This window comes from Anopheles moucheti, chromosome 3 (genome assembly GCF_943734755.1).
Source record: "Anopheles moucheti chromosome 3, idAnoMoucSN_F20_07, whole genome shotgun sequence".
Taxonomy (NCBI): domain Eukaryota; kingdom Metazoa; phylum Arthropoda; class Insecta; order Diptera; family Culicidae; genus Anopheles; species Anopheles moucheti.
The window spans coordinates 39,313,814-39,379,769 of record NC_069141.1 but is presented as its reverse complement, the minus strand read 5'-3'; the positions used below and the strand labels follow the sequence as shown (position 1 = coordinate 39,379,769).

The window sequence follows — 65,956 nt, the reverse complement described above, 5'->3', positions numbered from 1 at the left end:
CTATCCAAGCAGCTTACTGTCGTGACTTTTGCCCGGTTTCCTGCGTACACCCGCCATTCCGATTAGAAGCAGATTTCTTTTCTTTTTTTTTTCTTTATATATTTGATTACAAATCCAAATGTTCAGACCGCTGTCTTACACGTCTGTCCAAAAACTGACTGTCCTTTCGCTTTCTCTTGCTGATCGTCGCTCAATCCTCTTGTTGTGATCCAACCTGGCCGAGCTGATTAGACCAGTTGCTCGCCGTTGACAGTCAAGCTGTCAACGTGTCGATGTATAGGTGAAGGATCAGCTCGGCAGGTCAATGGGCCCTACACCGAAAAAGGGAATGGCGCAAATCCGCTTGGTGCGATCGGTCGGTGTGCGCGCGCGAGTCTAATTTTATAAGTTATATTAAATATATGTAGTAACGTGTACTTTGTGTTATTCAAATGTTACTATTAACATAATATCACGACCGAAACATAAAACCTCTCACCAAACGAACCCTCTTTTTTGTAACTCAGGATCTTAGGATTCTCTCTTGTGCCTCTCTTGTGTTGATAGCTAATCCCCTCCCGACAATTTGAGAGAGAATCCCATACAAAATTTTCGCTGTATTCTCGCCTTATTCTGGCTTTATTGGGAGAAACAGAATAAGGCCAAATGAACAAGGCGTGAGAGACGTCATTCATCCCGTGGTTCATTTTTCTGCTTCATTTTTCGGATGGTTTAATGATGCGCACAATGATTACAACACATTCGCAGATTTTTTTTTTATATTTTCACAAATGTTATATTTATCACTTTTTATTTTAATTCACTGATATTACACGCACACATAAATTTCACCTTAATTAATTAAACACTTTTTTCGCCATACCGCGAAGTCTACTCGAGGCCTACTTTGTTGGCCTTTGTTGTTTTGGTGATGATTTTTTCCTCCAGGTTTTCGTGAAAATATCGAGACAAAACTGTAATTTAAAACAAAATTAATGAAAAACGAGTACTCCTTTAGCTAAGTTTCTTATCTATCCTATTCTCTACACTTACATGATGATGTTCAGTGAAGTACCTGAAGGATTCCTGACGATTCCACGGATTCCCGCTGGATTCGTTTGCAAGGGCGTACTTCATCTGAAGGACGCGTATATAAATGATTTCGATTGCGCTGCCGGAGATGGTTCACCGGTGGAAGAGAAACTTTTCGTTCACGACGCCGACAATGAAGTGGTGGGAACGATAACGTTGATGCGGCAAGTCGTGCATGATGTTGCGATTGAAGATTCCACGACTACTTCCGACTGTTTATTTTCGCAATATTTCAAATGTTGTGTGTCGTGATCGTTCAACATTTTTATTTTCTTCTGTAGCTTCCCTTGGTACTTTACTCCTTAAGTTTAACCATAAGACTGCCGGTCTGTCTTCGCTGTTCGAATCATTGGCTCCTGATTTCCATTTCGCCCGCGTATAGCTATCCTATCTCACTCTTCCGCTCTCTCCTTCTCTCCATATTTCGCCCTATTTTAAATTTAGTAATAATGAACGTTATTTTCGCTGTGAGTCTTATTTGTTTTTTTGTTTTTTTGTACACATTTCTGTTTCTTACGTGTTTCGTGCGTTCATTCCCTGTTCTTCAATCCTTACAACTTTTCTTCCATTTTTATTCTCCAGAACTCCTCTCCACCACTACATTGTGAACGTTGCAAGGCCTGTTTGAATTGGCTGTCAATCAAGTGCTGCTGTCCAAAGTGTGGCAACGAAACACAAAAGGAGGAGCCTTTGGCAAAATCTATTCTGCCAACCCGCTTTAAAGACCCGTCCGAATTGGGACCGGCACCCAATGGAAAAACGCCATCTTTCTACGGTTTGGACACAATGGAAGTTCCCAATCGTGTCGATGGAAGTTCCCAATCGTGTTGTTCCCAATCGTGTCGATTGTGCCACATTTGCGAAATTCGTTGTATCGATTGCGCATACCGCATGAGCCTGAAGGATGAGTCCAAATCGTCCAGCTCTTTCAGCTCTTTCAGCTGTGTTCCTCGTCAGATTACATCTGCAATCACTCCAACGACGGCCGCAAAGGCCAGACCTATTACCCGTCGTCCATGGCGTACCGGTCGTCCATCCCACGGTCCCAAACCCGCCTCCGTTATACTGGGTTCGACTAAAGAGAAAAGTACGAAAGAGATGCAACAGATTTGACGAAAGAGATGAAATAACAATTGATACCTAAATAGACAAAACATGAAAAAGAATGTACACGAAAATGTTAACTTTTTCCATTTAGATTGGTATCATTTATATATGTATTTTCTAGGATGTGACGTAATAAAACTAAATGGCCGAATTAGTAAAGTAGTTGTTCTGCTGTCTCTGAAAACCCCTAGGTTCGAATCTCAGAAAACGATACTTAATAAATAAGAAAAAAGCAACATAAAGCCATAGATATGAACAGCTCCACCGTGTAGTCAGGCATTCACATTTTTTGACGTTTTGGCCGAGGGCTGCTTAAAGGTTGCTTAAAAGTTCGCGGAACTTCGAGGCTGGTTATCTACTGCAAACAACCTATTTAAAGATCGATCTTTAGCGTTGCCAAATTGGCTGCTTAAGCAAATCTGGCTACTTGGGTAGGAAGCTGCATTATTTTTAAAGAGAGAGTGGTCATCCCCGAAAAGCTGCGACTTCGATGCCTAGAACAACTCCACGCAGGGCATCCGGGAATCCAGCGTATGAAGGCGGTAGCACGCAGCTACATTTATTGGCCTTCATTAGATGGGGATATAGCCGACCGCGTAGCCAGCTGTACACCCTGCATGGCAGCTGCTAAATCACCTCCCATCGCCGAGCCACAGTCTTGGCCGAAACCGTCGAAGCCATGGGAGCGTGTACATATAGACTACGCCGGGCCAATAGAGGGTCACTACTTTCTTATCGTCGTTGACGCACTATCCAAGTGGCCCGAAATCGTTAAGACGTCAACCACAACCGCCATGGCTACCATTTCAATTCTGCGAAATATTTTTGCACGTTTCGGTATGCCACGGAAGCTAGTCAGCGATAACGGGGCAGCTTACTGTCGTGACTTTTGCCCGGTTTCCTGCGTACACCCGCCATTCCGATTAGAAGCAGATTTCTTTTCTTTTTTTTTTCTTTATATATTTGATTACAAATCCAAATGTTCAGACCGCTGTCTTACACGTCTGTCCAAAAACTGACTGTCCTTTCGCTTTCTCTTGCTGATCGTCGCTCAATCCTCTTGTTGTGATCCAACCTGGCCGAGCTGATTAGACCAGTTGCTCGCCGTTGACAGTCAAGCTGTCAACGTGTCGATGTATAGGTGAAGGATCAGCTCGGCAGGTCAATGGGCCCTACACCGAAAAAGGGAATGGCGCAAATCCGCTTGGTGCGATCGGTCGGTGTGCGCGCGCGAGTCTAATTTTATAAGTTATATTAAATATATGTAGTAACGTGTACTTTGTGTTATTCAAATGTTACTATTAACATAATATCACGACCGAAACATAAAACCTCTCACCAAACGAACCCTCTTTTTTGTAACTCAGGATCTTAGGATTCTCTCTTGTGCCTCTCTTGTGTTGATAGCTAATCCCCTCCCGACAATTTGAGAGAGAATCCCATACAAAATTTTCGCTGTATTCTCGCCTTATTCTGGCTTTATTGGGAGAAACAGAATAAGGCCAAATGAACAAGGCGTGAGAGACGTCATTCATCCCGTGGTTCATTTTTCTGCTTCATTTTTCGGATGGTTTAATGATGCGCACAATGATTACAACACATTCGCAGATTTTTTTTTTATATTTTCACAAATGTTATATTTATCACTTTTTATTTTAATTCACTGATATTACACGCACACATAAATTTCACCTTAATTAATTAAACACTTTTTTCGCCATACCGCGAAGTCTACTCGAGGCCTACTTTGTTGGCCTTTGTTGTTTTGGTGATGATTTTTTCCTCCAGGTTTTCGTGAAAATATCGAGACAAAACTGTAATTTAAAACAAAATTAATGAAAAACGAGTACTCCTTTAGCTAAGTTTCTTATCTATCCTATTCTCTACACTTACATGATGATGTTCAGTGAAGTACCTGAAGGATTCCTGACGATTCCACGGATTCCCGCTGGATTCGTTTGCAAGGGCGTACTTCATCTGAAGGACGCGTATATAAATGATTTCGATTGCGCTGCCGGAGATGGTTCACCGGTGGAAGAGAAACTTTTCGTTCACGACGCCGACAATGAAGTGGTGGGAACGATAACGTTGATGCGGCAAGTCGTGCATGATGTTGCGATTGAAGATTCCACGACTACTTCCGACTGTTTATTTTCGCAATATTTCAAATGTTGTGTGTCGTGATCGTTCAACATTTTTATTTTCTTCTGTAGCTTCCCTTGGTACTTTACTCCTTAAGTTTAACCATAAGACTGCCGGTCTGTCTTCGCTGTTCGAATCATTGGCTCCTGATTTCCATTTCGCCCGCGTATAGCTATCCTATCTCACTCTTCCGCTCTCTCCTTCTCTCCATATTTCGCCCTATTTTAAATTTAGTAATAATGAACGTTATTTTCGCTGTGAGTCTTATTTGTTTTTTTGTTTTTTTGTACACATTTCTGTTTCTTACGTGTTTCGTGCGTTCATTCCCTGTTCTTCAATCCTTACAACTTTTCTTCCATTTTTATTCTCCAGAACTCCTCTCCACCACTACATTGTGCACGTTGCAAGGCCTGTTTGAATTGGCTGTCAATCAAGTGCTGCTGTCCAAAGTGTGGCAACGAAACACAAAAGGAGGAGCCTTTGGCAAAATCTATTCTGCCAACCCGCTTTAAAGACCCGTCCGAATTGGGACCGGCACCCAATGGAAAAACGCCATCTTTCTACGGTTTGGACACAATGGAAGTTCCCAATCGTGTCGATGGAAGTTCCCAATCGTGTTGTTCCCAATCGTGTCGATTGTGCCACATTTGCGAAATTCGTTGTATCGATTGCGCATACCGCATGAGCCTGAAGGATGAGTCCAAATCGTCCAGCTCTTTCAGCTCTTTCAGCTGTGTTCCTCGTCAGATTACATCTGCAATCGCTCCAACGACGGCCGCAAAGGCCAGACCTATTACCCGTCGTCCATGGCGTACCGGTCGTCCATCCCACGGTCCCAAACCCGCCTCCGTTATACTGGGTTCGACTAAAGAGAAAAGTACGAAAGAGATGCAACAGATTTGACGAAAGAGATGAAATAACAATTGATACCTAAATAGACAAAACATGAAAAAGAATGTACACGAAAATGTTAACTTTTTCCATTTAGATTGGTATCATTTATATATGTATTTTCTAGGATGTGACGTAATAAAACTAAATGGCCGAATTAGTAAAGTAGTTGTTCTGCTGTCTCTGAAAACCCCTAGGTTCGAATCTCAGAAAACGATACTTAATAAATAAGAAAAAAGCAACATAAAGCCATAGATATGAACAGCTCCACCGTGTAGTCAGGCATTCACATTTTTTGACGTTTTGGCCGAGGGCTGCTTAAAGGTTGCTTAAAAGTTCGCGGAACTTCGAGGCTGGTTATCTACTGCAAACAACCTATTTAAAGATCGATCTTTAGCGTTGCCAAATTGGCTGCTTAAGCAAATCTGGCTACTTGGGTAGGAAGCTGCATTATTTTTAAAGAGAGAGTGGTCATCCCCGAAAAGCTGCGACTTCGATGCCTAGAACAACTCCACGCAGGGCATCCGGGAATCCAGCGTATGAAGGCGGTAGCACGCAGCTACATTTATTGGCCTTCATTAGATGGGGATATAGCCGACCGCGTAGCCAGCTGTACACCCTGCATGGCAGCTGCTAAATCACCTCCCATCGCCGAGCCACAGTCTTGGCCGAAACCGTCGAAGCCATGGGAGCGTGTACATATAGACTACGCCGGGCCAATAGAGGGTCACTACTTTCTTATCGTCGTTGACGCACTATCCAAGTGGCCCGAAATCGTTAAGACGTCAACCACAACCGCCATGGCTACCATTTCAATTCTGCGAAATATTTTTGCACGTTTCGGTATGCCACGGAAGCTAGTCAGCGATAACGGGGCAGCTTACTGTCGTGACTTTTGCCCGGTTTCCTGCGTACACCCGCCATTCCGATTAGAAGCAGATTTCTTTTCTTTTTTTTTTCTTTATATATTTGATTACAAATCCAAATGTTCAGACCGCTGTCTTACACGTCTGTCCAAAAACTGACTGTCCTTTCGCTTTCTCTTGCTGATCGTCGCTCAATCCTCTTGTTGTGATCCAACCTGGCCGAGCTGATTAGACCAGTTGCTCGCCGTTGACAGTCAAGCTGTCAACGTGTCGATGTATAGGTGAAGGATCAGCTCGGCAGGTCAATGGGCCCTACACCGAAAAAGGGAATGGCGCAAATCCGCTTGGTGCGATCGGTCGGTGTGCGCGCGCGAGTCTAATTTTATAAGTTATATTAAATATATGTAGTAACGTGTACTTTGTGTTATTCAAATGTTACTATTAACATAATATCACGACCGAAACATAAAACCTCTCACCAAACGAACCCTCTTTTTTGTAACTCAGGATCTTAGGATTCTCTCTTGTGCCTCTCTTGTGTTGATAGCTAATCCCCTCCCGACAATTTGAGAGAGAATCCCATACAAAATTTTCGCTGTATTCTCGCCTTATTCTGGCTTTATTGGGAGAAACAGAATAAGGCCAAATGAACAAGGCGTGAGAGACGTCATTCATCCCGTGGTTCATTTTTCTGCTTCATTTTTCGGATGGTTTAATGATGCGCACAATGATTACAACACATTCGCAGATTTTTTTTTTATATTTTCACAAATGTTATATTTATCACTTTTTATTTTAATTCACTGATATTACACGCACACATAAATTTCACCTTAATTAATTAAACACTTTTTTCGCCATACCGCGAAGTCTACTCGAGGCCTACTTTGTTGGCCTTTGTTGTTTTGGTGATGATTTTTTCCTCCAGGTTTTCGTGAAAATATCGAGACAAAACTGTAATTTAAAACAAAATTAATGAAAAACGAGTACTCCTTTAGCTAAGTTTCTTATCTATCCTATTCTCTACACTTACATGATGATGTTCAGTGAAGTACCTGAAGGATTCCTGACGATTCCACGGATTCCCGCTGGATTCGTTTGCAAGGGCGTACTTCATCTGAAGGACGCGTATATAAATGATTTCGATTGCGCTGCCGGAGATGGTTCACCGGTGGAAGAGAAACTTTTCGTTCACGACGCCGACAATGAAGTGGTGGGAACGATAACGTTGATGCGGCAAGTCGTGCATGATGTTGCGATTGAAGATTCCACGACTACTTCCGACTGTTTATTTTCGCAATATTTCAAATGTTGTGTGTCGTGATCGTTCAACATTTTTATTTTCTTCTGTAGCTTCCCTTGGTACTTTACTCCTTAAGTTTAACCATAAGACTGCCGGTCTGTCTTCGCTGTTCGAATCATTGGCTCCTGATTTCCATTTCGCCCGCGTATAGCTATCCTATCTCACTCTTCCGCTCTCTCCTTCTCTCCATATTTCGCCCTATTTTAAATTTAGTAATAATGAACGTTATTTTCGCTGTGAGTCTTATTTGTTTTTTTGTTTTTTTGTACACATTTCTGTTTCTTACGTGTTTCGTGCGTTCATTCCCTGTTCTTCAATCCTTACAACTTTTCTTCCATTTTTATTCTCCAGAACTCCTCTCCACCACTACATTGTGAACGTTGCAAGGCCTGTTTGAATTGGCTGTCAATCAAGTGCTGCTGTCCAAAGTGTGGCAACGAAACACAAAAGGAGGAGCCTTTGGCAAAATCTATTCTGCCAACCCGCTTTAAAGACCCGTCCGAATTGGGACCGGCACCCAATGGAAAAACGCCATCTTTCTACGGTTTGGACACAATGGAAGTTCCCAATCGTGTCGATGGAAGTTCCCAATCGTGTTGTTCCCAATCGTGTCGATTGTGCCACATTTGCGAAATTCGTTGTATCGATTGCGCATACCGCATGAGCCTGAAGGATGAGTCCAAATCGTCCAGCTCTTTCAGCTCTTTCAGCTGTGTTCCTCGTCAGATTACATCTGCAATCGCTCCAACGACGGCCGCAAAGGCCAGACCTATTACCCGTCGTCCATGGCGTACCGGTCGTCCATCCCACGGTCCCAAACCCGCCTCCGTTATACTGGGTTCGACTAAAGAGAAAAGTACGAAAGAGATGCAACAGACGAATTCAAATGGAAATGACAACGACGAATCCACTAACCAGCCGACTGCCGATGGCAAAGATCGTGTCAGGGACAGTGTACCCATTTCGCGGAAAAAAACGGTCGGCTTCCGAACGGATGATCCTGCACAAGGTGATCACAAGCAGAAACCAACGCTTCACCAACGGAAAGAAGTACAATCCAAAGCTCCCGGAATACGTGGTGGAGTATCGAACCATGGGAAAGATGACGCCACCTCCAGGGCAGCTACTGGACCGGATTCGAAAAAAGTGAACCAAAAAGGAGGACCCGGGAAGAAGGCGAGTGTCGGTGGGCCGGAGGCTACGAACACTAAAGTTCGCATATCGGTCGGCTTCCGTACGGATGATCACAAGCAGAAACCAACGCTTCACCAACGGAAAGATGTACAATCCAAAGCTCCCGGAGTACGTGGTGGAGTATCGAACCATGGGAAAGATGACGCCACCTCCAGGGCAGCTACTGGACCGGGCTCGAAAAATGCGAACCCTAAAGTTCGCATATCGGTCACGAACGCTAAAGGGTCTGAAGCTGCAGCGAAGGGAAGCAAACCTACTGGAAAGGGCAGCAAAAAGTAAATCACACTACAACAGTTATCGTTTTGAAGCCTCGATGCCGTCAGATGGCGATACTGTTCGGTTTGTTGCGTATTTCTCCAACATGTCCGGCTAATCGCAGCCGTTCTTATACACCTCTATATTTCGTTATCTTGTATCGTACCTTTGGAACTAAAAATAGAAATTCGCGTATTCTCGGATAAAAAAAAATATTTTACATCGAATTAGTGAAATGGCAAATATCACACATGTACTTTGTTACACCAGTCAAGTAAATCTGGAATGTATTAATAAAGGATGAAATTAAAGATACTAAAAACAAACATGAACATGTTTTTTTCATTAAATAATGTAATAGTTATTTTTCTGCATGATTCTATTTTTAAGAAGCGTTTGTGCTACATTTTACAGCTACAGTTAAACAAACACGACTTTAGATTCGGCACATTCAGTTGCCAGCAGATTCAGCAGTAGTAAATGTGGAGGGGAAAGATAATTTCACGGATAGTGCATAATTTCGTAGTGGAAGTTAACGTGAACCTCGTGACAATTCAACAAGGTACGGTGACACACATGTTGCCATTAAGTCACCGCTTTGCACTCGTCAACAATTAAATGATGCAATAATGAGTTGGAGTGCACCCTTCAGTAATATGTTTTCATTTTCTTAAGAGAAGGTGAACTAATATAGAAGTTGTCGAATAGTTGAAATTAATAAAAGTGTGTTTTAAAGCACATCTGTTTCAACGAGAACATAAATCTTCACTGTACTATACCTATGATACTTAGTTAATTTGAACTGAAAATATTTGGTAATTATGCAAGTCAAGCGAAAACAGCTAAGGCTTTAATGAAGTTATAACAAGTTATCTTACATGGTTTTTTACATAAATTCCAATTTTAATGGTAATTTATTTACCTTCGTAATATTTCTTTTTAAGGTTTCAAGTTTTAAGTTTTAAGTTCTGTTTTAAATTCTGTGGTAACCTATCCTTAAAGTAACCTTTCTTATATATATATTTATATTTATAATGCAAGTTGTTTTCTCTTCTTTTAGCTTCTTTTTATACTTTATGAGCTATTGTTTTGTTATTTGTGTAATGCTAAACTTTACAGTGTTTTTATTCTTTTGTAACATCGCTCCTCATCCGAAATGCTGTAGATTTTCTTTCTTGGTGAACTGAATTTACAAGTCCTATAATAAATTGTCCTTTTCTACATCTTAAAACACTAATCTAACCTTATTAATAGTCTAAACAACAATTTTGGTCAAAAATTAATGGCATACATTTTCCGATGAAAAACTGAACAATTTACACTCTCGCTCACCAAGTTTCTTCGAAAGGAAGAGGAAAATTTTGCATATGGAAAATGGAAAGTGGAAAAATACTACTACACATTTTTTTTGCGACCGCCTACACCGCCTACCGTTTGATCCGCCGCTGTATGATGAACTAACTATCGTGCAGCGAATCAGACTCGACAGGCGACGATTAGCTGATCATGTCATGGCCCCAGACGACCCTCCCCGTATAGTTCTTTTTCGTAATCCACCTGAAAGGAAAGATATGATAAGTTGATGCATGATGCATCCCAAGACTGGGTTCTAATTTGCGTTCTCTGTTGTTATCCTGGAAAACTTTGGTTGCCATGAGTGTTGTGTTTTGCAATGATTCTTGAAATTCGTGAAATTGTTCATCTTTCCACTGCCTCCAAAACGGTTTGGGTCGTTCCAATTCTTTGATCGGGCGTGCAGCAAGGTCAGGTTGAAATAGTTTCAGTAAATTCAGAGGGTGCAATATTTCCAGTAAGGATATGAAAGCTTAATTGTAGTAGGAATATCTATCGACGAAATCGGAACTCGGAAAGACTCCTACAACGGCAATACGGAAGTGGGTTTTATGTCTTGAAAGGGATTGACTACGTAAGGTACATTAAATACAGGTAAATAGTCAGCCTACAATAATTATATTTCAATTGATATCAAATATGCACAAGACGGTACAAATGAATCGTATTCAGTTCAAGATCAAACAAATTACCAATTCCGCATTTGATCACAGGGTTGGCAAAGCGACTACAAAGGAACGATTGAAACAGGTTCAAAATTGTACCGAAACTTGAAAAAACGTTCTGGTGAAAAGGAAATACACGTCTTTTCACGAATATTTTAATATAATATAGGCTTAAAACGTATATGATGTTGATATTTTTAATATTTGCATTATTTTCAACCGACTTTTTATATTTTCCAAAACACTCAACGTACTATAGGTACCTTGTTTGCTAGAGCGCACCTTGCATGTAACCACTTTGAACCAAGATGACGCTGTCAGAGAAGTTTTCATTTTGTGTTTTTGCGAGCATAAAAAAACGAGAAGAAAGAAACAGAACAGAAATAAATAGTGTCGTAAAATGAAAACGCACTTGGCTTAGCACAGAAGAAGCATCTGCGATAGTTTGTTGTTGTTGGTGGATAGTGCGGAATCGTTAATTGGTAGTGCGACGTGCAATATCACGGGTGCTTTTGTGCAATCCCACGCAAGGGCACGCAAGCGAACACTTGCATCGCGTGCGAGGTGGCACTTCCTCGGGTGGTCCTCGGGTCACTTCGTCTGTGCGTCAGGTGCAGGAAGCGTAGAGGACAGGACCTCCTCCCAGGACTGAACGGCACCATTTCCGCTGAAACTCATTAGTATCGCTTGTACGTTGTGCGACGTTCGTTTGTTAGTGTCGTTTGTTCGCCTTGAGTCGACATCATTACATGTGTGAGGTGGAACGGATGGGAAGAATTGCACAATTGATTTTTCTTAACCACGAACCACGAAGGGCTGTCACCCACACGCCTGGGTGTGAAGCTTGAAAACAAACATTAGCGACCGCATTGGAAGGATAATTGGCAGAAGTTGAGGAAAGTTTTCGTATTCTGCTAAGTACAAGCAAGCTCAAAGCAGTAAAATCAAATCGTGTTCTGTGAAGGCTGTAGAGCGAGTTCATCATGGAGGACAAACTGTTTACAAGCGTTGAAGAGGAGTGCCTGTATTGGAAGGAGCGATGCCTGAAGGTGTCGCAGGAACGGGACGATGCGCAACGGGAGTTCGATGACTTCACCACCGAGTCACAACAGCTGGAAGCTGAGCTAGAAATGACGGTCGAGCAGCAGGAAAAGAAGATTCGCGATCTGAACCAGTTGGTGAATCAGCTGCACAGCGAGAACGAATCCTACAAGAGGAAGATGCAATACACGGAAAATGAAACGAACAAAATCGATGCCGACTATCGACAACTGGCGAAGGAGAATGAAAAACTAAAGGTAAGTAAGACGGTTCATTTGGCAACCAAGGTTAAGGTCTTCAAAGATTCTCACTCGCATCCTGGTTTTAGGTGTACATCCGAGAACTTGAGCAGAAAAATGACGATCTCGAACGGGCAAACCGGGTAGCCAGTGAAAGTGTAGCGGAATTCGAATCGATGTTAAACCAAGCGTACGAGAAAAATGCGCTGCTTGAGCTGGAAGTAGACGAGAAAGAACGTATGCAAATCAAACTGCAGCGATTAATGGACGAGGCTCGTGATTTGAAACAGGAACTAAAAGTTCGCACTCTGAAGCCGGATGACGGTGAAAAGCTGGAAGAGGGCGAGATGAGCGTAAGCCGAGATGAACGAAACAAGCAGCTTGATCCATCGAATGAAAGCACATCCACAACAACGATCGCCACAGCCGTAACGTCTGGGATCGATGCGCAGCAAATGAATAATGTTTGTCTTGACGGTGGAACAGATCCGACCGAAACGGCATTAGCTGGCACAAAGTTAGAGACGCTTAATAACAACCTTAACAGCAGTAAGCAGCGCAGTTCGTTCGGTTCCCCCATGGTAAAACTATCGGCGAGTAAACTGAATGACTTTGGTCGTGAAACGTCCATGGAACAGCAGGAGCCTGCTAAAACAATGGATGGGATCGTAGGAGACAGTGTAAAGGCAGCACTCCTATCTCCCGGCAGTCAGTTGATAATTGAACGAAATGGAAACAACGCATCGTCCACGGCACTTGTCCCTGGTGGTCTTGGCGGAATAAATGCTCCGATGGCTCCAAGTGATCGCGTTTCAACGCTCAATATCGTTGCCGATCTGTTGCGACGGCTAGATAACATGGAGGCTAAGTTAAAGGCATGGAAAATACGTAAACCCTCATCACGCGCAGGGCCGGGCAGCGCCGGTACGATGACCAGCAATCGGACATCACTACACACCAGTAATACCATCTCGAATCTGCATCACAGCAGCGGCACGGGTGGGTTGATGAACAGTAATCACCAAAACCACCAGCATCATAACCATAGTAACCATCAGTACCAAAGCCACCACCACACAGACAGCAATCTCTCGCTCAATTCGGTTGGATCTGCAGAAGGTATGTTGTTGTTAACTTCACCCGTCAACTGTTGCGGCACTGGAAGCAGCAGTACCATCGGCGGTAACGTGCAGCTACACTCGTACCAACCCAGCACCATCACCATCGGCACGCAGACATCCCAGCATCTGCCCGCATCATCGTTGGCAGCAAAAACGGAACTGTTGCGTACGAACAAGTAATGGTACGGTGGAAACCAGTTGTTTCGAGCCCTCTGAAACCCACCCGTGCACAATACCGCCGGACGGAGATTGTGTTGGCACACAAAATGACGGCATAAATGTTCGTAACATCTGTTATTGCCTATTCGAACATTCTCTTTAGCAACCAGCGCTTAAAATAACGATAGTTCTTTGCAAGGGATCGGGAGCACCGATAGACACTGGTGACAAAAGTGATTTAATTTAAATTTACCAGTTTTTTATGTTACGTCGTCCCCATCCGAGCGTGGTAATGAACTTTTTTTGTTGTAATAGTCAGTCTGCTGGTATGTAAGTTGGTTTTAAAAGTAATTCGTCGGTTCCGTGTTTTTTAAGTAATCTCTTCATCGGTTGTACATATTAACCATAACGTATGATGAAGATGAACACCGGTGTGCAAAACAAACAGGTATAGATGGCCACCAGGGCTCTGGTGTAAGATTTGTCTAATGTAATGATTTGTATTTTCCCTATTCTCATTAGAATTATCTATTTATGATATTTATGGGAGAATGGCACCTGTGTGGAATTGTGCTGATGTGTGTAGCTTTTCGTTTTGTTTTAATTAACTGGAGAGATGTTTGATAAGAAATTCCTCCACTATTGTGAAGATAAACTATTTTTGAATTGTAAAATGAGTTTTGGAATCGTTGATCGTTTTCAAAATGTCAAATGCTTACTGTGCTATCAAAATACCGACAAAAACTACAATAGTTAGAGGAATTAGTTAATGATTTGGTATATCACCAAGCTCGAATGGACCACATCGCTTATTCTGCGGTAAATTGAACAAAAAGCGCTGAATCTATCATACTTGGTGACACTCAATTGTACTGCTTAAAGTGGCGCAACAGTGATTGAAATAATATTCGTTTAGCTGACGCTTGCCCGTTTTTAACAGCAAAATGAAGGCGAACATACCGATTTTAAAATCAATCGAATTGGAAGCTTTCCATCACTTAAACGTACTGATGCCCAAAAAACTAGTTGATTGTAATTAAAGGATCGTCTCATTTACAAAAATTTGTCCTTTTTTCAGTGTACGGTTAAATTCGCCCTGATCGGTATACCACGAATTTGTAAGTAGGTTTGAATATTATAGAAAGTACGAAAAGAACGAAAAGGATACAGAAGTTTATTTCATAAATGTATAGATAAAATTGTGTCTGCTATTAGCAAGGGCGAACGAGCAATATAGCCCCAACTTAAGGATAGAGAACAAGGACAGAAAAAAATTGAAACCATTACGGCGCTACTAACCTAAACTCCAAACTGTTTGGCAATGTTATAATATGAACTACATTCTGCAATACAATGGACAAATATTTCACCCATTATGTGCTCAGAGCTAAAAACATGATGGTGTACCACTTTAGTAAGAGAAATAGGGATTGGAAAATAAACTACCCGCTGGTATGCGTATAAAAGAAAAACTTTAGGGCAACGTAACCGTACAAATTGGGTTAGAAAAAGTGAGCTTGTGTAATTTGAAGTTAGACAAACAAAGAAAGCTAACAAAAAGGCATCATGTAAAACAAAACGAAACAAAAACATTGGTAATAGGAACAGAGTAACGCAAACAAAAAACCTAGCAAGGAAAGTGATCAAGACTAACGCATAATAAAGGCTATATTTATTCAAATGGTACATGAATAACAATAGTAAAAACACACACAAATGATATTTTTTACTGTATTTTTTTTTTGTTAGAACGGCCTAGCCACCTGTACGACTTTACCACGTGGCTGGGTAATCAATCCTTGCTACGGCGGATGGGTCCGGAAGGAATTTTGGTCCGGTCCGTTCGTGTGAAAACCGGCGCCGCTACCATAATGCCACCCATCGGGCCGCCCGTGATATTTTTGTTTATCAATATTTATTTCTTACCAAAACATTATGTCTATTAACACTTCTCAATTTCTATTATTACCAATAGTCCGATGCTGGTACCACCAGCGGTCCTGCCAACACATCCGGTTTCACGCAGGGGTGACGGACATATAGGCGATCGCAAGTATGAAGCTATACAAAATACATATATCTTGGGTCAAAGGTCATCACCGACAATAAAAAATGGTTTTAATTTGACGAATCTCTTTTTCCGCGTTCCAGAGAAAGATGCCCAGGAGGAATTTTGGAGGACCTACTAGTATGCGTAGGACTGTAAGTTGGGGGATGACTCTTGCAAACCACCCCGAATACAAATGCAAAGAAAGGACACCAGAAAGTGCTCATTATTGTACAGTAAATTGTGCTCGTTAGATTGCAGTGGTCTGGTCATGCGATAATGGCACATAAACCCAAACCCCAATGGTATGCTCTTCGGATGAGGTGATGGTGTTGATGAGTCCGACAGAAAAGCATGATTATTTGAGACTGGCACGAGTCCTGTCTCACGGAAGCAGTCATAGCGCCGGATAACAACAAAGAACAACCAATAGTTTATCAAAATACTTTATTGAGAAATATTACAAATTGACAAATGAGAATTGAAACAGACGTCAACCAAATTGTATTACAACTTGGGTGTGTTGCCGTCCGGTAGATGATACTGGGAACGTACTCAAAGGAAGAATATTATACTTTTGCATTCACGTTTCGTGTATCTAAATTGGTATGCGCACACTTATATATGTTTAAAAGATTCCTTCATTAGTGGGGACTGTCTGCAGTTCAGTTTTAGAATATCGATTACGTTCACTACTGCCACCGGAAAGAAAAGCAAACAATGAAGCGGGCAATATACGCGTTTTTGGTTGTTTTGTAAAGGAAGAGTCCGGGCGATTGACACGGATTGCTATTGAATCGCGGCGCTTCATAAGCGCATCTTTGGTTAGCAGCGATGGCATTAGCGCAGACGGAAAACAAGCATGACTCTCTCTGTAATGTCAGACATCTTTCTAGACAACAACCGCACCGGCCTCAGAACGACTGGTGGGTAGATCGGGACATACCTTCCACTGGTCTGTGATGGGGTCGTAGCACTCGAACGAGGCAATTGTAATTTGCGCCCGGTAGAAATTGATTTCGCAGGGTTGATCACCACCGGCTACGTAGAGTAATCCGTCGGCAGCGGCTACGGCCGGGCTCGAGCGTCGTACTGTCATCGGTGACACCATGGACCATTTGTCCTCATCGAAACTGTACCGTTCGACGGTGCGCAAAACTTCCTGCTGGCTGCTGTTGCCACCGACCACGTACAGATGTCGATCCAAGATGGCCACCCCCATCTGGCAGCGAGCTGTTTGCATTCGAGCGAGCACTGTCCATTCGTTCGTCACTGGATTGTAACTGAACAAGCCGCGGGAGTGTAAAAAACGAAATTAATAGTGCATTTATTTGACTTATCGTCGGTAAACTTACCTCATCAAATCAGTTAGATACCGCGAATGAGTATTACAACCACCAACGATGTATATTAATCCTGAGTAAATTGAACAATTCGGTTAAAAAAGGTGATTTCGTCTCAATCAATCTTCTCTCAATCTCACCTTCAAAGCTTACGACGCCCATACTAAACTTTGGGCCCGGAAGATCACCTACCATACGCCATGCGTTTTTCATAGGATCGTAACATTCGATCGAACCACCAATGTCTTCTCCAATCCAGCCACCCATCGCATACAGCGTGCCACCGAGTGTGCACAGCCCGAACTCGCAACGCGGTACATTCATCGGTGCCATCGGTTCCCAATTGTTGTTCTGTGTATCATACACTTCTCCATTAGCCAGTATCTGGCTGCCGCGTTCACCTCCAATCACGTAAATCTTTCCCCCAAGTGCTGCCACACCCGGCAGTATGCGTCCAATCTCCATCGGAGCCGACTCTATCCATTCGCGTCTAAAGATGTCATATTTGATAACCGACTCGAAGATCCAATCTGTTGGCGTCCAACCGGCCGACTGTTCGCGCCGTGAACCCCCAATTACGTAGATGCTTTTCTTCGCACACACCCGTGGACATACGCGCAACGGAACCAATTGTCCTCGGCGAGACGTTAGATCTTTCCGTACCGAACGTAGCGCAATTTTGAGCGACACATCACGGCACTCGGCAATGGCCTGATCGATCAGCCCGACCGGTACCAGTGCGATGCGTACGTGCGACAAGATCTCAAACACGTACTGGCGCCGTGGTACCACATCCTGCCGTATCCAACGCAGGGCAGCATTGAACACCTGATACTCGCTATCGACACGCAGCGCCTCGGATGCGATCACCTTCACGAGCATTGTGTGGGGAATGTCAAGCAGTTCGTCTTCGAGCGCCACCTTCGGGAAGTTGCTGTGGACAAAGTTGGCCGCCACGTCAGCAAGCTGGCGGCAGTTGTGTGCCTCGGCGAACCGCAGTATACCGAGCGCGTTCGATGAATGCAGTTCTCGGCAAAGGTATTCGCAGCATCCGTCAACTACCTCCGGCACCTGCAACATGTCGGCTGCGGCTAACAGTTCCTGTACATTGCTCTGCGTGAAGGGAGAATTGGGAGAATAAGAAGGAAGCAATTAGTTAACACGCTGGTTTATCTCTCCGGCGGTCCAACGATTCAACACACCTGTTCGATTTCGATTTGTCCAGTGTAGATAAAATCGACCAGCAGCTCCAAAATGTCCGCTCGTATCGAGTGCAATGTGACCGTCTTCTGTTTGCCCTCGCTCAGCCCCAGCTCTGGCCGGAACATGGCCTCGAAGTATGCGGAACTTGCGCTCAGTACGGCCCGATGGGCGTGGACGGATGTAGCATCGCCAACTTTAATCTCTACATCACAGAACCGTGAGTCAAGCCGAAGGGCATTAAGATTAAGCAGCATCTTCTGCGCGTAATGTGGACAGCTGAACCGTGGTTTACCACTGCTACCTGCACTACCCGCCACCGCCCCAATCCCTGCCTGTGACAGGTCCGTTGGAGAAAGAGACGTTTGTGTCGATAGGGAGCAAATAATGTCCCCGCAATTATTACCATTGCAGTTGTTTAGCGGAGGCATTGTTCACTCCAATTGTTTTCTGTTCGCTTAATACTTTTTTTGTTTCTAGCAGGGTGTAAGCACTTTTTATCTCACTCTCTTGCTCCTGCTACGTGTGACGGTGTCAATATTACAGCATCATAAAGTTGCACTGACACTGATTCACACCTTCACCTTTTCACTGACTTTTTTCTTTGCAGAAAAAAGTGTAACGAAATCGTCCCACACCACAAATTTGCAGCAAAAAAAGGCTTTGTTTTACGCACTATGCTCCACTGCAGTGCAGTGTCCAACCAGGCCGGACACGGTGCCAGAGTAGCAGCACTAGTAGCATCCGTCACACAATTTCGTTACTCGATGGTCTTTGCGATATGTGCCTTAATTAACGCATACATCATTCCAGAGCTGTGGGTGTGCGGTTTATTCTTCTTCTTCTGTTGTTCGGTTGCTTTTGTTCTTAGTACGCCCCGCACACGACCTCTCACTACCGTGCATTCATGGCCTGCTCGAGCGACTAATCAAAGAATCTATCATTTAATAAACCATCTTCCGTCGCGTCCCCAATGGTTCGTATTGACTACGACCCTTCACTTCACTTGAAAGTTGTATTCACTAGTTAACAGCCACTGTGTCGCTGGTTTAATTTCCGTTTGTTCACTGGAACCGACGGACGGAAGCAAAAAAGCGCACACGATTTAAACAATTACTGCAATTCACGAAGCACACACGGCAAGTCCGTACGATATTGCTGCAAGTCCATAATATGAGAATAAGTTTTTTTTTTCTGGTGAAAACTACATCAAAGAGACTGACTTTCATAAATCTCTCTGCTGCGGTAACATCAGACAGAGGATCTGCTGTAATACTGCTACTCTCTGTTGGCAAATCGTACAAAATTTCTCCAACATTAACCTCTCGCACAATACGCAGCAGCAGTAGTACGCAGTATACGCGTATACGTACGCAAACAATTTCGTCCGCACGATGACGTCCGTTTGGTGGTGTGCGTGGTTTGTTTTTGTTTTGCCAATCATCCCAAAAACGTATCGTGCTTTCTGTCACTAACACACTCTCGCATCAGCTGTCACCTGCTGGACGGCGGGGACGAGCACAACAGATTGAAGAATGTGGTTTGCTAGAGTAGGCTCCCAAAGAACAGCTTGTTGCGTTGCCGCAATCGTCGCGGGATTTGAAATAGGCTCCAAACTAACTAAAAACTCGAAGGCAGGCAGGCAGATCATCATCAATGATATCGTTGTTACGCACTTTCCGGTACAGCTTCGTTATTAAATCATCATCCGTGATAGCCTGTAGCTCGAGAAACATACCCTGAAAGGATAATACGAATTAAGGATAAGTTACACATTGTAAAGTTCGGTCAAAAGACTGTTTACTTTTAATTTATCTCTCCTTTGTACTATTTCAGCATCATATTCATCATTATCCAGTAAAAAACGTTTCACTAAATCTATTGCTAGCGGGCAGATTGTTGTAAGGCACATAGTTGATCTGGCACCATGCCAGCTAACGGTGACTGATTCATCCAAGGCGGACCACGTGTCGGAGATGTTATTTTCCAACCAACTAGAAAAACTAACAGCCTTGGTTTTTGATTGTTCATTCCGGATGCAGTACGTGATGGGGCGCTGTTCTCGCTGCGATAAAACTGGATAAGGATTGTTTCGTGATACTATATCACTAGCAGCCAGCTTCACACTTGATTGAAATGAGGTTGTCGACGATGGAACATTCTGCACTAGATTGCTTGCACATTCGTCCGGTGATTGCACAGATACAGGCATCGGAATAGTTAGCAGAAGATTTTCATTCCCATGATTAATCGTTGTTACAAGCATGAAGCGAAATGTTGGAAAACCATTTGCTAATCCCCGTTTGTTTATAACACATATTCCATGAAGAACACCGTCCGAATTGAATGTTGTATGTACGGGATATGCGACAAAATGTTCGTTGCGCTCTATGTAGATGCTCCAGCATTTCTGCTTCACAAGAAGGGCGAAGAATCCTAGATTGATTTCTATCTTCAGACTAGCGAAAAGACATACACCTTCGTTCTCCTTCTGATTTCCCATAAAGAGAATGCACCCTTTCCTTGTTGGCATTTCGCGGGTGAAAGTAATACCCACGCGAGAAACCCTCTCGAACACTGCCTGATTTTTGTGCAAAGCAAGTACGTCGTATTTAGCTTGTTCAGTTTGCATTGCCTCGTCTAAGCGTTTGTCAAAGTGTATCTCTTCCGTAAGCCTTTTCGTCACGCGCTTCGAAACCATTCGTTTGTCTGCTCCAAGTACAAACATCTTTGGCACGTCTGCAACACTCGTTTGCTTTCTATCGGAACAATCGACGGTATAGAATTGATTGTTGTCTGTTAGCAGCAGAGCCATCGATTTGCTTTCTAACATCGCAATCGCAATCACTCCTCGTACTGGAATTTCTTTCACTTCTGTTACGATTTGCTTTGTTTCTTCTGAGTAGTAGAAATGCACACGCTGAGTGCTAACACCGTTAGAGTACAGAAGTGCATTATTTTCCTTCTCAAAGGCGTATGCCTCGATGGGGACCGTAAGATAAACCGAAGAGGTAGCAATTGTAAGAGCTTCCGGAGATAATGATTCACTAAATACCACCAGAACGCCCGATTGTAGTAACACTGTAAGGCAAACACAACTTTCCGACAGATCAAAATCAATCACACACGTTGCAAAACAACGCACTGCTACCAAATCGCTTTCACCTGTATCTTGTGCCACCAGCCAGTAGAGACTGTTGTTGATGGCTATGAGCAATATTGAGTCTCCGATGGAGTGTTTTGTAAAGCCCAAGAAATCACTCAGAAATCGTTTATTTGCTTCATTTACAACAAAGCTTTTGATGCTAAATCGGGCACTGACATCGATACCTTCCATCACGAGGTCGTAACGTTTAGTGATACTGGGAGGCGACAATCTTGTAGAAGTATCCACAACTTCCAACACCATTTGCCCCCTTCCCGTTTCTCTTACTACGAACAGTTGACTTTTTGCACGACTCCGTTCAACGTGCAGGACGCGATTATAAGTGGCGATTTTCACAAACTTGCTGTCCACCAAATCGTTTACCATCAATTGACCATACGTCGAAATCAGGAACACATTCGTATCAGTGGCTTTTAATGCACGTATCGGTTCGTGCAATTCCAGGTCACACTGTGTGAATAAAAGGTCCTCATAGAAGGTACGATTCATATTTGCCACGGACAGAGACACTAGTAGTTCTGCACTCGTTACCATCACCGTCGTAGTTTGTAAATGCTCATTCACTGCACATGTCATCGCAGTTGGATAAAAATTGCCATTTGGTAACTTCCAACGAGGTTGGCACTTCCACGACATGTTTCAAACTCAGCGATAAAAATTGGATTCTATTGTTTTGAAGTGTATGTAGGATTACATGGAAACTGCAGCCGGCGAATTGGCGCCAAATGGAAATGACAACAAACAACAAACATAAAAACCAAGCTCGCTTGAAACGAAGCTGAGTTGAAGCAATATGGCTCATTTTTATGTAACAATTCAAACAACAAACGGAAATAATAAATAATTGAAAGTGATCGATTAATGGAAAATTTAAAATATTTCTTCAGCTACTTATAAATCCACCAAGTAAATCTAAACACCAAACCAAAATATGATAAAAAAGTTCAAGTTTTGAACTAAACAGCGTTAACCCTGTCACATAATTTTAAACTGTCAAACCACCAACAGCTGTGTGCTTGCACACAAAAACACCGCAGAATTCATGTGAATTCATGTAGAAATATGTGAATACGCGCTGAAGCCGCAAAATTTAAGTGCGTACCAATTGAAGACCACGTTCTAACGATTGAGGATCTATATAGAGAACCGGTTGATACGTTTTAGGAAGCTATAGTATAATTTAAAAGTGCGAATCGTAGCACACTGTTGCTTTAATAGAGTTGAGTATTGTAAAAGGCATTTACAGCTGCAATTTCAAAACGATGGCCCGCTCAACCGTGGTAAGTGAAATGGAATTTTACTCAAGAAAACATTAGAATCAGTGTTGGCAACAATAATATAGTAAACAGGGTGCTTTAAACAAGGCTTTAGTACACGGCTAGCTATAGACCACTCCCGTTTTATATTTCAGAAAGCGCACATGATTGTAATGGATGTAGGTGTTGCCACTGCGATGGCTACCGGGACGGATAAGCAATCCTTCTTTCAGAAGTCGATAGCTTGTGCATCGCTTATCATACAACGAATCGTAAGGATCAATATTGTCGAAAGTTAAACCATGCCACAACTAACGAGTACGTCAATTTGTTATAGATTTTCAGCGCTCCAAATGACCATGTCGGTGTCGTGTTGTTTGGAACAGATGAAACGGACAATCAACTAAACGTCGAATTAGGAGGGTACGAACACATTACTGAAGCCTTCGAATTGAAACAAGCAAACTGGGCGACCCTGAGGATACTGCTGGATCAAGTAGCTCAGACTAAGGTGGAAACATGTTGGTTCGAGGCATTGATCGTGGCAATCAACTTTTTGGGTTACGGTGCCCAGGGCAAAAAATTCTCCGAGAACAACATAATTTTAATTTCCCCATTTTTAAAACGATGTGATGTCCCGCAAGATCAGCTAGAGAGTGTGTTAGATGGGCTACAGGGCGTCAATGGTGTATTGCATTTCATAACAAATTTTATTGTCCATCCGGCAGCATCTAACGGATCAATTTTCACCACATCGGGTACTTTCGATGAGCACGCAAGCAAAACCGAAGCACGCTCGCAAAACGAGCGTGTGCTAAAGAAATTGTTAAAGGACGCCGATGGAAGCTTATCTAATATAAACTGGGCTGAACGAAAGTTAACATTCTTCGACCCAAAAGTGGTACGGCCTATACCATGGAATTCCGTGCTGAGCATTGGCACGAAGGTAAATTTGTCCATTTCGGCGTACGTTATGATCAGCGAACAGAAAGGATTGGGATCGTTTAAAGTGGACAACGCAGACGATTCGTCCAGCACCACCTCTAAAGTGGAAATGAAAACACAATACTTATTGAACGATAAACCTATCGAAATATCAATGCAAGATATCATCATGGGATATATGTATGGTTCCACGGTCGTACCTTATGACAATACGATAGATATTGAGTATAAATCGGGTGATTCGCGACTTGCCTGTTTGGGATTTACCGCATCAAGCAACGTACTTGAGGAACATTTGAGCTCGAAAGGGTCGTATGTCGTTGTGGCAAAAAAGGGATGTACCGCATCGAACCACAAACTGGCCGCATTGGTTAAAGCAATGGACGAACTGAGCGTGGTTATGATCGCCACTAAGGTGTACCGCAAAGACAATAAACCACGGCTGAATGTGTTATTGCCGAAATACAGAAACGAAATTCCTAGCCTGGTGATGATGGAGCTTATATTTAAAGGTAAAATCTTACCTACCTACTACTCTTTGCAGGCTGTTTCTAAATGTTTGTTGTATGTTTTCAGATGAGTTGTGCTGTTTGAAGTTTCCTCCTCTGTTGAAATCTAAACCAGTGCCAACAGATGAACAATACGATGCGATAGATAAGCTAATCGATAGTATGAATTTAATGGAAGCAATCGATGATTCAAATGGCGAGTCGCGAGAAGCCTTTGCACTGCACAACACGTATAATCCGACGGTTCAACACGTGTACCAAGCGGTAGCGCATCGGGCACTCCATCCCAAGCAACCTTTGCCACCGGTGGACACCACATTACATGGGTTGTTTGAAGTCCCCAAAAAGATAGCAACTCGTTCAAAACCAGCGCTGGACGACGTGAAAAGACTGTTCGAACTGAAGGAAATCAAACAAAACACTCGCACCGAATGGTTACAACGGATGGCAAAAATTAAGCTAGCGGATGATGTTGCCTCTACCGTCTCATCCATAGACAGCGGCATTCTCATGGACGATGATGATGCCGACCGTAGAATGGTTGTCTCCGTGGGTACCGTGACACCGGCGGAAGATTTCGCTCTTCTCTTGCGCAGGGGAGAAAAGTTTGCCACCGTTGCTACCCAGCTGCAGAACGTACTGTTCGAACTGTTGTTCATGTCTATGCGTCCTCCCGGCGATAAAGTAGTTGTGGCGCTGATGGTATACCGTAGCGAAGCACAAACACTTGGTCCATATCGGTATAATGAGTGGATGACTGAGTTTAAGGAAATGCTTCTAACTCGCCGCAAGGAAGAGTTCTGGGAGAAAGTTATCGTTGGTAAGCGGTTGGGGCTTATCGATTCGCAGGAGAGTGAGATGAGCACGACCAGTCTGGAACAAGCGGAAAATTTCTACAAGACAGCGACACAAACTAAGCCCACAGTCGAATGTTCCGGTGGAGAAAACGTAGATTTGGATAGCTTGTTCGATGAATTGAACGATTAGTTCTAAAGAGTTTTATTTGGATACAGCATGCACATAGTGTACACAATGAAGCGTTGACTGACGACAACTGAGTATTTCATTTTTCCTTCCTAAACTAATTGCTTTTTTCGCACTTAAATTTATCAGATAGCAATGATTGGCTGAAAAATTATATGCTGATGCAATAAATGGTAATATTAAAGATGGTTTATCTAAGATAGTTTTCAATCATTTTTATCGCAGCTCTTGTTCGAGCTTAGTCTTGTTTGTCGCTTAGTTTACTGTACGGCGAACTCACTATAGTATAGCGAAATATACTCGCCACGCTCCCCTCATTAGAATGACACCAGACAATCCAGTTAAAATAATCTTTTTAGGTCGTCCACAATACTCACATACTCGTCCACATGCACGGAAGGGGAGTGTTTAGGTCTGATACTGAAGACATCGAAGTTGTTGCAATGTATGGTAATGGTAATTTATGTGTTTTTTTTCTACATGATCTTGCCATGCCATTGGTGGTTTTCCTGCTCGTCTATTAACCTTTAGATCAATAATCAGTTATGCCTGCGGGACACTGGCGTGGATTTGGTGCTGGTCTTTCCCTGTGAGAAAGTTCGTCATGCCGCTCTTTGCATGTATTCTACTGCTCAATATTGTAAATATTTAAACTTAATTTTGCATATGGTTCAATCGCTTTGATTAATTTTCGTATAAACAGCAAGCGTTAACATGTGATATCGCTTGTAGGAGAGTTTATCTTCCATGTGATGTTGCTGTACCAGTCTGATTGCGTTGTTTGCAGTGCTGCAACCTTATACGCATTTCAAGCACATGATGAGAATTTTGAAGTGCGCGTAAATGCATTTTTTCAACTTATCAAACAAAAAAACCTCTCCACATCCAGTCACTCGCCACATACAATCAACATTATATGCGTGATGCCCTAGGGACATTCGCGTTTCTCACGCGGTGTAAGATCGTAATGTACACGACATCGTGTCACATGTAATTTACCCACGTCCTACAGTAAAGATAACGAAGCCTCGGAATAACAAAAGCCTCCAATGATTGGTTATGTATAATAGGGATGATAGTTTATTTTAGGGCGGATTAGATTCATTTGTGCAGTGTGGTGCGGTGAGATCATAATTTTCGTGCGTTTCTATAAACTCAAGTGAAGATGATCAGATAGATTACCATCCACAGATAGATTGTGGACAAGTATTAGCTGCAAGGTGAGGACGACATTTTGGTGTAGCTAACCAAGTTTGTGTTGCGATTGCCGATAATATTCTGATCTAATTTCGTAAAAATATCCCCTACGGCAATCCCAAAAATCCCGAACTGATAATTTTCAGAATTGATGCTATAAAATCAGCTCGTTTTGCTGATAAACACCAGCCAATCCAAATACGAATTGGTCAAACCATTCCCCCACATAAAACAAAAGTAGATCATTTTTGCCATTCACGATGATTACGGATTTTATGTATTTACCCGTCTTGACCTAATACGTAATAATCAGCGGATAACCGTCTCCCACAAAAGCTGAACTAGGGGTAGGAATAAATAAACGTATGACGCCTTGCGATAACGAGATACTACCAGTGCCCAATTCTTTCCGTTCGTTTGTATATCCCGCAGGCATTCGACCAGTGTTGCTGTGACATCGTAACGTGACAGTGGTTTGGGGGGATAGAAAGGTATCTCTCCTCAGTGATGTTCAGTTCCGGAGTTTGAAGATCGATAAGAGGAAATTGGTTAGTGAAACGGTAACAATCATCCCCCAACGAAGCAAACGACACCCGGCGAAGTTGCGAAAATCCCGAATGGAGAGTACACGCAGCTGTCGAGCAGACGGACTTCGCTAGACGGCTTGTGTTGTAAGTGTACTTATGATCTCGACCTCGACCTACCGGAAGATATGGAATACACTAGCTTCTACGGGTGTGATGGAATGTAACGACCGCATTATGACTGGACAAACATTTGCCAAGGGGCAAAGCGTGTCATATTAGCCATAAACTACCACCAAAGGCGCTTGATTTGGTAGAGAACAGGCCCACCAGAACTGCAGCTCAAGCAATACAAGTAGCTATAACACACGGAGAGGATTGTGGTCGTCGTAAACGTTGAAAGACCAGCGACCTGCGATAACGGGCAACATTTATTTTTTTCAGTGTACATACACATCCCTTGCAAAGAGCATGCAGGCTAGTTCGGGATGTAGCTGATTGTTGCAGTGCGCAGAGTTGCTCTCGGATCGATTATCTCTGTTACTCGGTGGCGTTGTTTCATGCGTTGTTATGATCCGTCACCACCGTGCCCTGGACCAACGATTGAGGTGGCATGTGGTGATACGCTTAAGTACGTGGTAGTGAACCGAGTGCGCATGAAACATGCACTCTCTTACCCAACATGTCGTGGTACCACATTACCGGCGCTAATCCGCTAGGCCGGAAGTGAACGACGGGATTACGCTTGATCGTCTGTGGTGTGGGAAATGTGGGAAAAGAATGTTGCCTTGTCGTGGTTTGTGTTAATTGTGCATCGTACACACTCATTCATCCAGCCTGCTAGCCAGCCAGGGAGGTGGATGCCGTCGGTGTGATAAGATTTGTTTCGTCATGCGCCTCCTTCAGTGTGCGTAATCATTGTTGTCTCTCAGGTGTTTTGACTGGAGGCTCTGTCACGGCAAGCGGTTTTTTTTTTAAGAATTCACATTTCGTTAACCACGGTACGCCAGTATTATCTGTAGGAAGACCCTTATAAATCGGTCTCTTTTTCTTCACGACACGGCAAGTTCAAGTCCATGCGATTTGTTGAAAGTGTGCATTCAATTATAACTAAATGGTAACATTATTTTTCCACGATCCTACCTCACCCGTCGGGCGTTCCGGGGTGACAATCAGTCGTTGATTATCTGTATCTTATCATACACCCTGCCGTGAAACCCGAATAAGGAAATCGTCGTTATCGGGAAGCCACTGCCGCAGCGATGTGTAGTACGCGGTTTTTTTATTCGTGACAACCATAAACCGACCCGGCCATCACAATGCGCACGTTTCGATTCACATACTCAGTGCTGTAACGTTTCTGTCGTTCTACAGGTCAGTTGCAGAAAGCCGAACCGGACAGGAGAGCATCGCACGCAGCGGAGATTCGCCAGTATCTATGGAGGATTGGACACGGTGTCTATGAGGGATTCAGGCGATAGAAAAACTTCAAGTTCAAGGAAAACGCCAGGGATCGGTTTCCCCATAAGCCGTCGTTCGAGGTGATGCAATTTATTCGCAACAGCCTCTCGTTTTCGTTCATCAGCAACCAGGGAAACAACGAACAGTCGCCGGAAAATGGTGCGTCGAACGGAATGGAAGATACAACTGGACTGCCCGGCGATCGTAAGGGTTCACCGTCACGCTCGGAATCGAACCTTAGCGAACAGTCGAAGTATGCGACGGTGCGATCGAAGGTACCACTGAACTTGGGCAGTCCTCCGTCGGCATACAGCACACCATTTCAGAGTCCGATCATTGCGAGTCGCACCTTCCCAACGTTGGTCGACGCTGCCGCAACGTTGAACAAATCCGATAGTCGGGATGATTCGGGGAACGGAACCATTAAGCCGGAACGGAGCAGTAAAGTGTACTTCATTGAGCAGGGACAGCTGCAAACAGACTATGAGCTTCCGGAGCGGCCCGCGCGATCAATGCGCAGTACCGGTGTGGTCAATCCTGCCTTTACAAACGATACCGGGGCCACTGTGATAAACATGCCCAACACAACACAACCCAGGTGAGAGTGGTCTCGAGTCGAGATATAAAGGAGTGGTGTTCAAGCAAAATGTAAGCAAGCCATGAATTGTGAAAGGATATGTATGAAACAGTACAAAGCGCGACCTGCTTGGACTGGCTACATTCATTTGCTACAGAGAACGTGTGTAGTGTGTTTTTGTGGTGGAATTCCTTCCACGTTTAATCGGATATGAGGTGTGATAGGAACATGTGTAAAATCGCGCTACAGCATTGCGATAACATAGCGGTGTTGCGATAAGAGGATAAACGAATGTCATCGATGCGGAACATGCGAACTTCTGGATATTGGGTGGGAATTAGGGTGATGTTTTTCTGTGATTGTTGTTTATTAACAGCGGTCCTCGTTTGACAGCAGACAGCGGGGCGAAAAAGACTGTCGAGAGAGAGGGCGAAACGATACGTCGGTCAGGCTTAGGGCCGTTCATCCGAACCGCTCGATCCTTCGGAGGTTCGGATGAATCTAGGAAGGAGTAATGACCGCTATCGGGAGGAAAGAAAAAGGATAAAAGTGCGTGCAAAGAGGCACCAGGCCTCTTTTTATCGCAGAAAGCAGAATTGAATTTTTTAATGTTTTAAAATAAAGCTAGATATTAAAGAAACTTCTAGCTTTCTTAATCGACGAAAAGGGCATCGTTGCTGGACGCAACAGTGATTGTTTCTCCTGTGCGAACTGTAACTATTTCGCACGTTCAGGTCGATTGTTCATGTGTTCCTGTCGTTTTATTTAGTTAGGCTATTTGAGCTTCAAGAGCCCATAAACCTTTATCAGCTGTTAATTACAAATACTACTAAGCGTTTTCGCCTTCCTAAAAGACGGACATAGAAGCGGATACCAATTGTTATGGCGTTAACAATTGTTTGGATTTCGATTACCAATCAGCGGATTACTTGGTGACAGTACTCGTCTTCGGTATAGCGCTTTTTGTGATCTCGGACTATACTTGGTTTAATGAATCATACCACCCTACACATCAATCATTTGTTCGAACAGAATCTGTAGCTATCAATCCAATTTTTCGCCAACAGTGCGCTATCGCCTGCTTATCAATCTTCTGTCGCAGGTGGTGGGACGCTAGTAATAGTCTCATTTATAACTTCTATTTCCGTCACGACGTCCCTCGGTGTGCGTCCAGAAATGTTTGAACCTATTCCTAACAGCATTGATGAGTCAAATTTTTTGTTTGTACATGGTAACTGATTCTGTAGTTTCTCGTTTCGATTGCAGCGTTATACGGGAACAGTATTGGACGTGGTCGTGTCGATGCCACCGAGAACTCACCTCCCGCGAGAAGGCTCTACTCATTGTAATTTTCGTTCTGGTGCTGGTCATTGGAGGTCTCGCAACGTACCTGGGCATCGTGGTAGATAGTGATGATGGAATTACAGGTACTGTGATCATTCGATCAACATCGAACCCCCAAAATCAATCACTATTCATATAACTAATCAATTGTGCTTAATCGCTGATTTGATTCAGGCGGCATCCTTACGAGAAGTTTGCAACAACCAGTGGCCAGCGATCAATAATAAAAAAGAAAGGCGATAGTTTCGACTGCAGCGCATTGCTATGGATAAGATTGTAAATCACCGTATACGTCTCCAGCAAATGAACGATAGTCGTCAGCGGCCATTTCTAAACAAGCGAAAAGTACGAAACAACCCATCGAGAGATTCCTCAAACTACAGACCTAACTCTACCTTAAGACTGCATATCACACCTGTTTCTATCCCATGACGTTAAGGAAACCCACGAACAACGCATGGCATCAATCTTGTACACGTTTAGTAACTAGTAATTGTAATTGTTCCCTTATCTATGTATGTTTTATACCATTTACATTACTTCAGTAAGCCGGAATGCAGTTAGGAAAAGCGTTTCATCTGGTTAATAAATCCTATATAGTCTGCTTGATGCAAGCAAATCTGTATAAAATGGCACCTCTTTTATGTTAATATAATGATGTGGTAATTCGCAATATCAGCAAACATAGTTTGATGTTAAAACTAGGCTAATTTATGCATTATTTATTTTAAAAAATCTTCCTCATGTTCTATTGCCCGTTGGTTTTGTTATTTGGCAGTTATTCTGTTCCCGCCTTTTGTTTTCTGCAGCTGGCAGTGTTGCCAGCCGGCTGTCAAACATGGATTGATCTTTGCTTGTGCGCGCCAAAGACTCAAAGCAGGCTGCAATTTACATACGTGCGTAGCCTTGAGCCGGCAACAAGCACGCAACACCGGAGGAATACTGCGTAGAAAGGAGCCTTTTCCTAAAATTAATAATTTCACGCCATAATAATGGCTCCACGTCGTAAGCGTGTCGCCACAGCCAAGTCTGCCGAGGTAAGTGCGAGAACTGCACGTTCCGTGCCGAAATTTCACAAGCTTCATCTGTTCTGTATTTCTAGACAACGGCCAAAAAGGCGAAGCCAGAAGAGAATGCACTCAAAAGTCCAGTGGAAGCAAACGAAAGTTCCAATGATGGAGCTTACGTATTCATCGAACACTGCAAATCATGATCCGTGTTCAAGCGCAAGGCTGCCGAGGTCCACTCGGAACTGTGCGAGCTTGCGCCGGAACACAATCTGCAGCTTGTGTTGAACGAGAGCGGAAAACCGCGCCGGGGAGCTTTCGAGATTTCCATCGCAAAGTCGACGGACGGTGAGAAAGTTCTGGTTTGGTCCGGAATGTCGAAAGGACCACCGAGGAAGGAAAAATTCCCGGAAGCAAAGAGCATCCTTGATGATGTTCTCAAGGCGTTGAAGTAAGGGCACTAGGATCGATTGACTGGTAATGCGATAGTGGGCGCATTTTTCATTCTACGAAATGGTACGCCGTATGACGAAGCAAGAGCAAACCCTACGTGGGACTCGTGTTTCTGAAGCTTTGCGAACATTTTTCGACAGAATGGTGTGGCTGACTGACGTGTTACCAAGCTGGACCATCCGATTAAAAGTACAAAGTTACGAAATAAACTCAGGATCACTGTTGTTACATATATAGGCATGTTTTGTTTTATTTGCTAATCGCGTGAGAGTGAACTAATGCAACCAACTACTGGACTAATGAGCGGTATACCTTATCGCAAAATGTAATCCTTCGGGTAGTCCATAATTTTTGGGAAGTTGCGAACCTTCTCCGGATCGATATGATCCAAACGTTCTGGAACACGTCGCGGTTGACGTATTTGGTTGGTCACATTATCAAGCATCTCCTTCGGTACTTCGTCGCCCTTGAATAGGTGAAGCCTTTGCATCGTGTGTCGGCGCTGCAGGTTGCCCTTCATGGCACGATAGACAGCTTTTTTCATGATCTTTAGTGAGTAAAAGAATTCTCGGTGAAAATGGATTCTACTGTTTCAAACCAAACATAATTCAGTATGGTTACCATAGTGGGATCTTTATCATGCAATTGCCATGCCAATGTCCAGCTTGCTCCACCCGCATATCCAGTATGGTGAAAGTAGGCGCGTTTCTTCCACTCATCGCCGGGAAGTGCAATTTCAGCGGTGTTGATGACCACTACATGGTCTCCACAATCATCTACAAAGAGGGGATCCAGATTTGATGTGAGTGATGCTCCTAAATACCGGAGCAAGATTGCGAGGTCCTGATTCACCGGCGTTGTTAGCGATCTAATAGTAAACACTCACTCATTGGATGGTAAATTGGTTTATGCAAACCCATCAGGTGTTTCCTTATCAAGGATGCGGCTTCGAATGGGTTTTGCCACGTACAATCGAATATGTGCCATGTTCTGGCGAATGTAGCCCATTGCTAGAGAAAAAAACAACGATAAATGATCAACATGATTTCATAACACGCGCCGGCAGAATGGACACGGGCAGAGTGGAATAAAACACTCTGTACAGAACTTTCATCTGATTTTACCTGGACTCGTTGTGTAACCGACATTGTGTGAAGTACTTGCGAATGTAATGTAATTAAATAATTCACTTATTCCAATATATTACGTAGAAATGCGAAAATCCTATGGATTTCTTTAGCATGGGGGCTAGTAAAATCACAACAAACCTGACAGTACGGTTTGACGGTTCTCCAGGAGTTTGACGTGTTTGACGTTCAACTTGATCAAAAATGATGTTGCCTTTTCGTTGCCATAGCATTCAGAATTTTGCAATCAGCCTACTGATAATCCTCACTCAACAGTTGGTTTTCGTGCGAGTCGGTGCAACAAAACAGCACCAAGCAGAATATATTTTCCTTTCCTTGGTAAGTTTGCGACGCGTTTGGCCCTATACGGGGCAATTGTCCCACCGATGACAATGAAAAGGCCTCAATTCAAAGGAGAAGTAGGTCATGGGCTGTCAGTGGTGGAATCGGATACTGAATACGTGCCACCATATTCGTAATATCGTCTACGTGGGATGAGATGGTGATGCATCGCTAAGCGGCATTATCGATCATTGTTGGTAATAATGTACAATTTTGTAAAGCGCGTCATGTCTGTGTTGTTCACAGTTTCCATCGTAGTTTCGCTGCTAGCCTTGTACCGGCCTGTTAACACGATGCGTTTGAGTCCACTCGATCCTAGCTCCTACTCCAATGCACGTAAGTATCGTTCGCCCCAAGGTGGAGCAGCGATGAGGAATGCCATTGAAACTGTTTCAATTGTTTCGCCTTATCTGGCACTTAACATATTTATTATGTTCCCCGTCCACACATTATCCATCATCATTCTAACAGATGAGCTTATCATACGTCATGTGGATCTGGATTGGACGGTTAATTTTGATAAGAGCACTATCTCCGGTACGGCGACTCTTCACTTCAAGCTGACCAAAAAGGACCTGCAGGAAATTGTACGTACGAAAAATTCTGGATTATTTACTGACTAACAACGTTTTTATCTTCTCGCCTTCAGTTCCTGGACGTGAGCGACATTAGTGTGTCGTCTGTCGTGGCAAAATCTTCCGCTGGTGAGATCCCGCTGGATTGGGACATTGGAGGTACGGTTGAGAACATCGGTTCGAAGCTTACGATCTATTTGCCAACAAAAACGAACGGCGACTTAACGTTAGAGATCGCGTACGAAACTTCGCCAAAAGCAAGTGCGCTGCAATGGCTCACGCCCGAACAAACGTTCGGCAAAAAGCATCCATATCTGTTCAGCCAATGTCAGGCTATTCATGCCCGTTCGATCCTGCCCTGCCAGGATACGCCGGCCGTGAAGTTTACGTACAACGCAACGGTAAGGGTTGGAGATTGTATTCATATAAGATTTGGTTTTGGTTTTGCTGACTTGGCGTTTCGTTTTTTTTTCAATTAGCTTCATCATCCTGAAGAGGTTACGGGGCTAATGAGTGCGATTAAAGTCGACTCCGAACCGGGGTTATCGAAGTTTCAACAGAAGACACCGATACCGAGCTATCTGCTAGCTATCGTGGTAGGAGCACTTGTTTCTAAACCGATCGGGCCCATGTAAGTAATCCGATTATCTGAAGCGTTCAGAGCACCATTAATGAACGCTTCAATGATATCTTTTCTAGTTCAAGCGTTTGGGCTGAACAAGAGCAGATTGATGAGGCAGCGGAAGAGTTCTCCCAAACGGCTGATTTCCTCGCAAAGGCAGAAGAAATTTGTGGACCATATGTATGGGAACGTTACGATTTATTGGTAATGCCACCGAGCTTCCCGTACGGTGGTATGGAGAATCCGTGTCTAACCTTCGTAACACCGACACTGCTGGCGGGTGATAAATCACTGGCGACTGTAGTGGCGCACGAGATTGCGCATAGTTGGACCGGGAACCTGGTGACGAATCGAAATTTTGAACATTTCTGGTTGAACGAAGGGTTTACAGTGTTTGTCGAGGGAAAGATCGTTGGGCGCTTGTCCGGTAATGCGTCGCGTGATTTCCATGCCCTGCACGGATTGAGCGAGCTATCGGATTGTGTAAGTAGTTTTCGTGCGCCATATCGACCAAAGAAAGTGGTACTAAAACAATTGTTTTTGCTTACAGATTAAAACCCAGTTAGCTGATACGCCTGAATTAACGAAAGTGGTCATCGATCTGTCCGAGTACGGACCGGATGATGCGTTTTCAACCGTTCCGTACATCAAGGGTTCAACCTTCTTGCGCTATCTGGAAGATCTGCTGGGCGGACCATCAAAGTTTGAGCCATTCTTCCGCGCTTACCTGAACCGCTTCAAGTATCAGTCGGTGCTTACGAACGACTTCAAGCAGATGCTGTACGAGTGGTTCCGTGAAGACCCCAAGAATGAAGTGCTACTGGAGCGCATCAATTGGGATTTATGGTTGTTCGGCGAAGGTATGCCACCGGTCATACCAAGGTATGTTGTTAGCACATCGATTGATTACGACTAACACTGTAAATTAATCATACCATCACGTTTCCTCAGCTACGATCGATCAATGCTGGAGGCATGTCTGGCACATGCTGCCCTGTGGGCGGAAAATGATTTGGACACGATCAAAAACTCGCCACTGCGAAAGCAACAACTGGTCAGCGTGCAGCTGATCGAGTTTCTTGCCCAATTGCTCGAGAAGAAAAAGATCGTTGATCTGACAGCCGAAAAGATAGCGCTGCTTGGCGAAACGTACGGATTCAGTACGACCAAGAACGCCGAATTACGCTTCCGCTTCGTACGGCTATACATTCGTGCACGGTTGATTGACAAAATGGACGAAATTCTTGCCTTTGCCAATAGCAACTTCCGGATGAAGTTTGTACGCCCGGTTTACAAGGAGCTGGGAGCGTGGCCGCAGGCACGACCGATTGCCATAGAGAACTACAACCGGGTAAAGGATCAGATGATGACCGTTTGCGCGTACACTGTGGCGAAAGATTTGGGCATTTCCGATACATAATAATGGAAGAATGCGAGATGCTGAACAGCGAGAAGGAAGGTACAATTATGTTTTTATTAAAATAAAGCTATAATTAGCTGATGAGATGAGATGTGATGGTGTATTTTAAACCATAACGGATTTCCTTGCTGCTTCTCTCGGATTGGTACGCATATCGGAAACCGTTCGCTCATGCGCGTGTAACTGAAGTTCTTCCGTTTGTATCGTTGATCTCCAACGAAGAAATAAAACCGTACCACTAGCAGCTAATAACACGGCAGCTATCATAGTTAGAGGCTTTCGATGAGCGGGTGCGAAAGGTGTGTTGTTACTATTACAGTGAATAGAGCTTATGCGAGTCTGCATGAAGATGACTTACCTCCGGTATTTTTTGCACCACATGCACTGAACGAGTACACTGCGTCATTGTAATGATCGATACGATCAGTAGGAAAAAGAATACGGCATACGAAACGGCCAGCACGGAAATATGTTGCGTCTTTAAACCACGATCCGTTCGTACCAAGTTCAGGGCGAAACTTGAATACGAAACCATCGTTAGAAGCGCACTGGCTGTAGTAATGGTGATATACGTTACGTTCCTGGAATCAAACAAACTATCAAAACGTGACTATACGCACCGTTGAGAATACAAATTTTCCACACACACCAAACCCTGGACTCTACACAGTCACCGGCAGTGATGAAAATCATTCCACCTACGATCATGCACAGCTGTGGAGAGTATTGAATTGTTTATTCTCTAGAATAGTGCTGAAGGGATATAGTCTCCTATAAATATATGCTTACAAGGGACACTATTTTCGTAACGCCAACAGGTGATAGGACAAATTCAGCTCCGGTCTGCAACATTGTGGTACGCAGGATTTCACTTTTCATATATAGTTTTAAAAGAGCGTTATTTTGCCAGCCTCATGAGTACACTTCGTCGGTAGTCCACAGAGACTGGGTGCGACATTGCGACCATATTAAACGGAAACTAATTGCAGTGTAGATCATCTACGCTCGATAAGAAAGAACAACTTCACAGATAGTGAAAGCACTCAAACGCGATGGCTATCACATAACAAGTGGCAATGATAAGAAGCTATCGCGCAGACAGAAGGTAGTCGCGCAAGGTAAAACGTGGTCCATTCGTTGCGCCTGTTGATACGGCATTTGGGACGAAAACAACGTACAGGATGGTAATGATAGTAGTAGATGTTGTTTATTTATATCTTAACTAAGCCCGGAAAGGTTTTGTTACAGTAAGAATCTAAACAAAGGTAACGTCTACGCTTATCTTTTGAAACCGTACTTTTTCCGCTCGTAGAAAAGATCTGTTTTGGAGCTGCCGAGGTTAACGATTTTAGGACATCCATCGCGCTGTGGCAGGGATAAAAAGCGGACGAACGTGAATGAATTAAAATGCTCATATTTATGTACAAATAGACGGTAACTTACATCCTTTTCTTGGATCGTACATTCCTTGCAGTAGTATGCATCCGATACGCCTGGCCCTCCGCATATAACGCAGCGACCCTGATAGGAACCGTAGTTGCATTCGTCACAAATACGAACCAACGTACAAGGTCGCACGTACGAATCGCAAATCACACACTTTCCATCACACTTTTCGCACAAGCGTCCGATAGCTGAAAGGGGGAAAAAGCGAGACATTTGTTAGCATCAGTAATGAGGCTGAGAACGTTCTCCAAAAACGGCACTTACCCACACCAGGTTGTTTACGGCAGAAAATTAAATCTGGATGATGTTTGGCCATTGCTAATGATGATTTTTACCGTGTAGCGTTGCAGATTATGTTTTGCTTTGCCGGTTGCAGATGTACACAACAGTGTTGATCGCTGTTGATGCGTTTGACATGTGACAAGGTGCTTACAGTGAGGTATTGCACAAATAACCAAGATCAACATTGCGTGGAGTTCCGCGTTGTGTTCTCTTCGGAAACTGTCAAGCAATGTTGCGACAACGAGAATGCGCCCCGATGTTTACAAAATACATGCGGTCGCAAATGTGCATCTGTGAAATCGTGAATCCAGCGTACGAATTGGATATTTCATTCTCCTGCTCGAGGTAAAAGAGCACAAAAATATTTACTAGCTTCAACTGAAGAATATGTAACTCTAATCGTGAGGTCTATTCTTCCAGCGATCTATCACTTTGTCATAAAAATGACCGATAAGATCAAGGTAGGTGATTACCTGATCGTGCAACGCCAGAAGTATACAAAGCTGCAAAAGTTTACCAATCTTAACACGATCGTGAACCTGGGAAAGGATCTAGTAGAACTACGTCTAGCGGAAAACCATCCGTATTTCACGACATTCCACTTAGTGCCAAAGCAGGAACGTGGCAAGCGAGTGTATACGCTCGATGCTCTATCGACGCCTTCGGAAATAAGGAACTTGAAGGAACTTTTGATTAAGGAGAGCGGCAATGACAATCGCAACATTATTGACGATCGACAATCGCAGGCACTGTCCACGGAGGAAATTTTGAAGCTGCGAGAAGAATGTGAATCGTCATCAGAGGTAATCGGCAAGCTGGTGGAAAACTCGAAAAGCTTCGCGACCAAAACGGAATACTCACAGGAGAAGTATCTTAAGCGCAAGGAGAAAAAGTACTTCGAGTACATCACGATACGGCGTCCATCGGTGCGACTGCTGTCCGACATATATTGGCGTTTGGATCCGGAGAAGGTGCTTGGGGTTCGTTTTGATACGCTGTCGCAAATAATTTCATACTGTGGGGTATGCAGTGTTGGTAACTATCTGTTGTATGAATCGGGCACGAATGGACTATTGCCGGCAGCGATGTTGAACTCTATAGGAGCCGGAACCGGTGGGAAATTAGTGCATATGCATCCCGGTAACGTTGCCCAAAAGCAGGCCCTACTGGCAATGGATTTTCCAGTCGAACAACAAGCACGATGCGTTTCGGTTAACATCTATTCTGTGCTGAGACATTTCTACCAAGACAAAGAAGCAAGCAATGGTGAAAAGAATGCTGAACTAAAGGATGTAAAAGACATGGCCGTGGTTGCAGATGATTCGCCCGCTGTCGAACGGGAAGAGGGAATAAATGGAACAAACAAACGCAAGCACGAAGAAACCGATGAAGCATTAGAAGCCACCGAACCAAAACAGGTGAAATTAGACAAGCAAAAGCAGCCATGGGAACTGGAGAATGAAGCTGCCACAAGCGTTATGACGGAAAAGTTTGACTCACTCGTTATCGTTGCGAAGGAACATCCACAGAGTATTCTGAAAGCATTGCTGCCATTTGTCAAGTCAAGCCGACCGGTTGTGATCTTCAGTACTTCGAGAGAAATTCTTACCGAATGTTACGTGGACATAAAGACGGAAGCGTCTATAACGTATTTACGTGTAACTTCCAATTGGATGCGCCAGTATCAGATACTTCCGAATCGTACCCATCCGGATGTGACCATGTCTGGGAGTAGCGGCTATTTGCTCACCGGATACACTATAGGAAACTAAGCGCAAGGCAATGTGGTTGATTGAATGGGATTTTGTTTACGCGATTATATTTTATGAATAAACAATCCATATGAAATTGCAATTGAATGTGGTTTTACGTGCATAAAGCAGTATTATTGGGATGAAATCTTGTTGGAAAAATAAAAGGAAATGGAATGATGATTGACTTGCAAACCCTTTATTTACAAGATAACGAACTGTGGTATAAACTCATCACAAATAACGACACATAAAATTGTCTTGCTTTGCGTATTTCTGTAATTTCATTATTATATAATGTTAACAAATGAAGTTAAAATTTAAGAGACATTTCGAATGCTTATTCATTAGAATTAATCCATAATCAAGAGAAAAAATATTTAAATTATTAATTGTCATCTAGATGGTCGATGGTACACCCAGTGCACAACGATGTTTTTTAACCACACGACCATCTCGCAATAAACGTAAACAACAAACGAAACGACCGGCGTTTGATGTCGGGATTCTTCATATTTCCGCTTTCGTAATTAATGTCTTGGCAATAAGTTCGATCGGTATTCGATGAATCGTTACTTAATCAACCTATCCTACATAGGCACCCGGTTTCGGTACGTAACCATCATCACGGCAGTAGAGCACACGCGTTACAACATTAATCTGTCGATTACTTACAGTGGCATTCAGCGCAAAATCGACAAAACAGTCGGTCAGTTTAAGGATCCACATACCGTGCAAGGAGTAATCGAAGAAGCATTGCTGAAGTTAAGGCCTGTTAATGAACCCTTGTTGAAACTATCTAGTCGGTAAGTAGGGGAACTATGAATTGGTAAATGCTTACAACGCATGGGAGGGATGAAAGTTGTGCAACATTTTTACTCACTAAACTTTCAACACCGTACAGCACTGATACTGGCGTGCATGCGCTGCACAATACCGTCCATGTAGATTTGCAGCGCCCGAATGGAAAACCGTACGACACGCATCGTATAACTACAACGCTTAATCGTGCGTTCGAGAAAGATGCTCAATCGTTGCGCATTCTTAGTACCGTGCACGTTCCGCACACCTTTCACGCACGATTATGCGCCAAATCACGTACTTACCTGTATCGGGTGGCGGTGTTGAAGAGGAAATATGCTTGTGATTCCACTCGACAGCATCCACACGCACGTTTTATTCCGATAGAGGAACACGACCGGTGCTACTTTTTAGGGTAATAATGCTGGGTTTGGTTGAGGTGGAATTGGGGTGTTTATAACCGCTTAATGATAATGTTTTCTTCGAACATTGTTTCTACGCAACAGACACCCGCGGTTCGATATCGTTACATTCGCTACGGTTGCTAAGATGTTCGAAGGGATGCATGATTTTCGTACCTTTATGGCCGTTGCTAAGGGTAATCCTCGGCAGCAGGAAGCGATGCATTCGCTAAGACGTATCGATCAGATCACGGTAGAACGAGGACAGAACATGACGGCGGTATTCAATAGGGAACAGACTGAACAGTTTTACGATTTTTGGGACGTACGGATACGAGGACGATCGTTTCTCTACCGTCAGGTGAGATAGTTGTGGGCAAACTGCAGCATGCATAAAATACGTAAAAAATATGTACAAAATCGAAAACTATCTTTCAGTGAACAATTGAATATCTCAAACTTCTACTTTTCTTTTCTAGGTGCGGCGCATGGTAGGTGCTTGGGTGGCTGCAGCTGAAGGACGTATTGATGAACGCGACATTTATCGTATGCTTACCGTTCCGTCTCAGAACTCCTGGTGCAGCAACGTGTTTGTAGCGCCCGCTTACGCCCTGTATCTTTGTCACGTCGAGTACGATCCGAACGATTTGAACTTCCCGAGCGCAGAACACGAAAGTGACCATGAGCAGCTTTCTGGAACAATTGCGCAATCGTAAAACGGAGCTTCAGCGTACTGAAACGACCGTCACTTACATGGACGGTAGTAGGAAAATCTTCCGCAATAATCTCGAAATCGATGCACCACCCAGGCTAGGTTTTATAGTAGATAACAGTCCCGATCAGGTACCGGCCTGCATTGTGGCACAATTTCTGTACCTTGGCTCACAGGATTGCGTACGGCAGGAGGTGGTGGAAAAATACGGCATAACACACGTGCTCAGCGTTGGCATCGAAACACCACCAATCGTGGAGTACGATGGCGATGGTCAACGTACAATAGAGACAATGTTTGTGGAATGTTTAGACCTTCCGGAGACAAACCTGTCGGAGGTGTTGGAAAAAACAAACAGCTTTATAGACGAATGCCGAGCGCGTGGTGGACGGGTATTGGTGCATTGTAACGCCGGGGTGTCTAGATCGACGTCGGTAGTGGCCGGTTATCTGATGCAGCGATGTGACCAATCCTTCATGCAGGCATTCGGAACGATCAAAAGCAAAAGGCTCTGCGTACAACCAAATGCTGGCTTTATTAAACAACTGAAGCAATTGCAATCCTAGAACTTGTATAATCAATTCGATCAGTAGTTATCCCACTTATTTTTAAATATAATAATGAGTGTTATTTCGAAAAGAAAAGAAACATAGTCGATCAATTAACTTACGCTAATCTTTCCCGATGCGACGGGTATAAAACGGACAAATTCACACAATTTATAGAATTAAAAACACAGAAGTTATGTATAAAAACGCTGCAATATCGTGACGCTTCTCGTTCATGAGAAATAATATGTTATGAATAACACAACTCCACGGTTTCGTCCGTGTTTTAGCGTCTTTTTAGTAGTAGTTTGCGCGTAGATCATATCAATGATCTAATGCTATGGTATAGAGTAAATAGAGCTATGCATATACTTTTATATCACTTTAGAATGCCTTAATGCGCACAACCAGTTAGAACGGCATGCGATCTTCCGTTTCTTTACCTAGTGCGCGCGCGAATAGTTGCATTGAGCAACACTGCACATGAGAAATTTGCTTTGCTCCAGCAGTTTATAGTGCTCAAAATGAAATTAAAGCACAAGTAAGTTATCATCCCCATCATCACTTCCCTCGTCATCACTGTCTGTGGCTGAGTAATCGTGATGGTTGAGATCGATCAACTCCTGCATTCGAGGACTTGCACGTTCAACACTGCTTCTTGCAGCAGTGCAGTTTCCACTGATTGCAGAAGTCATTGTAGGGGTCGAAATGCAGGGCACATCATCTGTTTCGTTACCCGTACCGGTGGAACTTTCACTCTCAGCACCACTGCCACCATCAGGCCTCGGCTCATGTTCATTAGCTTCAATCGAATCACCCATGGCCGGCACATTTACCATCCCAGTGGCTAAGGTGGAAGCAGACGTGGAAGCACCTTCGTTGAGATTCATTTCACCCATCGCGGAAGACAGTTCGTTCATGTCGTTGCTAGTGGTCGATGGCGGGTTGTTGTCACCCGTATCAAGTCGCAACCCGGCAACACCCTTCTTTGGTATGCTCACCAGATCCCGTTTGATACGCCGTATGCGCGAATAATCATTCTGCCGTATCTGACACTTGTGTTCGAACGAGACGATGTACACGAATCCGGCCACCAATATTTTGCAACTCTTGTCGCCACGTAGATACGCTTCTTCCAGCTCCTGGCTGGTGCGTTCATCATACTGCCACCAACCGTGACCTCCCTCGTAGTACCAACGGTACTCATTACCATCCGATATGGTTGCGGTAGCTGCACGCACTATCTCCTCCACACCGTTTACCAGTTGCGGGTGATCTAGATAGGTCAGTGGGATATCACAACGGCACATGGCGCAGCGTAAATTTTTGAATGCAACACCCTAAACGGAGAAAGAATAGAATGTGTTAGAATGGATTTTGAGAGCTCGTTTGCTTTCTGGTGTTTGACTAACCTTCACACATAGGAAGCAAAAAATGTGACCACAGGGCAACCGGACGGGATGGACGCACGTCTGCAGACATACGGGACATTCAAGTTTAGAATCTGCCGTGTGGAGTAAGATGTATAAAATTGTTGAGTACATTAATACGCTCAAAAAATCCTCCCATTATAGCTGCTTACTTGATGATGTTGCTTCTGGTTTCTTCGGCATTTCCTCTCTGTCGCCATCTTCGGACCGGGCACTGGTAGGAGTGGAATTGTTGGGCTCGGTTGATTCGGCCATCTCCGAATACTCCTTAAAACGGCCCGTTTTCAATATAGCACACGCAATCAAATCGTTTGCTGGGAGCAGAATGTTCCAAATTCGCTGGGAATTTGTAAACAATTATTTTGCCTTCTGCACAGGAAGCAACGACGTACACAATGTAGCTGCATCAATAATAAGGAGAGCAAAACAACGAACAGATGGATTTGACGTTTGGGAAGAGCTGCTCGAATTCTAGTCGAACCGCACGACTTTGTCGGAAAATGTCGACAATTCAAAGCAGTCGTTATAACCGGATACTATCATCTTCTTCTTTTTCTTCTGATACTATCATCATGCGTTCGCAAAGGACAAAAAAATAAATAAAAACAACAGCTTCCGTTTCGTTGTTCGGCAACGTTTGGTTTTTTCTCTCTTTCTGTTTGTTTTTCTTTTATAATAAAGTCAAATACATTTGATGTATTCTTATGACATTTTTCTTACTTCCCGTCTCTGCACTCCATTTCTAACACATTTTACTTCCGAAACTAAGTTTTTCTGTTTTTTTAATAGAAGTTATACTGTTCCACAACACTAGTGTGCAACTGTTTCGTGGTGAGTTTTGCATTTGCAGTACTGGAGTAGGTGTTAATTACTTTGAATTCTTAAGGTTTAGTATCTAGCGCTTTCCACCCTTCTGATTAAAACCGTAACCTGGCTTAACTGTTTTTTGCCTTTCCCACCCAAATAAAAAAAACCCTTTAACAAAGTTTCAGCTTCGTCGTCCAGCGCTATTTTCCCGCTTTTCTTTAATGGTTCGTATGGTACACCACGACCTGTGTTTTTCAGAATTCTGTTTTCATGCAATTTCGGACCAGCTGTTGGACTGTGCCTATATTGGTAAATTACAATAATAAAGTATCATTAGTATAAGTAGTTAAAGGTATAATTTAGCAAATCTTAACGCAATCATTACTAGCCCGAGCGCTATATACTCTGGCCGCTTTGCTTTGCCGCGTTGTGTTCCGTCTGTTTAGTCGTCGTTAGTAGTAGTAGTAGTAGTAGCAAATGGTTGGTTCTTTTTAATTTCTTCTTTTCCTTACACGACACACCCTTCCAAATACTTGCCGCCACTGGTACAGTAAAAGTTTTACTTTCATTTTCCCTAAATGTTTCGCCCGTTTTCACATTCTCACTCTGTAATATAAGCCGCGTGGGTCTTAGAAATCTACCTTCCAACAATCACACGTTCCCCATTCGTTATTAATGAAGCACACTGTCACATGCAAGGTGCTCCAGAGTATTTGTGTATAGATTTATATTTAATATTCTGCCCCACATAAGTTTGTTTTTCTGTGATAGCTGTACTTTTGCAAATTATTTCGTCACGCGTTTGATTGATAACTTTTAAAAAACATATCTTCCTACCAGATGTAGATGCGTGGGACAAGTTTTTTGTTAATTTTATACTTCTCTCTACTGCTCGACAACATATTGATCTTTAATAACACGACGTGAGGACAGTTTTTAGCTGTTTGAAACTTAAACACAGTATCCCGCCCCGTGGGATTGCTCAAAGAGTGAGAGTGCGACACGTGCTATTTTATTCCTATTATTCTTAGTTCAACTGTTTCTTGTAATTTTGTGTAGTTCATCTGTATCTTTTTCTCTTAGTTAGTTGCTACTTCAACGTATCTCTACAGCTTGCAAGCTAGCTTTTGTTTTCTATCTTTTCCTGCTTGGGGAAAGCACGCAGTGCTGTACGAGTTTGTGGGATTCAGAGGTTCCTGTACGGTACGAGTGCTAACGTCGCAATAATTGGTTTCGATTGTTTCCATCATCTACGCCACATCAAACGTTTGCTTGCTGAGTGATGTGTTGAGCACAAAGAAAACGATTGAATAAAACCGAAAGAGTCTTGCTTTTGGCATAGGTTCCAGAGCACAGCATTAAACATAAACATTTCCTTTCGATAACAGCAAATACGTATGTGCTCGAGACCCTTTTTTAACGCGCTTTGTTAATTTTGAACGATAGTATAACGCTTGAACTGCATTTTCTTTGCTACTCAAACGGGTTACAGGGTCTGGTATGATTGGCCATGAATCGCGTTCTAAAAAAAAATAAAAAGGTAAGCAAAACGATAACCCCACGACTGTTTTACGTTTCCCTCCCTCAATAATCTCGATTTCTTTTATCTTCACAGCTACACGGCTAATAGCCGTACAACACTACTACTGCACTTATTCTTATCGGTTACACTTCGAAACGGTGGTGTCCAAAATCTTAAGGCGAAGCAACAATGCACAGCTGTTGAATTTGGTATGATTTTGTTTTTCTTCCTCAAGTTCCAAATGGCTTTGTTTGTTCAAGGGTACGCATCTACCGATTGGTGGTTGAATCCTATTGCGCTAAGTAATGCAAGAGCTTAGCTAGTGGTTGTCTCGTCCTCTCGCCTGCGTTAGTCCTATTTCGTTTAGTCAGTTTTTGCTTGCACTGTCGTTTATTCTAAGCATGGTACGAAGTGGCAAAACGCAATAATTTCCATAAACATGTACCTTGGCAAATTTCCGAAAGTATTCGAGTTGTAAGATGCAAAACCGTGAGTGATGAAATCGATCTATTCACCAACAATGTAAATGAAAACGAAACAAAACAATATACAGTCCTGTTGCTGATGAAGATCCTCTCTCTCTCTCTCCACTTCCAGTAGCGTACTAAAATATCGATTATAAACGCAGTAATTTGATGGAGAGATTTAAGTGGTTGGAGTCGGTGGTGGCGATACTGGTTCATTCGCAGCTTCCGCAGGTGCACCGTCGCCGTCGTCTGTCATTGTGGTGCAGGCGGGTGGTGTCGTCGGTGTCGATTCGGTCGTATCCTTGTCACCGGCATTATCTTCCGACGGCGTGCAATTGTTCGTTTCGGGTTCGCTCGTAAAGTCGTCATTATCATGTTCGGATATAATTGGCGGTGGGTCGGACGACGAGTATGTCCGGTGCTTCGAGTGACGCAACTGCTGCAGGTAATGGCGCTGGGTCGGTTTGTGCAGCGCCAACTGCGACAGGGCCTCCTCGATCGAGAACCACTGTCGTTTTCGTCCGATCGTTTTCGAATCTTCCCATTCGTCCAGCTCCTGGGTAACGACCATTACGAACACCTCGGTACGGTGCATGTGTTCGGTATTCTGTAGTAAGGTGGATAGAAAGTGGAGCGGTTTAATTTATGCGGTTTTGACAACATAATGGTATAAGAAATAAAATTTAAATACAATAAAATACAATTGTTGTATCTAATAAATCTTTCGATAAGAGCTGTTCAAACAATGAATTCGCTTTTAATATATTCAGGGATTCTATAAATTTCATGCATCCTCAATTATTTATTAATCAGGGTTTCTCACGATTTTTTTGTCGGTTCACTCGGACCACGCAATTGAATGTTGACAGTACTTGGGTTATTTCATCAGTATTCTTACTTTATATGATAAAAAAATGATTCATGCATCAGTGAGGACTTTTAAGCCTTTCTCGATTCGTGATTCTTAGACAATCTATGAATCTATAAAATTTCAAATGTCTTTTAGGAATCATTAATCTTCAAAACAGAAATGCACAACCATTCATTCAGAGTTATGAACCCGAATCACATTCACCCAAAGCTAAAATAAAATAATATATTGTTTGAATTTATTACCTCAAACACGCCAAGACAGCGGCCTAGTTGGCCCATTACTCCAGCTTCTTCCAGTACCTCTCGTGTTGCAGTTAACGATGCTTCCTCTTCCGGTTCGACGCCACCACCTGGAACGATCCACAATTCCGGTCTTCTTGACGATGTAACCAACAAAACCTGCGGCAGTAATTGTAGTTTGGCGAAGAAGCGGGATTTTGTTAATTCTTTAACATTCAAAAAAGTTACAAGATGTTTTTCTTTTTTCATACTTCCGCCTCTGCTTCCGATCGTACGCAAATGCATGCAGCACGACGACGGTATCCGTCCTTGTCGTAGATGCGTATCGAGTTTGGTTTTTCCTTCACCATCTTGCCCTGTTGCGTTACTGTGCGAGGTTACGTGTAAAACCAAGTCAAATACGTGTCCGGGGGATATGATAGTTGATATTCCTACAAATGAAGCAAAAGAGAAAAGGGGAAAAATAGAAATTATTTAATGAGCTGATTCATCGAACTTAGCACAGTTCATCTCTTTCATAAATGCTACGCAATGTTTACCAGTCGTCAAACGCGAAGTGACATGGAGCGACAACACATATCATGGGTGCACCAGAAGATTGGCATTCAACTTCCATGGCGACGATCGAGTTTATGTGCCGAGGAATTCGTCTCGCTGATAAGCACATATTCTTCATGCGGCACTCTCGCCTAGATTACCCATCATCATCAAAAAAACGTCATATAAACACAGTGTGGCAAAGAACATCGCGATCTTCATCCGCTCCTGCTGGTGCACATCTTGCACCAGCAGCTATATCTCACCTCGCGATCAGGCGGATCGGAAGAAATAAGAGTACGCCGCATATAAACAAGTGGATTTATCAAATACGCGCAAAAAAACAATTCGCAAATGAAGAGTCAACATAAAATTTAATTTATGCTTAGTTTAGAGGGAGATCCCCCAGCCCTCAGCCTTGGGAGCGCTTACCAGATGGGGTGCAGAAGAGTTTCTTCTTTACGCTCCGTCCTAAATATAGCTCCCTTTTTTGCCAAGCGCAAGCGGCCACAAAAAAAAACGAGTCTCCCGTCAAGATGAACCCGGCTTTCCGTGTCGTTTATTTCACCGGGTCACACACATCACTATGTGGTACATGTGGGTCCATCCTAGCACCAAATTAAGCGTGTATAGCATGTGGGCCGCACACGTCCGTTAACGCCAAACTCTGCCCATTCACCCTCCTTCCCCAAATTCTCTCCCCTACAGGGTTTTTTTATACTCCTGCTGTTCGGTTGGCTAGGTTCATCAGCCGGCAGCAGCTGGTAGCCTCAAACATTGTGTGGTTTCCTAGTGCGGGAATGATAATAATCGGAAATACAAAATCAAAGTTCCGTCAAAGTGGAGGAGGTGGTCGCTTACGGCTCCTCCGTTGCAGGCGTAACAGGTGTCCGCGGGTGTGCATGATACTGCCGCCTCTGTGGTGAAAGAAGAACATGGGGTTGGGCACGAGTCGCGCATCCGTCTGTTAGCGAATTGTGTGTGTTTTTTTTTCAGTTTCAAACACGCAAAAAAAAAACTCTGCCGTATTGAGTGCCGATGCCGATGCCTGTATATTGTTTCTACAGCGACAATGTTTGCGTACGGAGTAGGCGCAGTGGAGAGAACCATGAAGAACCATACAAGTGGGCATAATTATCTGCCGGTGCTTCCACGCGTGCGGACTTAAAACCTCCATTTGGACTGGTGTGGATGGATTCGTACGTTACTAAAACAAAAGCATATGATGATTGGCATTAAAGGTTATAGACAGGCCGTGTTTGACATTGGGCGACATGTGGCAAAATTGAAATCCATACATTAATTTAACTTATTTCATTTGTCGTGGTGGTCACCGCATCCAACATTTAGGGGTTGCAATTAACACAACTTAACCAACACTTTTTATGCCACGGACGGTCACATTGTTTATGTAGTTTGTTCAATCTTATCTTGGAATAAGGTTTTTACGGTGGGTTTTATGAAATTGGTGAATGTGGATTTTTCTTGTTTTAAATTAAGCGCTGTCGGGGTAAAGGGCAACCACGCCATCATCATCCCTTTCCCGTCTGTATGGTTTGGCTCGTTTCGCGAATTGTGGGGGTGGAGATGCAGTAAACATACCAATCTGCGTGATGATGTCAGATGGTCAGGACGATGTTTTCTCGCTGTTGCAGACGGCGTGTGTGTGCGGGGCTGATTTTACCGCTGCGCCACACAAGGGGTTGTTCGTTGCCTGCACAGAGTAGCGATCTTTTGGTTTCTTACTTTACACTCCACTGCACCTACGATTCGCACATCTACAAATACATACACGCACACTCATACATATAGATGTATATATATATATATATATATATATACACAGCAGCCAAAACACAGCCACAATGAAACGCCAGCAACAACAAAAACCACTAGAGGCACACGGCGATTGCAAACGTACAGCTTTTTACATCACCTTCACACGCGCCCATACACACACACACTTACTCATTCCCACATACGGGACGCACATACACACGGTACACCGATCTTGCACGGTTTTGCATTCGTCCTGTCCGGTATTTCGTCGCCGTTTTCTCGTTAACGTCTTCGTCTTTTCGCTAGCAAAATATTCGTTTTGCAGCGTGCGTCCTCAAAAGAAAAAAGTCGTTGCCGTCTTCGTCGTCTTCGTCCTCCTGTGCGTACGGCGTAGGCACCTACTGTAACACACTCGACTATCCCGGTTCACCTTTCGAAATACTCAGGCGCTAGCAGGAGCCGAGCAAAGGTGAACTAGCTTAGGTAGCAGAAGAAAGCAGGAATGCTACGATTGTACACAGTATGCAACGCGCCCATCTTGGCCCTGTGGGACAGTGCACATCCGGGGGTGTAGAGCACTGTAGTCGATTGTGCTAGACTGGTCTGGTTTTGGCAGTATCGTATCACTTCCGGATGTTTTGTTCTACGCGCACCGACCGCACCTCTTCATCGCCCGCACACCACACCAAGCCACTTGTACACTTTGGACGACGATTCGCCGGCTAGCTTCGTTTCGGTTCGAATGGTGGAATAGCGGCGCACTAACCGTGGGGCGGTGACGTACGAATTTCAACGAACACACGCATTTACGGATTTGATGTCGCAAATCTGTTAGCGGAAATTTCAGCACAGCCGGTCCGCAGAGACACAAGGAAACAAAAAGCACATTGAAACCTCGATTATCCGGGGTCAAAAAGTGACAAGCCCCGGTAGTTCGGGAGGCGCGGATGAACCGAACCGGTAGTTTTGTTTATAGCTGTTGCGGTTGAATACTGTGCGGTTGTTTATTTATAATTTGAATTAGATGCACAACAGAAGAATAAAAATAGCGTGTTTTGACATAAGTAATCCAGTTGCAAGCATTTTGGAAGCAGTTTTACAAACGTGCATAATTTCATAATTGATATTTCGATTTTTTTTCTTTTATTTGTCCGTTAAACGTATTTTTGAGATTAAATAAAAATAACGTTCAAATTGTGGTACGAACGATTGTGGGCGCATCATCCTCAATAGACCTTGACACAGCAATCTCATCTCGGTACGATCAATCTTGGTCAAAATGGACACGAAATTACGAAAAGATAGACGCGCCACACTTGATTGTGCACCTGTCGCTGAATCTGCAATATAAAACGATATCATCGCGTATAAAATAGTATTCGTATGTATTCGCGATTTGAATGTCTTATAATAAAATATCTATTTCAATCGGAAAATGCAAATTTGATGGTATTCAGTATGACAACAAATCAAAAGCACAAAAACCCCTTCGTATTGGTTAATAATGGACATCATTATAGCTTGACCCTGTAATCTTGCTGCGACTATTTTACAGCGAATTATATGAAAACAGGGAATAGCCAGACTCATGTTTGCTGGTCTTCTCATCTGAATGACACCGGCCGACCGTGCACGTAAAATCGTTTTAGGTCGCCCATACCGAAAGGGTTATAGTTCGCGAAAAAGGTCGGTTCGCGAAAAAGACGATCGAGGTCACAGACCATATATAAATATTCTAGCTTATTAAAAGTCTTTATAAATACTTTTTAATTTCCTGCTAGAGATTATATAAAAGAGAAGGATCGACCAGAAACGGATTAGTGTGTATGATAAAGTCTAGTTTATTTTTTTTATTCTCACCAGAAAGGTCGTAAACTAAACTTCTATTATTAAACCTAAAAATCGTATAATTATAATATTCCACAACAGAGAGATCATAATCAATACAAATCATGGCAATAATGATGGGCGACATTACATCCTTCCACTTTTTAAATATACCATATACCCAGGTGGACTCAGTAATAATGGAAAATTTGACATTAAATTTTATAGTTTTGATTACAAATATAATTTAATGCAAGACACACCTTAAGAAGCGAATAACAAAATGTTGCATCTGCGGACTTGGAGGTAATTTGTATTGCTTCCTAATAGTTATAAAATATCTTAAATAAATATAAACAATGGCACGTTAGTCACTTTCTGAAGAAATCAAACATCTAAATAAACCCGCATCGTGTTTCATTTGAAGAGAAAGGAGAATTATTCACAAGCGTAATAGCAACCATGCGCCTCCATCGTGTTTGCGCTTGGAACCACGTTTCTAGGATTTTGCATTTCATAAATCCTCGTCTAACCATGCGAACACTAATACCTGCCACGGTCATTGCCATCGGTGGTGCCGGCGAAAATGGCCCCAAATGGTAACGGTGCTTGACGGCTGAACGGTAAGCACACCTTCTGGGCCAGCCAGTACACGCCACATTACCAGCATCTAGATGCGCATTTTGTCTTAAATGAGACATTTAAAATCAGCAATTTAACATGAATTATGTACGATTTCGTTCGCATATAATTAAGTGACATTATAAACTCATGAGGTTAGCTTATTTATTTACTAATTAAATCAAACACCTACTCGTCTTCGGGACGATTGCACTGAAACGGCTGGCCAAGAGGCATCCTTCCACCCACCGGCACCGGCATCATTGAGCGTGACAGGTACGTGGTGCGGCTAGAACGGGCGACATGCGTTCGATATATGTACCGGGCTCGGTTGTACACAATCTCCAGCTGCTCCGATCGCGGTACACGCAAACCGAACGCCAACATTAAGACTTCATGCAGCGACTTCACGCATGTTTACATAATTACGGGCATGTAAAGCGAACGCACAAACGAGTCCTCCGCCCGGACTGGGTTCGGTGGATTGCGGATGCCTCGCGCGTTTTGTGGTAGTGTGTGGAGTGTTAATTATAAGTTTATCACCGGTAGATCCATCGACCGGCTGGTTTTCGTGCGGTTGAAGGTGTGCGAAGATAAATGCTTGCTCTACGAGAAACGCATCACATGCTGTCCGTATCTGGACAGCTCCCTCGCAAACGTTGACGATCATCCACATTCGGTAACTGATTCTACCTTGTAACGTGGGTGCTGGCAAACGATTCCCCGGCGGGTGGTTTAATTGCATTGAAAATATGTTTACAAGTGCACCTATCAAATCGGTAACGACTGCCCGTTAGGGGACCCTTGGAACGCTATGACAGTCGTACGACACACTGGACGCATTCGTCTTTGCTAACGGTTCTCATCGTCGATGATCTACGTTAATTACCTTCCAAACTCATTAAATGTCAAATTTTGCAACTACCGCACACGACTGTTTGACGCCAAGGTATGAGGAGAGCGTTAGTTTTTTTTTCTTCTCCCTATTCCCAATGCTATTTGTCACGCCAAAGCTGCAGATGCAAAATATGACCCAAAAGTTGAAGGTGTCATAGGTGTGGGCCTTAATTGGCGTGTCACGAAATGTTTTAATGTGTTGTAGCGTATAGCAAAAGGAGAAACGGATCGATTTATGTTTCGTTTTATCACAAAAAAGGTATATTTTTTTGCGTATTCGCGTATTTAACGTATTCACCATTTTAGAACTAAGCTAAGCGTATAACAACCGTACCACTGTTCATTGATTTTAAAACGCTTCATTGGTGAACTATTTGTGGCTCATCTATTTGAGAAATAATATTTGTTCTCTTTTGATTTACTGTACTCAGAGTATTGCATGAGGTTGAATATTTCTGGCTCCTTTTGTGTTGATTGATATAATCCACAGTCAGAAGGTTAGTATGCAGTTCGATCTTGATTCTTCTGAGATGTATATTTAAATGATAAACATTATCCTATGTCCATTACACTATTTTTAATTTAGCTTACAAACCAAGTTCTGTAACTATCATTTGGCATTGGCATCCTACTAAACTCATTTAATTTGCTCGCAATCGAGCGTTTAAGACTTCTGATTAATTTTCTGTTGCTATTTGTCCAGTTCAGTACAATAATACTGGACGATTCGTTCGGGGTAAGTCCCGGCTTTTTTAAATTGTTAAATTAAACTAAATTGTTAATAGTGGATTGTTGCGAATCCTCTATGGACTCTCTAAAATAGAACTACCGGTACGCGTCAAGTTTGTCTTCGTTTTCATCGGCATAATTAACAACCTCAAGAGGTCTAGGGCCTGCCAATTCTGGCTTTGTTTGACTTTATTTACCTGGAGCTGGAACCATCTGGAAACCTTCCTGACGGCTGATCAAGCTATTTACCCTTGTCTCAGTCCGGAAGCGTCAAGTTTAATCACAACTAATTTTGGAGCATAATAATTCTACTAAAATCGATGCAACGAATTAGTATTAATTATTATTATGTATCCAACACGATTTAAAATATAGGATGAGAGTCATTTAACAATGTTATGTTAAATGTTACAGGAAAAAAGAGGGATAACAAGTTTGGGGTATGATTAAAAACGATTACTGCTATAAGTTGGAACAAAATGCTCTAGGGTTCTATTTGCATTCTTTGCATAACCTGTCTGTTTGGTGTCTGGTTGTTCGTCAACTGGTATAGTGTGGACCTCCGCTGCGTCTACAGTTGGTAGTTAATTATGTTTTTCCATACCCATAATTGCTAAAATTTTTATAAAATTTGTAACGCGTGCTAAACTCCAAGATATTGAGTTGATGTAAAAACATGGGTACAAATAATAAGTGAAAGTTGATAAACAAATCAAACAACAAAAATGAACCACTACTACTTCGGACGAGGACCTCCAGTCTCGAATAGTTCAAGGATTTTTTAGCATTCTTTAATATCTCTGGTGATTGGTGAGAATTGGTGTGTTCAGCTTTACATGGTCGTTGATCTGAACCAATCTTGTTCCGCATGTATCTTTCGATGTTATACCAATAACGAATCATTATAAGAATAAAATATTAATTATGAATACGAATTCCTAGTTCCAATTTCAACGAACAACAATTGCTCAACAAAAGTGAATGTTCATCTTTAAACAATCCGAGTAAAGCGAACAGATCGTGTAAGTGAATTTGATGAATAATATTTATGTTGTTGAGGTTGGAGATGAGATGTGTTGAAAATGTGTTTTATGCTGTTAATGAGACAAAAAACCTGTTTGTACCAAATGTGCAAAAGCCTTTTGTACACCCTGCAGCGTAGCATCATCGCTCAGCTTCTTCATTCTATTGGTGATATGTGTGTATGTATGTGCCCCATTCCCACGAAAACGATCGGTGACAAAACCGCGATAGCAATCGCGTCGTGCCGAAGGGATCGAGCGGACCGTCACCGGCTGTACTTCTTCCATTCGTGGGTGCTACGGCTGGCCCGCGCCCGGTTCGCAGTGACTGAAGGATGCATGGAGCGAAGAATGGCGCGAATAAATCGTGTCGATGCTATTAATGGATGATGTGCAATGTGTCCGTTTGTTTGCCATCGAGCCTGTCGCACCGTGTGCCCTTCGCACCCTGTAGCGCAGTGCACACGCTCGTGTGTGCATCTCGTGCAGCTCATGCCTGTATGGTCCGGTTTGCGTGTAGCGCAATTCGTCACCATCCGTTGGCATTCGCCACCCTTCTTTTGGGGTGGTTTTTGCCTCGCGGGAGAATGAGTATTGTTGCACTAGCTCGATGTTGGTCGGTTTTTGCTATCGCTGTCTTGTGCCTTCTCCTATTCTCCGTCGCTTCTTTCATATTCCACTGCCGCGCCGATTGGGGCCGGCGACAGCGATCGGGCTCGAGTTGTGCAGGCGGTTTCATAAAGCATGGCTAGTGGACGCTATGCTTACCGGCTTACGATTGGCACCTGCATATGCATTCTCACCGACCGCCTCCGTTGTCGTCGGCTCACCGCTCCTCACCCGGGCTGCTGCACCTGTTGGTGGCGGGTTGATTTATGTTTATGGCATTTTAAGTGCTTATTTTTGTTACGATGCTAGTCAGCGGCGAAAGAAACGGAGACAAAAACAAAACTCCAAAACATCAACCCGACCATGGGCAAAGCGATCGTTTTTGAGGATCACGGTCGGTTTGCTTCACCGGCGGCGAGATAGGTTCAGCGGTCTGCTTTTCCCGCCGTTGTTGTCTTTTGTTTCTCCACGACGGAGTATCCTTTTCGTCTTGCGCGCACAATCCTGGCGCACAATGTGGGGGCGAGAATGATGCATTTGTCACCATTATTGGATGTTGTCGGATGAGTTTTATTGGCTGATGACATTGTGATGTCGCATAAAGTGTGCTGATATTAGCTGGAGTGGCTTTTAGTTTGCTGTCCGTCGCGTTTCACCTTAAATGTTTGATATAGCTGACTACATTTTGAATGTAAAATTTAATGATACTTTGTTAATCGGATGCATAATTTAAATATGAGTTTACCATTTGTGAATAAAATTTGTGATTAGCATTTGTGAATGTATTATTTATGAGATTTTTAATTAAATAATTTTCAATGAATCCAACATTTAACACTATTCGATACCTTTCTATGATCTATAGTGGAACGGTTCTATAGTTGAGTGAAATGGTTGGCCGAGTGGTGTATTAATAGCGACGGCAGTCTTAACACGACAGGACCGGTCCAAAATCCCATCCGGACCAGTTCCCTGTATGCAGGACTGATTGTTCGGTTACGGGTAAATAAAGTTAAAGAAAGCCAAAAATGGCAGATCATAGACCACTTGAGGTCGTTGTGCCGTTAAAGAAAGAAAGTAGAAGAAAATTATAAATAAAATTATTTAATTTAATATCTTTTGAAGCTCATTTCAATACGATTTTAATTTTCTCTCTCTGTCTCTCGACGGAATACCTTTTTGTCCTTAAAAACGCCAGACGCCTCCATCGCCGCATGACCATAAAAGGTAAACGATCGTACGATCGGCCACGCAAAATGCACCGGCCAATTTCAAGGAGACTCCTACGATTTCTCGCGATTAGTCATCGGTCTGCAGCGAGAGAAGAAATTTCATCACCAGCCCAATAAGAGCGCTGAAGAATATGAGCGCTACTTGGGCTACTTTGGATCGTTCATTTGTGCATTTGTCATCCAACCCAGCGGCTTGGGATGAGAAGAACGCCTTAGCGATTTCCGGCCACGGTTGATGTTTTCATTTTAAATATCTTCAAAATATACCCGGCAAGGCGGCAGTATGGTGGACAAAATTTTAATCCTCCGTGCGGAGTACTTGCAACACCTCCTCAATCTGGCATATGACTGTTGTTATCCATAACCATAACCCCCATACGTCTGAATAGCACAAAAACAGATATCATCCAAGAACGTTTCCACTGCCATGGTGTACGCTGAGCATTAAGAAATCGAACAAATGGAACGCACTTTCGAGGTGAAAAAAGTGCATCGGGATAAACGGAGTAATAAACCTTCGCGAGGGCTACGGAGACCCCCAACTGTCGTCATACCGGGATGAAAAACGCATTTGCTCAACTCGCACACACACACACACACACGCGCACTCAGTGACGTCCCGCCGGCGCAGGCGATACATTATTTATGTGCATTTTTCGTGCCGTTGATAAGAGTGTGGGAGCGCGAAACGAATGTACGCCACACCGTTGCGCCGGTCTCGATTCCGGTGGGATTTAGTGTGGGTCTCTTAGATTCGAGGTTTCGTTGAACTCCTTTTTCTTCCAGTTGTCACCGGCCTAACCGTCACCGCTGCCATGTGCAACGCGAGGGGAAACTTTTTGCCAGCCCTGTGTCGGACGTTTTGTTGCTGTAGACGCTGAAACATTTCTGGGGCTTTTTGCAGGAGTAAATTAAAAAATTGCATACGACACAAAAAGACACATAATACCGTGGCGGCTGTGCGACTGAGCGCTAAGCCGTGACAGGCTTCGGATGTATGCCGCTGGTACGGGATGACTCTGCTGGTGGACGAGAAGGAATTCGCGCTTTGGAATTTGTTATGGATGTTCCACCATAGGAGCATTTCAATACAAATCTGTTTTGTAATTTGTATATAAAAGACTGCAGAATAGTTTGTTAGATCTGGTTTAGAACAGTAACTTGTGGGTAAATTAAATCATCGAAGCAAAAATCTTCAGGGATGTTTGAAGTAATTACAAAGCAAAAACAAATGGTAAAACTGTAATTTAAAGGCGAAAGACTCTTATCAAACTTTTTTCAAGATTTCATTTATGAAAAACTTGTTATTCTCATGACATAAATGATTTTATTGTTATGTTACGTAGTGTATGACTGATGAAACAAAATACAAAACACTGTTGCAGTATGTTTTACAGAAAATAAAAGTAAGAATTCCATGATTTATTTACTTCTTCAAACACAATATTCAAAAACAAAAATAAAATATGTGTCCCTAATATGGGACAGTGATGGTGATGTCAGTTTATTATACGATCAGTACTCAGTATTAGTACATATCTTATCAGTATTGTACTACAGTACTTAAATCTGTATTCATAATTCAAAAATGTTCGAATTTATTCTAATTAATTCAAGGCAATTAGAGGTTCTCTAGAAACTCCTTCTATCGATTATCGGAACATTGTCGCATTGCGCGTAGGAATGAATAATTCTTTAGGCTGTAGCTTTGTTTTTTTGTATGTTGGTGTATTGAATAGAATTTCTCACCAGTTATTCCTGAATTCTTAGTCTTCAAGAAAATTGTTGTTTTTAAAATACAATGTACAATTACTATTCCATGTATTTATTCTTTATCCTTAGTGAGGTCAGTATTGTTTTTTTTATTAAACTGAGATCCTAAGGAGGGTGATTGTCTTCAGTATCTGGAGCCTCTGAGAAGATGAGCACTACATATTCCAGTATTGGACGGTTTACCACACAGCAATGTGGTGAAAATCTACTGTGGCAATGGTTTGACATACTTCCTGGAAGAAATTGTGTGACATTTCAGCTTGCCAGATTTGAATTCTGCCACCTTTTATGTGGTCCTGTACGATATCAAGAGCTTGGATCAGCTCAATACGCTAATTTACAAAATGTTTCACAAAATCTCCTTTAAATTCGAGCTTGCAGCATGCGACTCGTGCAAGAAGGTCGTGAAACAGTGCGAATAATTTTTAAGGAATTGCTGTAATCGTACCTTAATAAAGCTTTTAATAAAAAACAACCACAAAATATTTTTTTTTTAGTTAAAACACGTAATATAACTAAAGATTTTGAAAATGATTACGAACTAACTGAACATCGTGTTATTCTTTTAGTAAAAAAGCTGATTTTAATGAATGGATAAATAAATAAGACGAGCTGGGATTATGTGTGGTAAAACGATTGTTATATTTATTAGCAGTTAAAGTATTTTCGGTCAAGAAAAGTAAAAAAAAAAAAAAACAGTACGGAGCGTGTAATAAAACTTTTTTAAATATTCGAATGACTATTGGAGCAAAAACACAATAATGCACCATTTCAAGGCACATGCTATATGTAGGCTATATGTACACATGTTTCTGTACGCCAGGGAATGCCAACCAGTTTAAACAATGTGGTTACTGCTTCGTATCATAATTTTCTAGCACCTGATGCATCGGGTGTATTGGAAGCATTTCCGCCCAGCATGGTACGCATTTTATGGTAGCTCAATATCGCAGTATGACACATTGAGCGAATTAATCGACTGTTTCCCTTTTTTCCTTTGCGCACATTTTACGTATCGCTTATACCTGATGCCTCATATGGCTGGGGCAACGGTGGGTACAGTGCACGCCGGTCGCCGTTGTCGCGCCATTTATACGCAACGCCGGCGTTGGCGGTGCGTGGAAGTGAGTCGCGGGTGCCATCGGTCGTCCGAGCATTGATGCTGTCGATGTAGCACACGTCTGACATCTGGAGACAAGCCACAAGTGGCACCAGCAGCCGTCTCGATACGCTGCGCCGCAGTCTGGACTACGCCTGCGATGGCGTTGGCGTGTTGCTGCGAGGATGCGTCACTGTATGTGTGTATCTGTTTTCCGCTTTTATGCTGCTTATATTATGCGCCGAACGAACGACGACCGGAGACGATGAACATGATGTTTGAATTACATATAAATAAATTTGCAATCAATGTTGTTTAATGATTGTGGAAACGGAGCATCCCCTTTGCACCGTCCATTCGAGCTGGCGCTAGCGTCCAGGCGTGGTGGGATCGTTTTAGGAGGGGGCGACTTGGAGCATCGGTGAACAACCATGGAAGCAAGACGCACAGGAAATGGAACACAAACCTGTCGTGCCGGTGCCGTTGGGATTCATTCTGAAAACTTAAGAACGCGCGCGTTCCATCAAAGAACGGTGTATTTGCACTTTTGTGAGCTCACGTCCAATGTAAAAATGGGTGGCGGTGTGGGCAAATCGTAGCCACAGGAAGGGGGGTGGGGGGAGGGCAAAAGAAAACCTCCAGAAACTGTTGTACGGGCGTACGTGATCGAACTCAATTTCCAGCATTTTAGTCCTCAAGCAATGCCGGATGCACCGGCAAAAACACACTGTGTTTGCTGTCGTACGTCCATTCAGATAAGCGTTTCGGATGCACTTTGTGGAGGTAATACTGTGCAAGGATGCTGCTGCCTTGAGTGGCCTGAGGGTGATGGTGGGATGGTTGCGGTTGTCGTGAAATGTCGCTGACATCTTGTGCCAACGGCTGCGTTCGGGGTAAATGGTGGGTTCAATAAATGCACACCTCGGGGGAGTGCACCCTCACCGCCACTTCAAGGTGAATTAGTTGCGAAGAAGTTGTCCCCCTTTCGGTTGGTGTCCAATTCGTTTACTTTATTTTCTGCAGCGAATTAAAATAAACAATTGCATAAAACGCTATAAGTAATTATAATTTTAATAAAACGTATTTCAAAGTTCGTAGAATATGAAAACATTTAATTAAATGATTATAAAACAATATTTAAAAAAGGTGTAGTTTAAAAAGTGAAAAATAACATGAAATTATAGAGATAGAGAACAATAATAGAGAAAGAATAGAGAATAGAGAATAATAATAGAATAATAATGGAGAATAGAAAATAATAGAGCGGGGCTATTATTAAACTATTATTAAATAATTTAATATTAATAGTAGTTAAAATAATTTTAAATTATTTTAACAATTTTTCAACATTTTCAAATTCCAATATCAAACATACTACTCTAGTTTACAAGTAACTTAATAGCATTACCATATCATAATTCTTAGTTAACCCATGCAAATGTAGCCTGGACGAAACAGGATTAAAGGCAGCTGTGCCGTAGCAATAGAGCACACCCTGCACAAGCAACGAACCACCAACCACAACACCCTTGCCGTACTGTAGCAAACTGCCAAGCTGCATCAATGTCGCGCGATCAGGTTGTAAGCGATCGCGTGTGTTTTCAGGCGTACGCGAAAGCATCCCGCGCGGCATTGTGCAAGTGCGCGTACGAACCCGATAACCCGAGAGACGGGTGGATGTCAATATATAATAATAAATTAATTCCGTGAAAAAAAGAAGTTGATTAATAATTATTTTGATTACCCGTTCCCGGTTCGTCCTGCCGTGCTGCCAGTAGGCTTTGCGAAAATGCACCGTAGCTGATAGTGAGGCAAGGGTGTGTGATGCACGGCTACAACCAGCTGCAAACCGAGCGAGTTAAGCATGATGATAAGGTCGTGCATGTTGGGGCGTATGTTTTGTGGCCGCACAGGAAACACACAGATCGATGGCGAATCGATCCGCTGACGGGAGCGACACGCGGGTGCGGAGTGCGGTGTGACGATGTGCAAAAACGACACGATGCGGAACATGTAGCATGTCCACATCAATGCACGCAGCACTTACAACTTGATAAGCTCGCGAAGAAAGGTGGCGAGACTAATCGTGCGGTGGTTTCACAGCGGAAGTGACCGTCCGGCCGTGTTTCGGGGACCGGTGCATGTGTCGCAAGTTCGCGATGCAAGTGCAACCAGTCGTTGCACTTTCGTAAGGCGACTTACCGGACTGCCACGCAATCGGCCGGGCGGTGTTACTGTAAGCGATGTGTCGCACATTTCTCGGTCTGCCGTTGTGTTGGGACGCGCGTCCCCGGGGACGTGCAATTTTGCCCGTTCGTCTTATGCTGCTTTTTGTCGCCCGTGCTCGTCCCCGGTGGAGTTTGACGTGCGATCCCACGGACACGGCAGTATGGGACCTGCCCGACGGCAGACGATTCTCCCACGAGGCTCGGTGTTGCGTCTACCCGTTGTTGGCGCGTTTCGCAAAGCGTCCCCAAGAGCAGGTGGAAGAACCTTGGACACGCGGGAAATGCGCGACTACCCACCTGCACCGCAGCGCACAACCACCGGGGACGCTGCGACGCTGGCGACACACACTTGTCCACGCAAGAAAGCGACCAGAGACAAAACACATAAAAATAACAACTGAACAAAAAAAATTACATGCGACTGCTCCAACCACGTGAAGCTGTAAGCTTTCCGCGCGCGCGCGCTTTCGACTGTCATGTAGATAAAGCGAAACCCTGCATTATGGACAATAAAGTGCGGGCTCACTCAGGATTGTTGGTAGGGATGATTCGCTCTAGGTTTTGCGCATGGTCAGTGACTTGGAAGACAATCTCCCGTGTGGAGGAATAGAGACATTCGCTATGGCACTATAATTTCCGCTTTAGCGCTGTCCCTGGCGCACTGGAGCACATTCATAAATCCAGCACCGGTTGAGTTCGTTTCCAATCGAAAATCCCATTCCGGATGGGTTTGGCATGGTGGAACAATTTAAATATCGAGCACAGTGATACATATTAGAGAGGGGCGAAATTGTACAGTGTGCTCCATTTATGGCACTGGCTGTAAACTGTCTCCTTCAAAGCGTGGCGTGAAAGCGTGTATGATCGCTGAATGATCATGAATTATGTAGATCTGTCGGTAGTATAACAAAAAAGTGGGTCTTATTGCGTGGATGTTTGAAGATAAAATGACAGAAATTTAGTTTAATTCGTTTATTGTACAACGAGAAGGAGAAGAAAAATAGTATCTTTCATTGATTCTTCTTCTGTTCACGGTACACATATCTTGGACTGCCAATTTTGGCCTTTATTGGCTTTGTTTACATGAGGCTGAATCGTGGGATTTCGATATATTGGAATAGTTTTGGATCTGGGTCACCGTCTGGGTGAGATTTGGTACTAAAGAGTAAACTCCACCTTCGTAACCACTAAACTGTCGGACGATCATGATTGATTCTATTGATTAGAAAATAAAAGTAGCTTGCTTGTTAATATGGTTTATGGGAACATTGATTCCCATGGAACTGATTTGCAATTTGAACTATGAAATCATTCCTAAAACTTATCTAGTTACTTACACTTATCCGCTTTGTTATGTTGGCCAGCTTCAGGAGATCTTAAATGGTTTAAGGTCCTTATAGGAGTGCCGTCTTTTAAGGTTGATAATTTTTCAATAATTAAGTAATAATTGCTATAATGTTTTTTGAAAGATGATAAAAATCTTGAGTAAGTACTTGAAATTATAGACAAAGAATTAATTTGCTTTGTTTGGTTGAGCAACATGTTACTAAGTTTGATGTCCAAAATAATATTATTAATAAATTGGAGTTTTACTGCTTCTAGAAAAAAACTCAGTACTGGCAAAATGGGTAAAAGTTAATAAGAGCTCATTCAATTATTACGTAACGCTGATAGGGGGGAGGGGGTCAGTACCAGCGTTACGATTTGTTACATAGGGGGGACTGGAGGTGTAACTTTTTGTTACGTAACATAAAATAAGATTATACTTAGATTCCCGCTTCATAGTCTATGTATGAAAAATTAACTTATTTTAGGGATTTTTATACAAATTCCATGTTGTTGTCCATGTTCCATGTTGTCGTTTGTTTAAAGGTCAAGTTTCTTGGCCTTCTGCTATTCCCATTCATTAAGAACTTCTGGTGTCTACTCAGATGGTGATTTTGCAATCCTGTTTGTTGTAGTGGATCCAGTTTGCATCCATTGTCACATAGCAAGCATCGTCGACTCTTAAAACTTACATTGAGCTTGAAGAGCTTTAAACAGTCGCAGAATGATGCATCCAAGTTATCCACTATCGTAAAGAGCTTCATACAATCATACATCAAACATTACCCATACATCAGTTAATTATTCAATATAATTTAGTGCTCGGAAGCTCTAACTTAATTTGGAGCTACCAAGCCTCCTCTGTCCATGAGGACGACCTAAAACGGGGTCGTCCCCTAAACGGGGGACCTTTTTGGACAGGGTCGTCCGGTGTCATTCTTATGACGTGATCAGCCCGGGGCCCAGACTGGTCTAAATCGCTGTACGAAGGTAAGTTTGCGATACAACTCATAGAGCTCGTCATTGTAGCGGCTCCATTGTCCTTCCACACATACGGGGCCAAAAAACCTTCTGAGCATCTTCCTCTCGAACACGGCTAAGAGAGATTCGTCAGTTTTGAACAAAGCCCATGTCAGACAGGCGTATGTGAGTACTAGAACTATATAAGTTATATACTCTCAGCTTTGTTCTGGGAATGAAACTGAAATGGGAGTGAACTGGGAGTTCTGAACTAAATATTATTCACTAAATCTACTTCACCAACAAATGTATTTATACTTTCGCCAGTTTTTTAGATCCTTTAAATCTGTGTTTTATTAGTGTTGTTGAGTCTGTGTGTTTATTAGTTAAAAAGGTGAATGAAGAATGAGAATTAACAGAAAACAACTACGCAAATAAAAGATAAAAGGAATAGTACTGATAAATAGTACTGGTTTTACGTACGAATTCTTTTCTTAATAGATTACATCGATTCGCCATGGTACTATGTAATGTAAACTCCCAAACGAGCTTCTTAAGCTTTTTTCAGTGGACGATTAGCGAATGAATAATGGTCCTACGTTTGGGATCTGAGGTGAATGAGAACTTGTATACGAAGCCTCTTCCGGAAATTGATATCTTTATCCAGAACCTATCCAACCTTGGTTTAGTTAGCTTGGTACATGCCAATGATACCAATTATATTGATGAAAGATACGGACAGCCTGAAAACAAACATGGTTAATGAAGTATAATATGCATTATCGTAGCTGTATAGATTGAAAAATGTTTTAAAACCGCTTCAAATTATTAGCAACGATCAAGCAAGTCAGACTGGCGTGAGTAGTAAATTTATTAGGCAAAATGTTTGTTTATTTTTGGCATTAGTCGAAATACAATGGAATTGCATAGATTAACAGGTGGGCTGATAATTGTTTGGCCTTTGACAGTAAAACACTTTTTTTTGGCCAAATTTTTTTTTTGTATTCAACATACGTCCCTTCAAGGGTGATTCATCAATTATAGCGGTCTTTCAATTTCTCGATACCATTTTTATAGTAATATTTGCACCTTGCCTCAAAAAACGTCTTTATTTCGGCGATCACCTCTTTATCCGACGAAAATTTCTTCTCAGAGGACATCCTTTTGGGATTTGAGAAATGGAGTTAGTCACTGGGAGCCAAAATCTACGAAATATGGTGGGTGGCGAAGCATTTTGTGGCCTAATTCATGATTTTTTGCCATTGTTTTCACTGATTTGTGGAACGGTGCGTTGTCTTGACGAAACAAAACTTTTTTTTTCTTCAAATTCGGCCGTTTTTTGGCGATTTCGTCCTTTAATCGCTCCAAAAATTTGATGTAATAGTCGCTGTTAATGGGTTTTTCTTTCTCAAGATAATCGATGAAGATTATTCCTTGCGAATCCCAAAAAAATTGACGCCATAACCTTGCCAGCTGATTGTTGCGTTTTCCCCCGCTTTGGAGCAAGTTCATCGCGTCCGGTCCACTCGGATGACTGTCTATTGGACTTTGGAGTGAAGTGGAGAAGCCAACACTCATCCACAGTAACATACTGACGCAAAAACTCGGATTAAATTCGCTTAAACAGCTCCAAACTCTTCTCCGAATCATCAACTCCTTGTTGTTTTCGGTCAAATGTGAGCTCGCGCGGCAGTCATTTTGCACAGGGCTATCTCATATCCAAATACTCGTGAACGATATGTCCAACACGTTCCTTAGACATCTTTAGGGTGTCAGCTATCTCGATCAGCTTCACATTATGGGTGTTCTTAATAATTTTGTGATTTTTTAAATGTTTTCTTCTGTAACCACCTCTTTTGGGCTTCCACTTGTGTTCACCGTCCTTAGGGCTCATTTTACCACTTTTAAATTTAGCATACCAATATCTGATGGTTGATTTTGGTAGAGCAGAGTCCGAAGACTCTTCATCAAGCCAATTTTTGGCTTTAACTATATGTTTCCCCTTCAAAAACTAATATTTTATCATCGCGCGAAATTCCTTCTTATCCATGATTACTCAAAGCACAAAAGTTGCGTCACACAAAATGCTCTAGCTCATTAGTTTGTGGCCCGAGTGCTGTCAAATTTGGACAGAATTCGTTTGAAGGTTGTTACAAACGAAATATTATATGGATAAAAATCTTCTAGCGCGATAAATGTGTTAGGCCAAACAATTATCAGCCCACCTGTTACTTAAGCAAAATTCATTTTTTTAAAAAAGGAGGGGGGGGGGTTCAACGAAATGTAGAATAATTAATGGAGGGGGGTTGCGTCCAGTGTTACGTTTTGTTACAATAGGGGGGGAGGGGGTCGAAAATTGACAATTTTTGCGTTACGTAATAATTGAATGAACCCTAATGGTAAACAAAGCTTGAATTGTGAGACTCAGCCCTGCTCATCAAGCCGAATAGATTTTAATTATTAGATTAGGTACAGAATTTATTTACCTAATAGATCTTGTAACTTGGGGTTTGTGCGGAAAAATTGACTAT

General features: G+C 42.9%; 14 protein-coding genes across 22 annotated transcripts; 7 read left to right on the top strand and 7 right to left on the bottom strand.

Annotated features, from left to right (window-relative positions):
* The first annotated feature begins 11,173 nt into the window (after window positions 1-11,173).
* LOC128300723 (nuclear distribution protein nudE-like 1-B) lies at window positions 11,174-15,111 on the top strand. Its single transcript, XM_053036892.1, has 2 exons — window positions 11,174-12,145; window positions 12,217-15,111. Exons 1-2 carry the CDS (start codon window positions 11,831-11,833, stop codon window positions 13,426-13,428), a joined length of 1,527 nt encoding a protein of 508 aa, XP_052892852.1. The 5' UTR covers window positions 11,174-11,830; the 3' UTR covers window positions 13,429-15,111.
* Window positions 15,112-15,903: 792 nt separating this feature from the next.
* Window positions 15,904-19,298, bottom strand: LOC128301739 (actin-binding protein IPP). Its single transcript, XM_053038355.1, has 4 exons — window positions 18,000-19,298; window positions 16,938-17,910; window positions 16,810-16,870; window positions 15,904-16,737 (listed from the first exon to the last, which is right to left on the bottom strand). Exons 1-4 carry the CDS (start codon window positions 18,426-18,428, stop codon window positions 16,347-16,349), a joined length of 1,854 nt encoding a protein of 617 aa, XP_052894315.1. The 5' UTR covers window positions 18,429-19,298; the 3' UTR covers window positions 15,904-16,346.
* A 315-nt stretch (window positions 19,299-19,613) lies between these two features.
* LOC128302686 (uncharacterized) lies at window positions 19,614-21,799 on the bottom strand. Its single transcript, XM_053039550.1, has 2 exons — window positions 19,802-21,799; window positions 19,614-19,736 (listed from the first exon to the last, which is right to left on the bottom strand). The coding sequence occupies exons 1-2, from the start codon at window positions 21,797-21,799 to the stop codon at window positions 19,614-19,616; spliced, it is 2,121 nt and encodes a 706-aa protein (XP_052895510.1).
* Window positions 21,800-22,309: 510 nt separating this feature from the next.
* On the top strand, window positions 22,310-25,040 carry LOC128303906 (X-ray repair cross-complementing protein 5-like). The gene is made up of 4 exons (XM_053040990.1): window positions 22,310-22,443; window positions 22,575-22,691; window positions 22,757-23,876; window positions 23,941-25,040. Exons 1-4 carry the CDS (start codon window positions 22,426-22,428, stop codon window positions 24,858-24,860), a joined length of 2,175 nt encoding a protein of 724 aa, XP_052896950.1. The 5' UTR covers window positions 22,310-22,425; the 3' UTR covers window positions 24,861-25,040.
* A 1,496-nt stretch (window positions 25,041-26,536) lies between these two features.
* Window positions 26,537-30,550, top strand: LOC128304133 (uncharacterized). 3 transcript variants are annotated; one of them, XM_053041273.1, is made up of 4 exons: window positions 26,537-26,725; window positions 27,953-28,637; window positions 29,883-30,043; window positions 30,135-30,550. In XM_053041273.1, the coding sequence occupies exons 2-4, from the start codon at window positions 28,123-28,125 to the stop codon at window positions 30,182-30,184; spliced, it is 726 nt and encodes a 241-aa protein (XP_052897233.1). In that variant the 5' UTR covers window positions 26,537-26,725; window positions 27,953-28,122; the 3' UTR covers window positions 30,185-30,550. The 3 variants fall into 3 exon arrangements, with proteins under 3 accessions (XP_052897233.1, XP_052897234.1, XP_052897235.1); XM_053041274.1 differs by lacking the exon at window positions 26,537-26,725 and adding an exon at window positions 27,187-27,209; XM_053041275.1 differs by lacking the exon at window positions 26,537-26,725 and adding an exon at window positions 27,437-27,485.
* Window positions 30,551-30,855: 305 nt separating this feature from the next.
* LOC128303575 (selenoprotein H-like) lies at window positions 30,856-31,650 on the top strand. The gene is made up of 2 exons (XM_053040569.1): window positions 30,856-30,997; window positions 31,063-31,650. The coding sequence occupies exons 1-2, from the start codon at window positions 30,953-30,955 to the stop codon at window positions 31,420-31,422; spliced, it is 405 nt and encodes a 134-aa protein (XP_052896529.1). The 5' UTR covers window positions 30,856-30,952; the 3' UTR covers window positions 31,423-31,650.
* Window positions 31,643-32,701, bottom strand: LOC128303574 (39S ribosomal protein L13, mitochondrial). Its single transcript, XM_053040568.1, has 4 exons — window positions 32,545-32,701; window positions 32,307-32,430; window positions 32,042-32,196; window positions 31,643-31,967 (listed from the first exon to the last, which is right to left on the bottom strand). The coding sequence occupies exons 1-4, from the start codon at window positions 32,566-32,568 to the stop codon at window positions 31,734-31,736; spliced, it is 537 nt and encodes a 178-aa protein (XP_052896528.1). The 5' UTR covers window positions 32,569-32,701; the 3' UTR covers window positions 31,643-31,733.
* Window positions 32,702-32,778: 77 nt separating this feature from the next.
* LOC128301418 (leukotriene A-4 hydrolase) lies at window positions 32,779-35,597 on the top strand. 3 transcript variants are annotated; one of them, XM_053037874.1, is made up of 8 exons: window positions 32,779-32,886; window positions 33,136-33,225; window positions 33,361-33,476; window positions 33,539-33,865; window positions 33,944-34,095; window positions 34,164-34,569; window positions 34,637-34,968; window positions 35,038-35,597. In XM_053037874.1, exons 2-8 carry the CDS (start codon window positions 33,183-33,185, stop codon window positions 35,504-35,506), a joined length of 1,845 nt encoding a protein of 614 aa, XP_052893834.1. In that variant the 5' UTR covers window positions 32,779-32,886; window positions 33,136-33,182; the 3' UTR covers window positions 35,507-35,597. The 3 variants fall into 3 exon arrangements, with proteins under 3 accessions (XP_052893834.1, XP_052893833.1, XP_052893835.1); XM_053037875.1 differs by lacking the exon at window positions 32,779-32,886 and adding an exon at window positions 33,068-33,086; XM_053037873.1 differs by lacking the exon at window positions 32,779-32,886 and having other exon boundaries at window positions 33,018-33,225.
* LOC128301419 (uncharacterized) lies at window positions 35,548-36,431 on the bottom strand. The gene is made up of 4 exons (XM_053037876.1): window positions 36,296-36,431; window positions 36,156-36,220; window positions 35,865-36,087; window positions 35,548-35,782 (listed from the first exon to the last, which is right to left on the bottom strand). Exons 1-4 carry the CDS (start codon window positions 36,383-36,385, stop codon window positions 35,612-35,614), a joined length of 549 nt encoding a protein of 182 aa, XP_052893836.1. The 5' UTR covers window positions 36,386-36,431; the 3' UTR covers window positions 35,548-35,611.
* Window positions 36,432-36,697: 266 nt separating this feature from the next.
* On the bottom strand, window positions 36,698-37,357 carry LOC128303532 (PHD finger-like domain-containing protein 5A). The gene is made up of 3 exons (XM_053040515.1): window positions 37,217-37,357; window positions 36,950-37,140; window positions 36,698-36,871 (listed from the first exon to the last, which is right to left on the bottom strand). The coding sequence occupies exons 1-3, from the start codon at window positions 37,266-37,268 to the stop codon at window positions 36,785-36,787; spliced, it is 330 nt and encodes a 109-aa protein (XP_052896475.1). The 5' UTR covers window positions 37,269-37,357; the 3' UTR covers window positions 36,698-36,784.
* Window positions 37,358-37,513: 156 nt separating this feature from the next.
* Window positions 37,514-39,159, top strand: LOC128303572 (tRNA (adenine(58)-N(1))-methyltransferase non-catalytic subunit TRM6). 2 transcript variants are annotated; one of them, XM_053040562.1, is made up of 3 exons: window positions 37,514-37,579; window positions 37,655-38,500; window positions 38,552-39,159. In XM_053040562.1, exons 2-3 carry the CDS (start codon window positions 37,678-37,680, stop codon window positions 39,004-39,006), a joined length of 1,278 nt encoding a protein of 425 aa, XP_052896522.1. In that variant the 5' UTR covers window positions 37,514-37,579; window positions 37,655-37,677; the 3' UTR covers window positions 39,007-39,159. The 2 variants fall into 2 exon arrangements, with proteins under 2 accessions (XP_052896522.1, XP_052896521.1); XM_053040561.1 differs by having other exon boundaries at window positions 37,655-39,159.
* A 299-nt stretch (window positions 39,160-39,458) lies between these two features.
* LOC128302090 (tRNA pseudouridine synthase-like 1) lies at window positions 39,459-40,931 on the top strand. Of its 2 annotated transcripts, XM_053038816.1 has the most exons (5): window positions 39,459-39,596; window positions 39,663-39,791; window positions 39,890-40,201; window positions 40,293-40,548; window positions 40,667-40,931. In XM_053038816.1, exons 1-5 carry the CDS (start codon window positions 39,550-39,552, stop codon window positions 40,901-40,903), a joined length of 981 nt encoding a protein of 326 aa, XP_052894776.1. In that variant the 5' UTR covers window positions 39,459-39,549; the 3' UTR covers window positions 40,904-40,931. The 2 variants fall into 2 exon arrangements, with proteins under 2 accessions (XP_052894776.1, XP_052894777.1); XM_053038817.1 differs by lacking the exon at window positions 39,890-40,201.
* Window positions 40,932-41,421: 490 nt separating this feature from the next.
* On the bottom strand, window positions 41,422-43,208 carry LOC128302089 (E3 ubiquitin-protein ligase rnf146). Of its 2 annotated transcripts, none has more exons than XM_053038815.1 (3): window positions 43,030-43,208; window positions 42,860-42,954; window positions 41,422-42,787 (listed from the first exon to the last, which is right to left on the bottom strand). In XM_053038815.1, the coding sequence occupies exons 1-3, from the start codon at window positions 43,130-43,132 to the stop codon at window positions 41,978-41,980; spliced, it is 1,008 nt and encodes a 335-aa protein (XP_052894775.1). In that variant the 5' UTR covers window positions 43,133-43,208; the 3' UTR covers window positions 41,422-41,977. The 2 variants fall into 2 exon arrangements, with proteins under 2 accessions (XP_052894775.1, XP_052894774.1); XM_053038814.1 differs by having other exon boundaries at window positions 42,860-42,951.
* Window positions 43,209-43,512: 304 nt separating this feature from the next.
* Window positions 43,513-49,983, bottom strand: LOC128303382 (diphosphoinositol polyphosphate phosphohydrolase 1). 2 transcript variants are annotated; one of them, XM_053040316.1, is made up of 4 exons: window positions 48,926-49,983; window positions 47,038-47,217; window positions 46,790-46,945; window positions 43,513-46,280 (listed from the first exon to the last, which is right to left on the bottom strand). In XM_053040316.1, exons 2-4 carry the CDS (start codon window positions 47,134-47,136, stop codon window positions 45,852-45,854), a joined length of 684 nt encoding a protein of 227 aa, XP_052896276.1. In that variant the 5' UTR covers window positions 47,137-47,217; window positions 48,926-49,983; the 3' UTR covers window positions 43,513-45,851. The 2 variants fall into 2 exon arrangements, with proteins under 2 accessions (XP_052896276.1, XP_052896277.1); XM_053040317.1 differs by lacking the exon at window positions 48,926-49,983 and adding an exon at window positions 47,326-47,379.
* Between the last annotated feature and the right edge of the window lie 15,973 nt (window positions 49,984-65,956).

Coding starts and splice junctions, on each gene's coding strand:
- LOC128300723 (XM_053036892.1), top strand. CDS start 11,831: ATGGAGGACAAACTGTTTACAAGCGTTGAAGAGGAGTGCCTGTATTGG. Junction 12,146..12,216: donor AGGAGAATGAAAAACTAAAG/GTAAGTAAGACG, acceptor TCCTGGTTTTAG/GTGTACATCCGAGAACTTGA.
- LOC128301739 (XM_053038355.1), bottom strand. CDS start 18,428: ATGCCTCCGCTAAACAACTGCAATGGTAATAATTGCGGGGACATTATT. Junction 17,911..17,999: donor GACAAATCGAAATCGAACAG/GTGTGTTGAATC, acceptor CCCTTCACGCAG/AGCAATGTACAGGAACTGTT. Junction 16,738..16,809: donor TATCTAACTGATTTGATGAG/GTAAGTTTACCG, acceptor CGGCTTGTTCAG/TTACAATCCAGTGACGAACG.
- LOC128302686 (XM_053039550.1), bottom strand. CDS start 21,799: ATGTCGTGGAAGTGCCAACCTCGTTGGAAGTTACCAAATGGCAATTTT. Junction 19,737..19,801: donor AAAGGAGAGATAAATTAAAA/GTAAACAGTCTT, acceptor TTATCCTTTCAG/GGTATGTTTCTCGAGCTACA.
- LOC128303906 (XM_053040990.1), top strand. Junction 22,692..22,756: donor CGCTTATCATACAACGAATC/GTAAGGATCAAT, acceptor AATTTGTTATAG/ATTTTCAGCGCTCCAAATGA. Junction 23,877..23,940: donor GATGGAGCTTATATTTAAAG/GTAAAATCTTAC, acceptor GTATGTTTTCAG/ATGAGTTGTGCTGTTTGAAG.
- LOC128304133 (XM_053041273.1), top strand. CDS start 28,123: ATGCAATTTATTCGCAACAGCCTCTCGTTTTCGTTCATCAGCAACCAG. Junction 28,638..29,882: donor CCCAACACAACACAACCCAG/GTGAGAGTGGTC, acceptor TTTCGATTGCAG/CGTTATACGGGAACAGTATT. Junction 30,044..30,134: donor TAGTGATGATGGAATTACAG/GTACTGTGATCA, acceptor GATTTGATTCAG/GCGGCATCCTTACGAGAAGT.
- LOC128303574 (XM_053040568.1), bottom strand. CDS start 32,568: ATGTCGGTTACACAACGAGTCCAG. Junction 32,431..32,544: donor CGGTTACACAACGAGTCCAG/GTAAAATCAGAT, acceptor TTTTTTCTCTAG/CAATGGGCTACATTCGCCAG. Junction 32,197..32,306: donor ACCAATTTACCATCCAATGA/GTGAGTGTTTAC, acceptor CCCTCTTTGTAG/ATGATTGTGGAGACCATGTA.
- LOC128301418 (XM_053037873.1), top strand. CDS start 33,093: ATGTACAATTTTGTAAAGCGCGTCATGTCTGTGTTGTTCACAGTTTCC. Junction 33,866..33,943: donor AGTTTACGTACAACGCAACG/GTAAGGGTTGGA, acceptor TTTTTCAATTAG/CTTCATCATCCTGAAGAGGT. Junction 34,096..34,163: donor TCTAAACCGATCGGGCCCAT/GTAAGTAATCCG, acceptor TATCTTTTCTAG/TTCAAGCGTTTGGGCTGAAC.
- LOC128301419 (XM_053037876.1), bottom strand. CDS start 36,385: ATGAAAAGTGAAATCCTGCGTACCACAATGTTGCAGACCGGAGCTGAA. Junction 36,221..36,295: donor TTACGAAAATAGTGTCCCTT/GTAAGCATATAT, acceptor TACTCTCCACAG/CTGTGCATGATCGTAGGTGG. Junction 36,088..36,155: donor TGTGTAGAGTCCAGGGTTTG/GTGTGTGTGGAA, acceptor GTTTGATTCCAG/GAACGTAACGTATATCACCA.
- LOC128303532 (XM_053040515.1), bottom strand. CDS start 37,268: ATGGCCAAACATCATCCAGATTTAATTTTCTGCCGTAAACAACCTGGT. Junction 37,141..37,216: donor CCGTAAACAACCTGGTGTGG/GTAAGTGCCGTT, acceptor TCCCCCTTTCAG/CTATCGGACGCTTGTGCGAA. Junction 36,872..36,949: donor GTACGATCCAAGAAAAGGAT/GTAAGTTACCGT, acceptor TCCCTGCCACAG/CGCGATGGATGTCCTAAAAT.
- LOC128303572 (XM_053040561.1), top strand. CDS start 37,678: ATGACCGATAAGATCAAGGTAGGTGATTACCTGATCGTGCAACGCCAG.
- LOC128302090 (XM_053038816.1), top strand. CDS start 39,550: ATGAATCGTTACTTAATCAACCTATCCTACATAGGCACCCGGTTTCG. Junction 40,202..40,292: donor GACCGGTGCTACTTTTTAGG/GTAATAATGCTG, acceptor TCTACGCAACAG/ACACCCGCGGTTCGATATCG. Junction 40,549..40,666: donor GATCGTTTCTCTACCGTCAG/GTGAGATAGTTG, acceptor TTTCTTTTCTAG/GTGCGGCGCATGGTAGGTGC.
- LOC128302089 (XM_053038815.1), bottom strand. CDS start 43,132: ATGGCCGAATCAACCGAGCCCAACAATTCCACTCCTACCAGTGCCCGG. Junction 42,955..43,029: donor ACCAGAAGCAACATCATCAA/GTAAGCAGCTAT, acceptor TACTCCACACGG/CAGATTCTAAACTTGAATGT. Junction 42,788..42,859: donor TTTGCTTCCTATGTGTGAAG/GTTAGTCAAACA, acceptor TTCTCCGTTTAG/GGTGTTGCATTCAAAAATTT.
- LOC128303382 (XM_053040316.1), bottom strand. CDS start 47,136: ATGGTGAAGGAAAAACCAAACTCGATACGCATCTACGACAAGGACGGA. Junction 46,946..47,037: donor GATCGGAAGCAGAGGCGGAA/GTATGAAAAAAG, acceptor TTACTGCCGCAG/GTTTTGTTGGTTACATCGTC. Junction 46,281..46,789: donor GCTGTCTTGGCGTGTTTGAG/GTAATAAATTCA, acceptor ACCTTACTACAG/AATACCGAACACATGCACCG.